Source organism: Azolla caroliniana, unplaced genomic scaffold, assembly GCF_043228905.1.
Source record: "Azolla caroliniana isolate FFs.n. ecotype wild unplaced genomic scaffold, voAzoCaro1.0.p SCAF_10, whole genome shotgun sequence".
NCBI classification, from domain to species: Eukaryota; Viridiplantae; Streptophyta; class Polypodiopsida; order Salviniales; family Salviniaceae; genus Azolla; species Azolla caroliniana.
In genome coordinates this window covers 9,209,218-9,281,306 of record NW_028230445.1, presented here as the reverse complement: position 1 = coordinate 9,281,306, position 72,089 = coordinate 9,209,218, and the positions used below count along the sequence as shown (strand labels likewise).

General features: G+C 43.3%; 2 protein-coding genes across 3 annotated transcripts; one reads left to right on the top strand and one right to left on the bottom strand.

The window, feature by feature from the left end:
• Window positions 1–11,265: 11,265 nt before the first annotated feature.
• Window positions 11,266–14,378, top strand: LOC147858995 (GDA1/CD39 nucleoside phosphatase family protein). Of its 2 annotated transcripts, none has more exons than XM_087325648.1 (3): window positions 11,266–11,420; window positions 11,796–13,855; window positions 13,933–14,378. In XM_087325648.1, the coding sequence occupies exons 2-3, from the start codon at window positions 11,797–11,799 to the stop codon at window positions 14,136–14,138; spliced, it is 2,265 nt and encodes a 754-aa protein (XP_087181774.1). In that variant the 5' UTR covers window positions 11,266–11,420; window position 11,796; the 3' UTR covers window positions 14,139–14,378. The 2 variants fall into 2 exon arrangements, with proteins under 2 accessions (XP_087181774.1, XP_087181773.1); XM_087325647.1 differs by lacking the exon at window positions 11,266–11,420 and adding an exon at window positions 11,492–11,687.
• Window positions 14,379–41,919: 27,541 nt separating this feature from the next.
• On the bottom strand, window positions 41,920–52,845 carry LOC147858994 (protein NRT1/ PTR FAMILY 8.2-like). The gene is made up of 5 exons (XM_087325514.1): window positions 52,698–52,845; window positions 52,432–52,564; window positions 44,157–44,374; window positions 43,552–44,075; window positions 41,920–42,907 (listed from the first exon to the last, which is right to left on the bottom strand). Exons 1-5 carry the CDS (start codon window positions 52,761–52,763, stop codon window positions 42,088–42,090), a joined length of 1,761 nt encoding a protein of 586 aa, XP_087181640.1. The 5' UTR covers window positions 52,764–52,845; the 3' UTR covers window positions 41,920–42,087.
• Between the last annotated feature and the right edge of the window lie 19,244 nt (window positions 52,846–72,089).

Here is a 72,089-nt window from a genome sequence, read left to right as displayed (position 1 = left end):
GCAAAATTCTCTTCGTAATTGACTCCATGTGTTTGTGCGTATCCTTTTGCTACGAGTCGTGTTTTGAAGCGATTTACGGAGCCGTCGGCATTGTGTTTCACTTTGTAAATCCATCTGAATCCAATCGCTTTCTTGTGCAGAGACTGAGGAACGAGATCCCATGTCTCGTTTTTGCATAAGGCTTGCATTTCTTCATTCATCACGTTGACCCATTGCGGGTCCTTGGTGGCTTCGGAAAAGGTTTCCGGCTCCCGTACAGTTGCAACCTTCATCATAAAGGCGTAATGGTACGCCATGTACGGGCCATGTACTCATCGTAGCCGTATCGACTTACAAGGTTCTTTCCTTGGGTGGACCGACAGAGTTTTTCATTTGCAACCACAATGGCTTACTTCACTCCATTTGTCTAGATGTCGAGGCCTTCAAACTCAATGTGAGTTGACTCATTGTCCATCAATTCTTCATATTCTGGCATTTTCTCCTTCCCTTTGTGTTGGGATTACGGTCCCTCCGGATGGGATGTCCGGAGATGAATGACGGCAAGCCCGGTTGCGGTTACGGAACCGGATGATGAAGAGTACCCGGCATGAAGCCGGATGAAGAGTACCCGGATGCGGATCCGGATGATGAAGAGTACCCGGATACGGATCCGGATGATGAAGAGTACCCGGATACGGATCCGGATGATGAAGACCCCGGCTACGGAGCCGGATGACGGATGTACCCGGAGAGAGATCCGGATGCAGGGACATATCTGTGAATATGTTTGCTAAGAGCCCTTGAGGCTATATTTGTAAATAGCCCGAAAGTCATATATGTATAAATATGACTTAGGGCAAACAGTTTTGTTGTTGCTCATTTTTCATGTGAAGAGGGAGCAGCCGTGAGAGAGAGAGAGATAGAGCGAGTGAGGAAGAGGTAGACGCCTCTGTGTATTTCCGCCGCTTGTGGCGAGGACAGCGAGCTCAAGGTTGTCGCCTTGCAGCTCGCCATTGTATATTTCTCTGTGCATAGTTTGGTTTGGAGTCTCGCACTCCCGTGGTTTTTCCCGTATAGGGTTTTCCACGATAATCTCTGTGTATCGCGTCTTTCTCTGTATTTCCTATTTTCTGCTACATTGATCCGCGATTACTCGGTTGTGGCCGAGTGGTGAAGGTGAATCCAAGCGGTGATTCTCGACAAACTGGTATCAGAGCGACTGTTGCAGAAAATGGAAGGCGGCGGCAGCGGGCAGCCGATGATGATGGTGCTGAATGCACAGAATTACGCCGACTGGAAGATCAAGATGGAGGATCTTCTGATTGTTCGGGACCTGTACGAACCGATTGACAGGTCGGAAATACCGAAAGGGGTACTTGAGTCGGAGTGGAAGCTCCTGAACCGGAAAGCCGTAGCGACGATCCGACAATACGTCGATGTAAGCGTCCTACAACATGTGGCGAACGACACCAACGCATACGAGATGTGGAAGAAGCTGTCGGGCCTCTATGAGAGGAAGAATGCGTTGAACCGGACCTCCCTGATGAGGAAGATAGTAAATCTCAAGTACCGGGACGGCGAGAGTATGGTGGAACACGTAAGCACGTTCATGGGATTCGTGAATCAGCTTGCGGCGATCAAGTTCCCGTTGGAGGATGCAATGCAAGCCATCATCCTGATGTGTACATTGCCGGATAGCTGGGAGAACTTGGTGGTGACTCTCAGCACCTCCTGCACCGAAGACAACCTGTCCTTACAAACGGTAAAGACAAGTATTTTGAACGAAGAAGCGCGTCGGAGAGATAAAGAACCGGCCTCCGACCCGAAGGCGCTGCTTACCGAATCGGATCGGGGAAGACAATGGAACCGGAGTCCGCAAAGACGGGAGAAGTCGGGGACCCGGTCGCAGTCAAGAGGAAGGCCCACATGCTTCCACTGTGGGAAGCCGGGGCACTTCCGAAAGAATTGTCGGCATTACCGAAAAGACAACGGAGCCGACGACACCGATTCGAAGAAGTCACCGGAGAGAAACGGTGCATACCGGGGAGCCACGGACCGGAGAGGTTCGGATCGGCGAGGGCAGGACCGGAAAGGAACGACGGCACTCGCGGCAAGTGAGGAAGAAATTATGCTCATCACCGAAGAAGGTGAACTAAACATTGCCGGCGATGAGACGACCTGGGTGGTCGATTCCGGAGCATCGTTCCACCTGACCCCGGAGAGAAGATACTTCTCATCCTACACAGCCGGTGAGCATGGCTGTGTTCGGATGGGAAACGAAGGTACGTGCCGAATTGCCGGCATAGGAGATGTGTGGTTGACAACCCCGACCGGATGCAAAATGCTGCTGAAGAATGTCCGACACGTTCCGGAGGTCCGACTGAACCTGATTTCGGCCGGGAGGCTAGATGATGAAGGCTACACGGGTAGCATCCGGAACGGTGTCATGAAGTTCAGCAAGGGGAGCTTGATAGTGGCTCGGGCCCGGAAGGTCAACACACTGTACCTGATGAATGCCTGGCTATGTCCGGAAGAGCTGAATGTGGCAGCCGACACTGCCGGTGAGCTGTGGCACAAAAGACTGTGCCACATGAGTGAGAAGGGGATGAAGAGGCTTGCAGAAGACAACCTTATTCCAGTGAAGCATGTGCACCTGGAGAAGTGCACCGATTGCCTGGCCGGTAAGCAGAACCGAACCTCCTTCCACTCAAGACCACCGACGAGACGTAGCGCACCATTGGAGTTGGTGCACACTGACGTGTGTCAGGTAGAGACGAAGTCACATGGCGGAGCCCAGTACTTCGTAACATTCATCGATGATCATAGCCGGAAGCTGTGGACGGCACCGTTGAAGACAAAGGACCAAGTGTTGTGCGTCTTCAAAGAACTCCACGCGAGAGTGGAAAGGGAATCCGGCAAGAAGCTGAAAGCGATACGAGCGGATAACGGAGGGGAATACCGGGGGCAGTTCCAGGAGTACTGTCGCTCGAAGGGAATCCGGCTCGAGTTTACTGTGCCGAAGACGCCGGAACTAAACGGGCTGGCCGAGAGGATGAACCGGACCATAATGGAGAGGGTCCGGAGTATGCTGGCGCATGCGAAATTACCCAAGGGGTTTTGGGCTGAGGCAATGTCGACGGCGACATACGTGATAAACAGATCACCCTCAGTACCTTTGGACGGAGACACGCCGCAGAAAGTGTGGACCGGTAAGGAAGTGTCCTACCGGCATCTGAAGGTGTTCGGGTGTCTCGCATACGTGCATGTGGCAAAGGACCGGAGAGGAAAGTTAGATCCAAAGACCCGGCCATGCATATTCCTCGGTTACGGCGACGACGAGTTTGGCTACCGAGTATGGGACCCGGTCGACAAGAAGATATTCAGGAGTCGAGATATCGTCTTTATGGAGAACAAGACACTCGCCGACTGGGAGTCGGAGAAGAAGATGAAGAGCTCCAAGTCGACTGGTGAGGATAAACTCTACGAGGAGCAGTCCCGACCGGCAAGGGACCGGTTAGCACTCGAGGACCCGGCCGAAGACGGTGAAGAAACAGAACCGGCCGAAGAAGATGAAAATGATACCGGAACCGGCCCCGATCCCGAAATGGATTCGGATGAAGAAGAATCGGAAGAACCGGTTACTGAAGCTCCGGAACGGAGATATCCTCTAAGAGAGAGAAGGGCCCCCCGGAGATTTCCGGAACCAGAGCACGTGCTGCTAACCGACGAGGGGGAGCCGGAGAGCTTTGAAGAAGCAAAGCATGACACCCAGAGCCGCAGGTGGTTAAGTGCCATGCAGGACGAGATGGATTCCCTGCATGAGAACCACACATATGAACTTGTGGAGTTGCCGAAAGGAAAACGGGCACTCCGTAACAAGTGGGTGTTCAAGCTGAAACCGGGAGATGCCGGAAACCCCCCGAGATACAAAGCCAGGATCGTGGTGAAGGGGTTCCAGCAGAAGAAGGGCGTCGACTTCGACGAGATATTTGCCCCGGTAGTGAAGATGACCTCCATCCGGACGGTGCTGAGCATTGCGGCAAGCATGGACCTCGAGGTAGAACAGATGGACGTGAAGACGGCATTCCTTCACGGTGACCTCGAAGAAGAGATCTACATGCAGCAGCCGGAAGGATTCGAGAAGAAAGGGAAGGAGCACCTGGTATGCCGGTTGAAGAAGAGCCTTTACGGACTGAAGCAGGCTCCCCGGCAATGGTACCGGAAGTTCGACTCCTTCATGACCGACGAAGGGTACCACAAAACGCAGGCTGATCACTGCGTGTTTGTGAAGAAGTTCGAAGGAGGAGACTCTCTAATACTCCTCCTGTACGTGGACGACATGTTGATCGTCGGACGGGATCAGGTCAAGATACGGATGCTGAAGAAAGCGCTTCACCGAACCTTCTCAATGAAGGACCTGGGTCCGGCGAGGCAAATACTAGGGATGCATATCATCCGGGACCGGAAGAAGAAGCAGTTGTGGTTGTCACAGGAGAAGTACGTGACAAAGGTGCTTCACCGGTTCAACATGTCGGAAGCAAGACCGGTCGGATCAACCCTCCCGGCAAACTGCAAGCTGTCCAGCAAGCAAAGCCCCAGGACAAAGGCTGAGAAAGAGGACATGATGAAAGTACCTTATGCCTCTGCTGTCGGAAGCTTGATGTACGCAATGGTGTGTACAAGACCAGACATTGGATACGCAGTCGGAGTGGTGAGCCGGTACATGAGCAATCCCGGCAAAGAGCACTGGAACGCGGTCAAGTGGATACTCCGATACCTGAAGGGCACGGCAAACGTGTGCCTCCGATTCGGCTCCGGTAAGCCCGAACTCGACGGTTTCACCGATTCGGATATGTCGGCTGATGCAGATACCAGCCGGTCCACATCAGGGTATGTGATGACGTATGCAGGGGGAGCTGTTTCATGGCAGTCGAGGCTGCAGAAGACGGTTGCGTTGTCAACCACGGAGGCGGAGTACATGGCGGCTGTTGAAGCCGGCAAGGAAATAATATGGATGAAGGACTTCATTAGAGAGCTCGGTATCCGGCAGGAGGAGTACCGACTCTACTGCGACAGTCAGAGTGCCATCCACCTTGCGAAGAACGCGGCCTATCACTCCCGGACGAAGCACATCCAGCGAAGATATCACTGGATCCGGGAAAGGATAGAAGACCAGGAGTTCGTGCTGACGAAGGTCCACACGGACGAGAACGGGTCGGATATGCTGACCAAGGTGCTCACACCCGACAAGCTGGAAGCATGCCGGAAGAGGATCGGATTGGAGAGACATCCCATGCCGAAGTGAAGGGGGAGTTTGTTGGGATTACGGTCCCTCCGGATGGGATGTCCGGAGATGAATGACGGCAAGCCCGGTTGCGGTTACGGAACCGGATGATGAAGAGTACCCGGCATGAAGCCGGATGAAGAGTACCCGGATGCGGATCCGGATGATGAAGAGTACCCGGATACGGATCCGGATGATGAAGAGTACCCGGATACGGATCCGGATGATGAAGACCCCGGCTACGGAGCCGGATGACGGATGTACCCGGAGAGAGATCCGGATGCAGGGACATATCTGTGAATATGTTTGCTAAGAGCCCTTGAGGCTATATTTGTAAATAGCCCGAAAGTCATATATGTATAAATATGACTTAGGGCAAACAGTTTTGTTGTTGCTCATTTTTCATGTGAAGAGGGAGCAGCCGTGAGAGAGAGAGAGATAGAGCGAGTGAGGAAGAGGTAGACGCCTCTGTGTATTTCCGCCGCTTGTGGCGAGGACAGCGAGCTCAAGGTTGTCGCCTTGCAGCTCGCCATTGTATATTTCTCTGTGCATAGTTTGGTTTGGAGTCTCGCACTCCCGTGGTTTTTCCCGTATAGGGTTTTCCACGATAATCTCTGTGTATCGCGTCTTTCTCTGTATTTCCTATTTTCTGCTACATTGATCCGCGATTACTCGGTTGTGGCCGAGTGGTGAAGGTGAATCCAAGCGGTGATTCTCGACACTTTGTTTAGCTTCGGACTCAGCCGAGATATGCTTTGATCGCTCGGAGGCTCTTGAGGCCCACTAAGCCTTGTCGTAATTAGGGTTTCTTCAAACATGTGCGTGAGCCGATCTTCGTCTTCTAGAATATTATGTCTCGCCTCATATTTTTATTAAGACAAGATGTGGTGTCTCAAGTAATGCTTAATGGGAGAGTTACATCAGATATTGCCCTCACAAGATATGTTCGTCAAGGATGCCCACTTAGCCCATTGTTATTTGCTATTGTTACTCATCCATTGTTAGTGATGTTATCAAGGCTTGCAACAAATGGTGACATTGTGGGTCTACACCTTCCGTCTGGAGGGCAACTAGTAGCACAAGCTTTGGCAGATGATTCTCACAAGAGGGAGTTACATCAGATATTGCCCTCACAAGATTTGTTCGTCAAGGATGCTCACTTAGCCCATTGTTATTTGCTATTATTACTCATCCATTGTTAGTGATGTTATCAAGGCTTGCAACAAATGGTGACATTCTAGGTCTACACCTTCCGTCCGGAGGGCAACTAGTAGCACAAGCTTTGGCAGATGATTCTTTCATATTTCTACAAGCCTCACGAGAGAATCTTGAGAAGTGGATGCTTGTGTGGAACCAATTTGCATTGGCTTCCGGATTACTTATTAATTGGAGGAAGTCTAGTCTCATATCATGTACTGAAAGCAATTTGGAATGTTTAGGATGACAAGGATCCGTGGTGAAGAATGCTCTATTTATCGACACTTGGGGTATCCATTGGGAATGAATGTTACAAATAGTCAATTGATTGAATGGATATCTAGTAAGTTAAGGGATAAGTTCTCAATTTAATCGTTTGTTTTGTTTGGGGATCAAAGAGGTGGGAGATATAGTTGAGGCTCCATCTCAAAGAATTTTGGAGTTTGTCGAAGTGACAATTATTACACATCCCGCCTAATTATGGGTTTATCTAGCAACAACTACAAAATATTGCATTGATCCAAGGTCCTTTACCTCTACAAATAGGAGAATAACCGTGGATTGATTGGTATTTACGGGATCGGACGTCGTTGTTACAAGTGACTACTAATCTTTTGTACCATTGCTCCATTGAGTCTCTTAGATGGCTATCATCTAAGGCTAAAGAAGAATGGAAAATACACAAATCTAATCATGGGTGGTGGCAGATCTTAAAATGTAGTTCACATTCTACATTGCCACTTGTAGCAAAGGTTTTCATTTGGAGAGTTTTGATTGGAGGATTGCCTCTAGGATTAGCTCTAAAGCGTCGTGGACTAGCAATGGGTAATTGTTTCTTTTGCACTACTCAAATGGAAGATAGTACTCATCGGTTTATACAATGTCCAATTGCTTGTCAAATTTGAAGTTATATTCCTCAATTTTGGCAAGTTTTATCATGGTGTAATTTGACACCTAAACAGTGGGTGTTTGTACAATTTACACAGGTTTACCCAAAATCAAAGGTGGAGATCATTTTCCTATTTCTCATATATTGGGGATTGCGTCATAATTGGGATATGCGCAATGCTTTTGTATTTGATGGTAGGCATGGAGTAAAAGCATATATACGAAAGTTGAAGGGAGTACTAATGTGGCAATTTTCTTTATTGGAGTAAGTGGAAATTCTTTCCTCAATGGAGTGTTTGTCTTGCCTAGCAATTCAACATGTTTCACTACCCATGTAATGTAGTTAGTGGGTGACCATACTCCATTGTGACACCCATTGTAAGTAGTGTTTTTCACACACTTCTATTAATATATTTGTGTGTTTTCACCAAAGAGAGAGGGACTAAGAGCGACTAAGAGAGATTTGTGCGCGCATATATAGAGACATATTTAATGAATTCAATTATAATTCTTTGATAAGAAATCTAATTTGGGCAGTCTTTGCCTAGAATCAATGCTCATGACAAGAACTATCATCACCTTCGAATATGTTTTTGTACCCACTTTTCCCTTTGGTAACTAATAACCATCATCATTTTATTTGTTGTTGATGTCAAAGAAGTGTTGCGGTGCCTGAGAAAAGAATAATGTGTGGTGTGAAATCGATACAAAAGAGCTTGATGTAGATATGACGCCCTAATAACTACACACATAAATATGATTGACAATGAGTAGGTGATGATTGAGAAATATGAGGCTATGCATGATGAAGTTTATAATTGATCATTATAGAATGTTATACCTAATAATGATGATGTTATGACAGATGTAGAGTCTAAAGATATCATATGCGCTAACATGTGGTGTCTCTAAAAGCCTTCTCACTACTTTATGATAGAGGTATTATTTGTTTTTGGGGACAGAAAAACCAAATGTTACGGTAATGTTTTGATAGGTTGAAATAGTGTTGAAGATGTATAGAAAGACCCAAGTTTTTGAAAAAGAGTTATAATATTGCCATTAATTTCATGCCTTTTGCAATGACAACTTGGTTTATGTTGTCCCATTGAATTCATTAGCTAAGTTTCAAGAGAACTAAAAGCAAGGGTGCCCACATTGAGTTAAGGTGGATACAAGTATTTGTCCTACAAAATGCAATAGGGAGATTATTGCCACCCCTAAATGCTAAAGTTTAAAATCAAAAGTGTGTTATAAAATGGTAGTCAAGAAAGACCATTATGGTAAAAGAAGAGAGGAGATGAGGTCATTCTAGTGTCGAGTGCACTAAACAATCATATGGATCTTTTGAGTTTCATTGGAAAACTCATCCTAATGATATATCATTGCAAAACATGTGGTCAATAAAGAGGATATATCAGAAAATTGGTAGGTAGTGGGTTTTTTACAAAAAGGAAATCTGAAAGAAATGAGGATCCATCCACACCAATGCCAAATATCTGAAGTTCCAAATAATAAAAGGTCAACAACATGGATTACATGAGGGATTCTTTGAGGCATGGTATTGGGTTACCAAAAATAACTCCTCATGATCAAATTGAAGGAAAAGTAATAATATGGCAATGGTTGCATTTTTTTGTACCACCCATAATCAACTTTTAGAACCCAAATTTGATAAGAAGTAGTAAAGTCACCTTGTTAGAGAAACAATGTTGACAATCATGTCAGTCATGGGACATTGAGTATCATCAACTATCTTCCCATACAAAATGCTTTTGTGCCCTTAATTGGTTATATTGGGAAGAAATGCGACATTGTTGCACAACGAGCAAACCCAACCAAACAAGAGACCCAAATATTGGGTATTGAAGATAGTTGGAACATAATGGGAGGATTTTCTCCCTCTAATATGCATGATGTGTGGATAACTCTTTTGAATAATTGATGTGATACATTCGGTGTAATAGGGCAGATGGATAATGTTAAGTTGGTCTTGGTTTCAACAATAAGGATATCATGTGTGTTACCTTGTCATAAGACCTTGTTGTTTTAGTGGGAGCAACAAGAGTTTTTTGGTAGTATCATGTCATTTTTATCCTTTGGAAAGAGAAAACTCAAATTTCATGCAACTAGTTGAAGTGTTGGAAGCATCTAGTTTGTTGGGATGGGAGGATAAGAAAACTCTTCAAGCCCAATTTACTCGCATGCTTCAATTGGATTAGATTATTGTTGGGGATTCCATACTATAATCCCAAAGAAGAATCATGGCATCTATGACTAGGATAAGGTTTTGTGCCCCCCCAATTATCAAGATATATGGTCATTTGGAGGTCATACAAGCTTGGCTAAATTTAGAATGAACAATGCATATCACCATCTCATTAGTAATCATACATGGATGGTATATCGTATTAGCAAAGAATGGGGAATCAAAAGGCCCAATAGTTGGTAGCAAAGGGTTGCGCTATTAGGATGGAAGTCTTATATTTGTTTCATAGCAAAAGTTTAACGGTTGGTTTATGAGGGCGAAGTTGCTTTGTGATGATGGAATTTTGCTTCTAATATGTGTTATTTTGTTGTACAACTGGAGAGGAACACAATTACCATAGGTTTAGTAGTTGTCCGATAGCAAGCTCTATTTGAACCTTACCAATGGGTATTTGCTCAATGGAGATTGGACAACCCCATCCACAATTTCAACTTGTGTTTTGAGATTTTATGATATGGCGATTATGGCACTAGTGTATGCAAAATTCTTTTCTTTTTTATGTGCAATATGGAGTTCGAAGACACATTTTATGCTTTTCATATTGAATGGTAGTTCATCTCGTTGGCAACTTTTGGAAGGGTGACCCAAGGTCAACTACATGTTTGTAAGCTTATAGGAAACCATGTCCACCAATTGCATTGGCCATTATGTAAGACGACAAAATAGGTCCATTTAGAGGAATTATGTGATAAGGCATACATACAATAGGCAACTAAATGGAATGGGCTTGATATTGCACACCATCTATTGCATTTATACATTTTGTGATAACTGCAATGAAATGACTATTTACTTCAACAAGAGGTAAATGAATTCGACACTCTAGGTTATGGAAAAGCTGCATCACTAAATCTTTGATAAGAAGGATAACTGGAATGCGTATGACTAGAAAAAAAAGTCTCAAATTCTAAAAGATCATTATATGGGGGTGGAAGAAGAAGTGATGCTTTTATCTTCTTCTTCGTGTTTCATGCCAATAGAAAGCCCATATCAATATATAAGGGATAAAACAAACATAGAGGGATTCGAGAGGTAGGGGAGCAAGAGAGGATGTCTCATATGGTTATAAGAGGTCATATCAGTGCGAGTGAGTGTCCCATGGATGGAATATTTTGTAAGGCATACATACATACACACATGCATACATATACATACACACACACACACACACACACACACACACACACACACACACACACACAAACACACACATACATATAGACATAACATACATACATACATACATACATACATACATACATACACATATACTTAACATCATAGTACGTAATATACTCGAATGCATGGGCAAACATTCCTTTTCGTTCGAATGAAAACGAATGCGTATGTTAGCAAAAACATTCTTATATTTTTTGTTTACACTTTTTACCTTAAATTTCTCATCTTAAAAAAACAATTTACCTGATAATATATAATGAATACAAAAGTATGGTATTTACCATACTTGGAGGGTGTTTACCATTCTCAAATGATTAAAACCTTCTCGAATGCGAATGAACGTATGGTACGTACGGTTCATACTATGCTTAACACACATACATACATAGGTAAAATAATTAAAATATGGTAGATAATTGTTTGTTTTTACTCTGATTTTTTTTTATTGAAGAAGAAGAAGAAGAAGAAGAAGAAGAAGAAGAAGACGACGAAGAAGAAGAAAGAGAGAAGGAAGGAGAGGAGAGGAGAGACCTGGTCCGGTACAGACGCAGCGGAGCCGGAGGAGATGTAGAAAAATAAGAAAAATAAGAAGAAGGATGGCCATTGGAGGCATCGCTCTCTTCGCAGGTTTGTCTCTTTTCCACCGATCCTTCTTCCCTCTGCTCTTTCTTCTTCTTTCTTTTTCTTTTTCTGTGCGTGTTTTTTTTTGCTTTGATCCTTTGTTTGAGCACACTGGTAGCCTCGATCTGTACTCGCTCATGTCCTCTCTTTTTTCCAAGTCTGTCTATCTCTCTGTTATCATCATTGGAAAGCAGATCTGGCACATTCTGTTCTCCTTTGATCCATGGATGCATGCATTTCGAGAATGCTAGGGTTCACATAAGTAATGCACTTGTAAGTTTTAGAATTCCTCTCTTTCATACGCTGCTGCTTTGCCACTACTGATCGATGCATGCTTCGAAGAATGTTTACTTTACCTGAGTTTGTTCCCGACCATGTTAGGATGGATTTCAAAAGCCTCACTGGAGTAGCTGCTGCACTATTGGATCGTTTTACTTCTGTTTCCTCCACGACAACATCATCATTGTCGACATCAGTATCTGCACCTTCTTCGCTACCACCTCTACCACCATCATCATCATCATCGTCAGCAAGGGATGATCATAATTTACATATGGCACATGATCCTATGCAAACATCAGCTTCGTCGCAGGATTTCCCCATGTATGTCAAGGTGAGGAATGTACACGATGAAGAGGTGTCAAAAGTTATCGACCCACATGCGATCATGGATGAGGAGAGGCCCCTAGTTCACCCTCATACACAATTGAATTATAGCCCAAAGAAGGTCCTGAAGGCAAGCATTTTAACAAGTTCAGCCTCTTGGTGCAAGGCAATTGCACAAATAGCGGCACTTTTAGGGCTGTTTCTATTTGTTGTATATGTGGGCTACCACTGGTATCAGTCACATTGGAAGCAGGAGAAGCTACAATACTCCATAGTGTTAGATTGTGGAAGTACGAGTACTCGTGTGCAAGTCTATGCTTGGACCTATAGAGATTCTTCAGGCAATGGGAAGTCTCCAGTTGTCATTCGTCCTACCTTTGAACCGCAGTCCATTGTGTCTCTTCCAGCTAGAAAAGGTGGCCAACGCAAGCAATCTCGGGCGTATCACAGAATGGAGTCTGAACCTGGTTTGCACAAGCTTTTGAGCAATGAGAGTGGTATCAAGGGAGCACTTGATCCTTTATTACAATGGGCTGAAAAGCAAGTTCCTCGTGCAGATCATGGGAACACTCCTCTTTTTCTGCTAGCAACAGCGGGTGTACGAAAACTTGAGAGTGAAGATGCCGAATGGCTTCTCGATAAAGCTTGGGCTGTGTTAGAGAGGTCTCCATTTATGTGCAGAAGAAGCTGGGTGAAGGTAATATCGGGTACAGAAGAAGCTTATTATGGATGGGTTTCCTTGAATTATAACTTCGGAAGACTAGGCCAAACAACCAAGCAACTGACATTGGGTGCTCTTGACCTGGGTGGTTCTTCTTTGCAAGTAACATTTGAATCGGAAGAGGTTCAGGACAAGGATTATCAAGTGAATCTAAGTGTTGGCTCCACTGAACATCACCTATATGCACTTTCACATGCGGGTTTTGGACTAAATGATGCCTTTGACAAATCAGTGGCACTAGTTTTGGAGAGATCTGATGGTGTAGTGGAAGGAAAGAGGCAAGAATTGGAGCATCCGTGCCTTCACAAGGGTTTCCAAGCAAAATACAGGTGTCTCCATTGCAAATCAAATCCTGCCGTGATGCCCAATCCGGCAGCACAGAAGATGTATCCTGACAATGGCCAGCCTGAATTGACTCTAGTCGGTAAGCCTGACTGGGAATCATGTAATGCTCTAGCTAGTTCTATCATCAATAATGCTTCTATGTTTTCTCCATCAATATCATCATTACAGTCAGTGGGCTGTGATAGCGAACATCCTTGTGCACTTGGAAGGCATCAACCGGAGCCTGAGGGTAAATTCTATGCCTTATCGGGCTTTTTTGTCGTGTACAAGTTTTTTGGGCTCCAATCTGATGCCAGTTTCAGTGAGTTACTGGAGCATGGAAAAGCCTTTTGTGAAAAACCATGGCAGATAGCCCTGGATGGTGTTGTGCCTCAACCACTTGTAGAGCACTACTGTTTCCGAGCACCCTATGTGGTATCTCTGCTTCAGGACGGATTGCATCTCAAAGAGGAGCAAATTACAGTGGGCTCTGGGGACATAACATGGACACTAGGGGCAGCATTGCTTGAGGCGGGAGCATTTAGTCCAAGTCCAGCCTCGAGATATCAGGGCTTTCCTGCATCGAGAGGCACGCTATCTTGGGATGCAGTTATTATCTCAGTTCTTGTTTTGATCATGATGGCCCTCTTTCTTTTTACTCTAAAGTATTTTCTTCATTGTTTCCCCTTTGGAGGCTGGAAATCACAATCGCCTATGGGACCCTCTCGATATTCGCCATCGTACTTTGCCCGGCTTCGGCTTGGCAAGCTTGAAACTGGTGTTTGGAATGGTGAGAGCTTGCAAAACTTGGTGACAATTTCAGAATCCCAAGACTGCTGAATTAACCACTTTGTTTGATGCATGCAGGAGATACTAAAATGCCCCATAGTCCTGCACCATTGGGGAGTTCCCAAGATGAATCTCAATCAGGATTTGGCTTGCTTATAAGATCTGGGAAATCAATGTTGGAGTTGAGTGAGCTACAAGTGGTGGCTGGGTATAAGTCCCAATCAAAGCTTTCCAGCAGGCGAACACAATCAAGAGATGATTTGATCAAGTATGTTAAAAAGTGATTTCCCTATTGCCTTACTCAATTATACGAAGTCGTGTATACTATTATTTTAACTCTCAGCCTAAATTGTGGCCAATGTAAGGCTCATCTGTGAAGATATGCCTCGAGAGTTTTTTGTAATTCGATACTCCTATACTAACCACTGCTATCGATGAATTATTCTCTCGCGATTTCCATCCTCATCTGAAAAGGCATCACATGATATGTTGCAAGTTGTATATGAAAGTGATTGATTCTTTTAGCTATTGCTTTCCCAAGTATATGTTGATAAATGCATATCATAAAATATGGTGACACAACAGCATGTTACTATACCGACCTTCGTTTCCTTTTTGATGTCTTGAAAGATACCTATCTAAGAATCATGATGATGTTATATATATATACTGCTTCGAGAACTATTGGCATATTTCTTGGGAGTAACCAGGTCTGCCAAGTGTGTGAAGTTGTTTTTTCATTTGCTGGTGTCATCTTAACTGAAAAATGATCAACCACCTCAATGTGGGAATGATATGAGAAGCAAGATTTAATCGGTAAGGATCAATCCTTTTCTATCAGCTATATATGAACATAATTAACTTAGATCAACTGCTTGAGCTGGCTGGCTGCTGGCAAAGCAAGCATCATGGTTGTAATTTTTGTATACACTAGTTTTGCATATAAGAGGTTTTTGTGGTACTCTAATTTGTTTTTTGGAAAGTCTCGTCTTAATATTTCGACTCGTATTGGGTAAGTGTTTGGGTATGATCCATATTGATATTGTTAGATCAGATAAAAAACCAACTTGATAAAACCTCTTTAGACACTACGATCAATTGACTAAGTGAGAGTATAGTGATATATCATTATGGCAACCTAATATGGATCATTAGAATTAATTACAAGTTCTCACAAGTAATACTGAGGGATTAACCACCTCTTCAGTTTGAATCTGTTTGATATGGAGAGTAAACAAGACATGTAATCTATATACGTTATTTGTTGTTGCTAGCATTATGATGACAGTATCAAGATATCTATTCATTTTAAAGAAATAGTTTTGGAAAAATCAAGTTGGTTATCAAGGTTTTAGTTATTGTTCGTCAATTTTAAGTGATGTTGTAATGATATAAGAGACAGCAAAATGTTATTCAAGATGCAACTCATTAAGAATTACCTTACAATGGATTACGTGTTTTTGGTATTGGCAAGATGTGTGTTTCCATGTAAGCAATAGTTTTGGATTTTTGTTGTGAGGACCATTCAGTTACGGTGTTTATCTCTTTGAAAATTGGATGGATTGTTTGTGAATGTAGGTGATAACAATGTTTGTTGTTAGATTAACCATTGATATAACCTATTGGTGAGTGGTCAATTTCAACTCATTAATGAACCAAGCCTAAGCCATTACCCACATGAAAAGCACAACGGTCTACCACTACCTTACAATGGGTAGAGGTCAACGCAAAAAACTTTTGTTATTCCTGTTGCAATAATGAGGATATTATACAAAGATAAACCCTCTTAAGGTGCTATAAGATTGAGTGACCTAAAGTTAACTATGAGAATGAGCTCTCATTAGATATTAGAATTGCTAAATCAATTTCCCTTCCAGCCCACATATATGTTGTGGTATGACAATATCTAAGGTAATCAAACACAACCTAGAGCTTTTATCTTTGCTCAAATATGGATAAAATGAGATCACTCATATTTGTAACCATGATTTATCTTTTATCAACAATCAATGCTCTACATGTAATATTAAAGTCTAGGAGCAAAGCTTGTTGAAGTCTTTTAAGATCCACGACATAGACAAAATAAGAGTCTCAGCCTTTTGGCAATGTTTTCAACGAGTCAGAGGATCAAAATCTTCCTTTCAATTCTAAATATTCCACACAAACTCTATTTAAAGCATGGAGCATTACTATTTATATGGCATTTTATGCAAAGTGCAACTAAGTACTAGGTCCTACAAATCATTCTGGAAACGGGGGTTTATGAGATCATAATATATTGTTGTAAGAATATCTTCATGGTTAGACCAGTCGATAGAAGAAGAAGAGATACATTGGGTCATTGCACGATGGTTCCTTTGTCAAATTTATTGTCATTCACATGAACATGAGAGGGAATGGATCTCCATAAGGTCAATGGAGTCTAGATAGACTTGAGAGGAAACTATTTTTTAATTAGGCATAGTGGTTGGGGCCACAATCTTTGTTTTGTGCTTAGGTGACTAATGGAGTCTATGGTTTGAGTTTTTCTGGTGGTTCTTCATGACAAGTACAACCACTAGCAAAAATAGGCTTGATTGTCACGGTGTTTGCGAATGTGGTGGTTAATATTTGGTATTCATGGGCCTAGCTATGTTTACAATGTTTTTATTCGTATTAACAAGCTATTGTGGGAGCATATGGAGTTTTCAAGGATGGAATGGAACTTGCGTAACATTTCCTCAAGACTAGAGATTAATCTCTATTCAATGCCTTGATTTCAAGTATCATATCTTCCTTAATATGCATGAGGTTCTCTAAACTTCTAGCCGACTCTTCTTGGGGAATGAGGAGATAGATGTATTAGTTGATCCTTTTTTAAGGTTCTTACTCAAATCTATATTTTCAAAGCAACAATCTGAGCCTGGTTTTGTGATGTGACATGTGTATAGTGTGAAGGGAGAAAAGTGCCAAAAATGTAAAGTTTTATAGTAGGTAGAATTCTAGTCAAAGAGATTCTTGGTTGAAAAGAGGAGATCCAAGTTTTAGTCAAGAATTGAACATAACTCAAATGATAATAGTTGGCCACTAGAACTATAGGGTCAAGGGTTTGAAACTTGCTGGGGGTGGTAGGGTCAAAAAGATAAACTAAAATGCATAATCCTAAAAATCCTAAACCTTAAACTTTCCTGTAAAATTGTGTATGAAGTGTTCATCAATTACCTTTGATCCAACATTTTGGGAATTGATTCCATCTACACCACAAGATGCTTTGATGTTCCCTATGCACGAATGAATGCGTTCAGCGATCATAGTCGACATATAACTTTACCACCAAAGGAAAAAAAATCATATTAATGTCATTGTTATACAAATACAACTAAGGATAAAGTAATTCAACTTTATTTCCTTTAGCAATAACTATGTTTCCTTTGAGTAACAAATATCCATTTGGGTGTGTCATTTTGGAAGGAAAGGCACACATGTTCTTGTGAGCAAGAGTGTGCGTGGGGAGGTGAAAGCATGCAATAACAACCACAATACGTAAATGACCCTTTAGTAGGTTATTCCTAATATATTTACCTTTTAAATTAGATATGGATTTTCAACTACCCATGTAAGTAAAGATTGTGATAAACAATACACCTACCTAGAATTTGCAAATTGTAGCCTTTGCGACAACGCAAAGGGTCGAACAACTCTCTTACAAAGTCATTCTATCAAAGAGAATTGTGGTCGGAGATAGGAGTTGGTTGACTCTATTAAATAATCACTTAACACAATCAGGCAGAAATATACAATCGAATTACCATACTTAATTCCATTATAATAGCAATCGACTATAAGCTATAATTATAGAGTAACAGAATTCAATACACAGAATAACAATTCAATACCTTGAACATACTCTTAACTAACAAAATTATATTAAAAACTATAGCAATACAAATCGATACTATTACAATGATCTCGGTTGCTTTTTATAGGCGACCTGAGAAGCTCTATCAAGATTGTTACAACTGCCATTCGGCAAGATACTACTGTTATAACTAATTCTCCTATTTTTTCTACTTGGTATTAAAACTCGATCGACTATTCCTTTTCACACTCGTCCGCTACAACAACTACTACTACTACGATTACTAGCTTTTCGACTTCTATATCCTACTGGCTCGGTTGATCGGCTAACACATGGCAAGCCCGTGCGACAGTGCCTTGCATGGTCGAACCCAAAATTCCTAGTCTTCATCATCTTCAAAAATGTCCAAAATATTTGGCTCATCCTATGAGCTGTTGTTGCTAGGCCATATCTAGTAGCGTTGTTGTGGTTGCTGGTTCCTATTGTTCGTCCTCCTTCGCCTCCTCTTTCGGATCCAGCCCTACATCCGTCTGCTCCCATTGCTGTTCCGTCAGCTCGGTCTACTCCTTAGCCTTTGGCTCTGCGGTTCTGATAGAGACATGTTTCTCTTGGCGATCCCCCTGAATGATGTCGCTGACTGGCTTCTCTTGATGATCGGCCGAATGGGGACCAGGAAGGTGTGTTGGAGCTTATGCTACCCCAATATAGTCTTCCATGCCATTGTTTTTGGAACCATGCTCAGAGTTTTGTAGAGATTTCAATTGGAATGTTGATTATGTCGTCTTCGTTGGACATGAGAGTACTGTGCTCTGTGGAGAAAGTTGAAGCTTGAAGATTGCTATATGTGCTCTGTTTTGTGCTTTTTTGTGTCGGGAAAATGAACAAGAAAGGGTTTTGTGTCCTTGCAAAAGTGGTCCATATCTCGAGGCAAACAGTTTCAAAAATAGAATCTTTTAGCTTTAATGAGAATTGAAGAGCCACTTGCGATAAATGAAGTTAATGGTGTGGCACACACCTCTTTATATATGTGTGAAAAGGATAATGTCAAGAAATATAAGTGCCGAGAAAAACTTTTCTGCTTTTTTATTATTTTTAAAACCTTTTGAAACTACTACTAGACTAACCCCATAGTACAAAGTATTTACAAACATAACCCTTTTAATTGATTATGGTCGATCAACCGTAATTGGCCTAGTCGACCGACTACCCATAGTATTGTCAATTGTTGGGTTGGCTTGATCATTCGACTCCTCAAGTAAAAATGGATTGGTTAGAGTTGGCCCCTCATATGGTTTAAGCCGAAAACCATTAACCCACTTTGGCATTACTTCTCCTGCCAGTGTGCGTAACTGATAAGTGCCCTTGTTATAGTCGACAATCCAATAAGGTCCCATCCATCGAAACCATAATTTCCCTAGCATGGAGCCCATCTTTGTTTGAAACACAAGTACTAATTTACCAATGTTGAAAAACTTTCTTTTTTGTTGTAGCTTTAGGGTTAGGGTTGATGATGACGAAGATGGAAATAGGGTTAGCGATGATGATGGATTGATGATGAATGTTGTGATGGTGGAGATATTGATAAGCATTATGGGGTGAGGGGTGGTGCCTAGAATGGCTCCACCCTCCTCCCAAGGGGGTTCAACATAACGGAGGGAGAGAGAAAGAGAAAGAGACGTCAAGAGAGAGAGAGAGTTTGCCGAGATGAATGTAGCTCAGTTGGTAAGGTTGCCCAATGGAGACTAGGTGGTTATGGGTTCAACCCCTACATTCCACAATGGCATCTAGTGAATTCAGAGATATGTATGAAGTATATAATAGAGAGGTGAGAAAATTGGGTATCGAACAGATGATGTAGTGCTTGTAGTGTTAACAACTTGCCTTAATTATGATAAAAAAAGAGATTGAGAGAGAACTTCTTCATATTCATTCATTCCCCATAAGGGATTAAATAATACAATGAGACTAGATACATAGGGGTACATGCTCCTTTAGCCATCCACACCTATGACTCATTCACACCCTTTCCTATTTGTCCACACTCACGCATATACTCACACTTGTAATCGTATACATTACACATTGACACAACACTATAATCTTTCACCATCACTCATCACGCTCAAATCTTTGTACATCTCGTACGGTGACATTTTCCATGTCGATGTCGATCAACAAAGGCTGTCGTTCGTCTTTGTTTGTGTTCCAAGTGCCACAGAGATTGAAGTCGAGTCTCCTCTAATTGTAGGAGTTGTTCCCTTTGGGGTCGTTCGGACTGCTCCTCATCCAGTCGTTTTGCCACTTCAACTCGTAAAGTCGGAATTTGGGATTCAATTGGCATAATAACTTCTAATCCAAAAGCCAATGGAAATGGAGTCGATCGAATAGAGGTTTTGTAAGTTGTTCGATAGGCCCATAATGCACTATACACTACTTGCCGACCCAACAATCGGTGCACTTCTGAAGTTGCACGTCATTCACCTCATGAATGAGGTTATCTTCGGCAAGTCTTCTCATCCCTTCCATAGCTCATCAACATTTTCGGATGCCAAGTTCATTTCTTCCCGGCAAATCCGAGCATGCATCAAGTAAAGGGTGTTGATCTTCCGGGCTTGATCCATGATCAGGCTCCCTTTGCAAAACTTCATGACTCCGTTCCGGATGCTACCTATGTAGCTTTCATCATCTAGTTGTCTGACTGATATTAGGTTCAACTGAACCTCCGGAACGTGTCAGACATCTTTCAACAACAACTTGCACCCTAATGACGTCGTCAACCACATGTCTCCTATGCCGACAATTCGTCATGCACCTTCATCTCCCATCCGGACAGAACCTTGATCTCCGGCTCTATATGATGAGAAGCATTTCCAGTTGGGGGTCAGATGGAACCACGCTCCGGAGTTGACCACCCATGTCGTCTCGGCGCTAACAAGATGCAGCTCACTCTCGTTGGTGATTAGCAGCAGTTCTTCTTAACTTGTCGCGATCGCCGACATTCCTCTCCTTTTTGAAATCTTCTTCAGTTCCAGAATGTCAGCTCCCCCTTTGGCTATCCAGAAGTGTCGATAGTTATTCTGGAAGTGCCCCGACTTCCCGCAATAAAAGCAAGTGGGACTCCCCCTTGATTTTGACCTCGTCCCCGATTTGTCCCGGTTTTTGGGACTCTGAATCCGGCCTCTTCCCTAGTTATGGTCATCTTCCATGACCAAGGCTTTCGGATAGGCTCCGGACTCCTGGTCCTTCCCGCGAGCTTCTTCATCATGCAAACTTGGTTTTACCCTTGCTAGGGGCAACTGTTTTCCTTCCGCCCGGTGTTGCCCAAAGTGACAATTAGCATCTCCCAAGTATCCGGGAGGGAACCAAGCACCAGCAACGCAAGTACCTCATCGGCTAGAGGTACTTCCAACGAGGTTGTTTGATTTATGAGCCCCTGGAATGCATTCATATGTTCCGTCATGCTGGATCCGTCTTGGTACTGGAGTCTCACTAACTTCCAGAATACCAAAACCAGATTTACGACGTTTTTACTCTCCCGCATAGTGCTGATTTTCTCCCAGAGCAGATGAGCCTTACTTTCTTCATTGAAGTTGTTGTACAGGCTCATGTCGATGAAGCACTTAATGTATGTCGTCGTCTTCATATGCATCACCTCCCACGTCGTGGCATCGATCTTGTCCAGTTTCTTGTCCCCTAACTGTACCAACAGCCAAAGATCTTTGACCACGAGCATGTCCCACATCTTCGACTTCCACTCTGGGTAGTTGGATCCGATGAGCTTGAACATGCTTCCGAGTGACTCTTCCATTTTCTTCAAGATTTAGAACCAAGGCTCTGCTTCCAGTTTGTGCGGAATAGCGCTTGGCAACAACCGAGTCTTAAACTCAATGGAAGAACAAAACAGAAATGGAGATTAATACACTTACACATACAACAGAGAGGATGCAAGATGTTTACGTGGAAAACCCTAAATGGGGAAAACCACGGGAGCTCACACACTTCAACTATAACTATGAGAAGAAAGGGTACAGGGAGAGACTCAGAGGTAACGACCTCGAGCTCTATACCTTCGCCAACCGGTGGTTACAACAGAAAAGGCTTTCTATATCTCACTCTCTCTGCAACCTCTGTACAACAATATATCAACACACATAAAGTGATTGGCCTAAGTTATATTTATACTTATATGAATTTAGGACTATTTACAAATGTGGCCATGACAAGCACACTAGAAACATATTTACAGATATGTCCCTAGATCCAATTCACACCGGATCCGTCCGGTCCAGCTCCTTCCTTCGGTTCGTCCGATCCGGATCCATTCGGAGGAACCGAATACCCAACACGAATTTGGCTCTTCAGACTTCATCTCTCTCCCTCTTGCTTTCGTTTCTCCCCCTCAAGTTCAGCATCTCGAGGTGTTGCAAGCCAAGCATGCTTGAAAAATGTCGCAACTTGTCCAAGCCGAGAGGTTTGATGAAGATATCGACAACCTACCGATCTGTCAGAACATACACAAGTTCGACTTCACTGGAGGGAACTCGCTCGCAAACAAAATGATAGTGCACCTCAATGTGCTTTGTCTGAGTGTGAAAGACGGGGTTCTTCGCAAGTTGGATGTTGCTGAGGTTGTCACAATATATGATTGTTGGCTCGAACACCTCCACATACAGATCCTTCAAGAGCCTCTTGAGCCATATGTCTTCGTATGTAGCGACAACCCCTCCTCGGTATTCGGCCTTAGTACTCGACAGTGCTACTGCGATCGCTGCACTTCCCAGGGAAAACGTATATCCGAAAGTCGATCGACGGTTGCCAACATTTCCAGCCCAATCGGCATACTGTTTGGCAACACCAATCAGATACATCAACGCCCTATCCTTAGTGCCGTTGACATATGTCATGATCCTTTATGCGCACTGAAGGTGCTTGACCATCGGCTACGACATAAACTGACTAATGAGTCAGACCAGATAGTTGAGGTCCGTATGAGTGATGTTCAGGTAGATAAGACTTCTGACAATCTATCTGAACCGTGTCGGATCACATGTCGTTCCCGATCCTTGGTGAAGCTTCACATTTGTATTGAGAGGAGTCGTGACGGATTTGCAGTCCTCCATTCCGAACTTGAAGTTCATACTTGGCACATAATGCCTTTGGCTTATCAGTATGCCTTTAGGGCTGCATATCACTTCAATCCTGAGGAAGTAATGAAGGTTTGCCAGATCCTTCATGTCGAATGATGCCACAAGTTGGGACTTCACACGACCGATTTCATCTAGGTTGGCGCCGGGGATGACTAGATCATCAACATAAAGCAAACTGCTTACTAGCCCATCCCGACCCGTCCAGATAAATAGTGAAGAGTCTGATTTCGATAGAGCAAACCCCATCCTACGTAGCCTTTGCGTGATCTTTGCAGTTCCAGGCACGCAAGCCTTGCTTAACTCCATAGAGGGACTTCTTCAGTCGGTAAACAACCGACGTGTTCAATCTGCACCATGTATACTTGTTCGTGAAGCTCTCCTTGTAGGAACACATTCTTTATGTCCATTTGACGCAAGTGCCATCCCTTCGTCATGGCTACCACTAGCAAGACACGGACTATCGTTATCTTCGTGACTGACGCAAACATCTCATCGTAATCAATGTCATGTTTCTGCACATAGCCCTTTGCCACCAATCTAGCCTTGTACCAATTGACAAAGTCGTCGGCGTTGTACTTGACCTTGTACACCCATCTGCATTTGATCGGCTTTACACCCTTGGGGACATCAACTAGGTCCCATGTCTCGTTTTCTGCCAATGCGCACATCTCTTCCTCCATAGTGGCACGCCAATTCGCATCCTTCGATGCCTCTATGTAGCTCTCCAGCTCACGCACTTTCGCCACCTTTACCATATTTGCATAGTGATGCGCCATGTAGTCCTATCTATACCGGATGATGGGGTTCTTCTCGCAGGTGGATCGGCGCAACTTCTGATTTGCCGATTTTGTGGCCCTCTTGGCCGCATTAGACCTCAACTCCGGAGGTTCTTTGATGCTCCTGGACATGTCAGATTAACTCCAATCCAATGCACCGGCCTCTATGCCGTACTTCGGCATCTTCATTTTCCCCTTCTCTTTGCACGTAAACCGTCTCCTCGGTTTCTACCGCGGGGACTGCACGACCGAGTCTCCACTACTTGCCGGCTCATCATCCGACAGGTCGTTCCAACTCAGTTTCTCATTCGATCCACTTAGTCGGAATGAGATCGGGCTCTCTTCTAGAGTTCTTATGTCTCCCTCATTTAGAGAGTTGGCCTCACTGGTCTCACCTCCAACAATCGGTTGGGAGTCTTCGAGGGTCGGAGACGGAAGGGAATACCAAGACACTGATTCATCAAAGATGATGTCATGGCTTACTCGAATTTGCTTTATTTGGGGTTTGTAGCATTTGTACCGCTTCTGTTCATGAGAGTAGCCGACCAAGATACACTTCTCCGACTTGGCGTCTAGCTTCGTCCGCTTCTCATCTGGCACATGCACATAAGCAATGCTGTCGAATACCCGTAAGTGCTTCAAATTCGGCTTGCACTGGAAATACAACTCATGTGCTGACACCTTTCCTCCGTATGCGGAAATCCGATTCTGTATGTACATAGCCATCCGAAAGACTTCCACCCAGTAAACTTTGGGCATGCTCTTCTCTTCCAGCATTGCCCATTCTGGACGGCTTCCTCAGCCACTCCATCATTTGGTTTGGATCCATCATCCAGATCGGTTATCGGGCCCACCATCCAGATTCGGTATTCGGCTTGTTTAGTTGATTCAACATCCGGTCCAGAAATTGGGCCTAACCAACCGAAACATCTGTAGTCTGACCCTACCGGCTTGTCCAGCCGGTCCGCCCCATGTTGAGCTTGCTCGCTCAACAAGCTAATGATTCAACATCTAATTGAGAAATTTGGTTGTCCGACCCAGGTTCCTCATTGTGGACATAAGGGCCAATTATTTCGACCACATCTATTTAGAACAATGGTATGATCTTGGGATTCTCCTCCAAATACTAATCGATTTCATTATCACCAAGCCCTTCCATCATATTGATCAATTCAACATACGGCGGTACCAACTCTTTTTTAGTTAATACCTTTACCTATGTTGACAGTCATACCTTTTTTTTCCCTTTCGAAATGTGATCAAATTTTTCTTCCAATTCTGCTTGATATTAGCCATACGAAGCCATGGTCAACCAAGTAATAAAGGGTAGTCTCCAGGTGCGTCTTTAAGGTTAAGACGACCATCGAAATTTGAAATGAAGGGCCTCCGACCAAGATTTCTAGTTGTTGAATTAACCCCAATGGTCGAACCGAACTTGTATCAGCCATTGTTAACCAAAATGGGCATACTTCCATTACGTGATTCCTAAAAGATCACAAGTCTTCTTATTAATCACATTAACACCTGATCCACCATCAATTATACTATTAAGGACTTTATTATCACCTTGATGGCAGGATTTTGTTCATCTAGAATTGTCGGTCCATTCATTGGATTAGTAAAATTAATTGTGACCGGTGTCGACTCCTTGTGTGTCTTGGCACTAGTATTAATAATCCTGCCAAAGGTTGAGTAATCTGGAAATCATCCCCCTAAACACATTCCTTTTGGGGCTCTATTTGCGGAATAGGAGCCACAATCTTGTTTAGCAAATTGTATTCACACGGATCAATAGTGTGCTCTTTTAAATGGAAAATCGGGCAGTGTGTTCTTAATGTGCACTCGATTGAAGAATGACCCGTATTCAAACAAGTAGTGCATTGAACTGCTTGCTGAAATCACAATTCTTCTAGGGTCAACAGTGACTTTTGCAATGACGCCATGGACAAAGAATTATTGTTATGTGCTTTATCCATGATAAGCTCCAGACATACATCTTTGAAATCAAGAACGGACAAAGTCGTTCCATGTTGTCAAGAAAGTGCGCACATGCACTTCAGCGTCGGTCTCATCATTATACTTAGAGTAAGGAAACAACATTGTATTGTCGAAATTCTCCAAGAAATCTATTGGTCATAGGTGCAACCCGGACGACCCTTCGTCCGAGCTACTATCAATCATAATCTCCAAATCTGGAATTGCAGTCAATTCCTCTTCATCCACTTGTTGTCTGGTCGACAAAGTCTAAGTCGACTAAATTGTCTTGTTGTGCACATCGGGTCTCTGATCTCATGCATTGTCGTGAAGTTGACACTTCACGATGTGAAAACAATGTCAAAAATCTATAGAAGTACATTTCCCATCTCGAGCTTATGACAAGGAGCATGAAGGAATTTTCAGTTCGTGAATCGGAGTTCAGAAGCCCAAGATACAAGCTTCGGAAGGATTAATGTTACTTGGGACAAAAATGTAATTATGTCAAAAGGGGGAGTCAAAATTAAATAAGGGCTATTTCTATAATTTCTTAAATATAGAACTATAAAATTGAATTGTAGCATCAATAAATAAAGAAAATAAAATAAAATAAAATAAAAATAAAAATACAACTGCCTTCCATGAGGCGGTTTGTCAACCGCCTCAAGAGGGCGGTAGGGTGGTTGACCACCCTATATAAGCCACGCCTATGGTGGCTAAAGGAGGGGAGGAGAAGGAGAAGGAAGAGAAGAAAAAGTGAGTGAAGAAGCTCGCGTGGGTATGGGATGCAAAGCTCGCCAAAGAAGATGGTGGCCTGCATAAATCAAGACAAGAGTTAAAGAAAAGAAAGTGGATACAAGAAAAGGAAGAAGTTAAAGTGGTGTATCTCAAACGCCTCTTTTTAAATAGAAGGTCGTGAGTTTGAATCCTCTTCAAATAACTTCTTTTGGTAATCAAATTTTGTAATATAAATTTAGTATATATAAAGTGAAAGACAAAGACAAATAAATAGAAACCAAAGAGATTGAAGTGGTCTATCTCAAATGCTTCTTCTCAAATAGAGTTTGTGAGTTCAAGTCTTGCCAAGTAACTTTTGGCAAATAAATATTGTAAGTGATTGTTTTACAAGTAAAATTCTTTTCGCGACGACGTCGCATTTATCTTGCCTTCTCGGCATCTTGTCATCGCATCATCTGCGATTACAAGTTTTCACCCCGATCATCCCCGAATCACAGAACCCCGGCGGTTGCGACACACAACCACAATCTTCGCGACACAAATTTGGTGAACCTGACGTGAAGTGTCGTTGACAAGGGGAGTTTCGGAGTTAAAGTTTTACAAAGAGAAGGTCGGAAAATCAAAGAAAAGAGCGGATAAAGGTGCCAACATAGAGATGGCAAATAAGGGCTTCAATGAAGACATGGCAAGTTTCATGATGACGATGATGAATCGGATGCTTCAAGAGCAAAGTGCAATGAACCGAATGGAAAGTGAGTTAACGCTCGCCGTACAAACGGTCATCGAGAGGATAAGCAAATTTAATGGCGAGGACCTCACTCGGTTCCTTGAGGTCTACGAATACGAGATGGCCAGTAGAGGGGCAACCGGAGAACTAATGGTCTCGTGCATCAATCGGGTATGCACACTTGATGTCCGAGCAAGGGTAACGGAATTATCGGAGAGATTTCGTGAAGATTGGGCCGGGTTCCGTCAAGCATTGCTTGATGAATACATGCTAGACGACCGGACCCGAATGTCAAAGAAGAGCTTTCTCGAATGGACCGAGAAAGGGGGTAAAGGACTCTCAGTTTCAGAATTGCTGAGAGAGTTTGAGAAAAGATATAATGAGCTATCGGTAAGAGATCGAGAACTACTACAATCGGAGAAGGTGGATTTATTCGTCCGAGCGACAAATAAATCTTTTAGAAAAGATATGACCATCCTTCTTGAAGACCGACCAAGCACAACCAGTTTGGTGTCCGATTGGGCGGAAATACTCGAGGCTTGTCGAGTACTAAGAAGGAGGGCGCTAAGGATGGAGGATGGCTACGACAATAGAATGAAGACAACAGCCAGAGAACATCCAAAACAAGAATCAGGAACCCGAATGGATGTTGGCAAAGGAAAGGAGCCAGAGTCCACGATTGATGGTCTGATAAAGGGAATGCGGGATCTACAACTCAAGTTCACAAAGCTTGAGAAGGGGGAAAGCTCAGGTGTTCGGCAAAAGCCCAGTGAAGGAGAAAAGGGTGAATTCATCTGCCGATGCATATGGTGGGATAGCACGGAGCACCAAAAAAGGGATTGTCAGAGCCATAAGGAAGCGTTAGAAAGAAACATTATCTTCTATCAAAATGGGAGAATCCACTCCTCGGAGACCCGACAACCCCTAAAAACCAACTTCGGCAAAGGTGGAATGAAGAAAGTGATGGAGGATGAAGAGTCGAAGAATGTTCAGGCAATGTACTTTTCCACTACTTCCGGATTGAAGGTCGATGATCCCCAGATTGAATCAGGATTCTGGGGAAAAGTGATAAAGTCTGCTACTGACAAAAGAGTCCAGCCACAAGACTTACGAAAGGTTGGTGACGAGATAAGGAGTAGTACTGGGTGGAATGACCCAGTAGATTCACTCACTGCGATCGCCAAGATAGCAGGGGTGAATGCCCACGAGGTGACAGTCGAAGAAAAACGAAGGAGAACTGAAGAAGCAGGACCTTCTAGAAAACCCGAGACCCGAGAACAAAAGAGACGATGAAAGAAGACAAAGGTAAGCAAAAGATAGCCCCATCATTCAAACTCGCCTCCGACATCGAAACATCCACCGGCCTAAAGCATGTGCTAGAATCAAGGATTCTCGATAGTAAAGTTGAGTTAACACTCCGAGAAGTACTAGGGATCGCGAAGAAGGAATTTCATGAAGTGATCATTGATGTGATTCGGAGGAAAAGACAAGTGGTTGAAGAAACAGGTGGAGTAAATACCGTCATGATACAGGAGGAAGATGAAGATATGGAGACTGCATTGTTAGCCGGGGTACGGAGTGCTGACACACAATGTAGTCATGAAGGAACAAAGCCATTACACCCGCACACATTGGGCTCAGGCGACAACTGAGGCTCCAGTCAGAATTGGAGATCAGATGGAACCATGTGTCGCACTCATCGACCATTGCTCCAAGATAAATATCATATCGTCTGATTTTTACAATTGCGGGAGATGGCCAATAGAAAGGAACCACGGTTGGAAGGTGAGAGCAGCGACTGAGGTCGTGGAGGATTTATGTGGCGCATGCCCAAATATTAAAGTTACAATTGGGGACATGTCAGTAGATCAAAACTTCTTCGTCCAGGAGAAGTCCTTTTATCCAGTAATCCTAGGGCAACCGTACATCACAGCAGTGCGGATGGAGACTAAAGTGATTGATAATGGAGTGGCGTTTGCTAAGATTCGAAGCCAGGATGGGAAGAGGTCGGTACAGTTCCTTACTGTTCGACCAAATCATGAGAGGAATAATGAGAATCTACAAGATCATCCACTACGAGATGTGGGGGATTTCGTACATGATTTCTAGAGCGGGCCCTTACAAAAAGGGGTTGTGATGACCCGAGGGAGGTAAGAAGCCCTATTCATAGCATTGAAGATAATGGTAAATTATATGTTGAGTCGGTAGATGGCGCAACTGTAATAGAAGATTTCAAAGGAAAGAAATTCCAAAAAATAGAAAAAGAATTACAAGGTGGAGGTATGATAGATTTAGAAGAAAAATTAGTGAATATATTTGAAGAATATTGTTTTAAAGATACAGTAGGAGAGTTGGAGTCTCTAATGACGGAAGATGATGAAGTTGAAGTTGTGGTAAATTCCATCAAGCTATTCAAAACCATCAAGGAGTATGTTCAAAATGAAGAAGCTTGAATAAACACCAAGTACAAAACGGTGGAGAAGAAGGTTCGGCCAGCAGCAACACCACTTCCAGAAGACAGTGAAAAGATAATGAAGGAGGTGTCGACCGAGCCAATTCTTCGAGATCCAAAGAGAATTGGGCACAAGTTCACGGAAGAAACAATTAAAGAACTAAGAATTGGAGGGGAGGACTTCCTAACACCTATAGAAGAAGCAGAATTCAGAAAAATGCTAGGGCAGCATGGGAAAGCATTCTCCTTCAACCCTGAAGAAATTGGATGTGTGAATCCGAAAGTAGTTGAACCAATGGTCATCTTCACAATCCCACACATTCCGTGGAATCTGAAGCCAATCCCAGTGCCAAGAGCAAGGATACCGCAATTAATCGAGCTTCTAAAAGAGAAAATGGACATGGGCATCTTGGAACCATCAAACGCTCCATACTCGAGTAGATGGTTTACGGTGCAAAAGAAGGATGGGCGGCTTCGATTCATTCAAGACATGCAACCTATGAATCAAGTTACTATCCGGAATTCAAGAGTAGGGCCGATAGTAGATGAGTTTGCAGAGATGTTCGCTGGAAGAGCGATCTACTCTATGGGTGATCTCTACTCCGGCTATGACCAGTTCCAGCTTGCAGTCGGTAGTCAGGATATCACCTCCATTAGGACTCCTATTGGATTACTTCGAATGTGTACCCTACCTCAAGGTGCGACCAACTCAGTCGCTCACATGATGAATGGTATGCACAAAGTTCTCTGAGATTTTATTCCTCACATAACCATGCCTTTCTTGGATGATATACCCATTAAAGGATGCGAGGAAAGAATGAAGAATGAAGAATTGGATAGTAGTGGATGTCGGAAGTTCGTCAGGGATCACATAGAAGATTGTGATAAAGTGCTTTCAAGACTAGAGGAGGTACACCTAACACTTTCGGCTCCAAAATCAATATTCGGGGTTCAAGAATTATTAGTGGTAGGACATATGTGTGGGCCATACAGAAGAAAGCCAGCACCAACAAAGATCAACGCAATACAGAATATGAAAGAAGAATGCAACTCTATATCTGAAGTTCAAAGGTTCTTGGGTGCATATGTCTTCTATTGTAGGTGGATTCCACATTATGCGCACATATCAGATCCATTGTATCGGCTATTAAGAAAAGGGGAAGCATTTGAGTGGACAGAAGAACACTCAAAAACAATTAAAAGACTGAAGGTGTCATGAGATGGCAAGACTCGAACCCATGACCTTATGGTATATGGGTCGAGCTCTTAACCATCTCACCATCTATTGTAATTCATAGAATATTATTTTCATTTATGTTTTATTATAAGAAAGTAATGTATATTCCAGATTTCTCTGGAACATTCTAGAAGCTTCAGGATTATTCCTGAGAACACTATAAAAGAAGGCACTAAGCATTATGTTGAACCAAATTGGTTCAACACCAGTCTTAAGCCTCTTAGTCGATTTGTACTTATCTTTCATATAATATAAGAGCTGCTGTCATCATCCTATTTCCCTCTCTCTCTCCTCTTCTCACTTCCTCTCTCTCGGGAATCTTACGCAGTCCCGTCCTCTTAGTACTAATAGTACTACTCTTCTTAGTACTAATTCCATCTCTGTTTTAGTACTATTCCTGACAGTTTGAACCAATTTTCCTCCTCTAGCCTACTTGTCACTCTCCCTCATCCTCCTACCCTTTCCCCTATACTATGGCTACTGTTAGCGCCCAAGAATACCAATCCGTTTTCTCCGAGCTACAGTGCCTAAAAGAAAAGTTTGTTGCCTTGGAACAAGAAAACCAACGGCTGATAGGGGATCTGCAACAAATCGCTCTAGAAAAACAACAAACGCAACAACAACATGGGGAGTTAGCGTTACGGGTACAACAACTCGAAGCAGCGTTGCAACAACAAGGATCCAGTCCCCAAGGATTTCATAAAGAGCCCAAGATTGGACTTCCTGTGAAATTTGATGGAACGCGTTCGCAATTTCGGGGATTCCTTAATCAGGTACGCTTAGTCATCCAGATGCATCCTTCCCGATATCCCACTGATGCATCTCGAGTCGGCCTAATAGGCACGCTACTTAGCGGCTCAGCCTTGGCATGGTTCGCTCCGCTTCTAGAAAAACAATCGCCCTTGCTTAATAACTTTGAAGATTTTATTGGTGAGTTTAAAGCCTGCTTTGGAGACACCGACAGCATCAGGACGGCGATCAACAAGATCCGGCGATTGCGTCAAGGCGATCGTCCAGCCTCTGCCTACGCGGCGGATTTCCGCCTACTTGCTTCAGATATACCCTGGGATGATCAAGCACTAATGGAGCAGTTTCGCTATGGCTTGCGAAACGATGTCAAAGATCTACTTCTAACTTTCCCCGAAGAACCAAAGTCTCTTATGGAGGCAATCAGTCGAGCAGTTCGATGTGACAACCGCCTTTTTGAACGGCGTTCAGAACGTCAATTACAGATACCACGCTCTAGGCCAGAGCCCACTTACGCCGCAGTCGCGGCTAAACCGTTTGCACGAGACATACCTCAAGCAAATACTTCGACACCGATGGAGATCGATACCATGCGTCGACGCGGCCCGTTATCGGAAGAAGAAAAGCAACGATGACGTGCCAATCGATTATGCCTTTATTGCGGTGGACCAGGACATATCGCCATCAATTGTCCCCATAGGCCAAGAAGACAGGTAAATCAAATTGTCGCCTGTACTAAACCTGAGTCAATTCTTCCCTTCGGAGTGTCTGATAGTAGTAATAGTACTAATAGAGTGTCAGATAGTATTCATAGTACTAATAGCCCAAGTATCTCAAATAAATTTGAAATCCTTAGTCAATTAGATGAAGAGTTAAACGATTGAGTCCAGCCAAAATAGGAGCCATTTGGTTGGACAGCAGCCCTAGATCTGTACAGCCCATTAGTGGTTCCATTCCTTCCAAGCAAGTTAGCAATGTGTTCCTAGCCCAAGTCATTGTTAGTACTAAAAGTACTCCCCCAGTACCCGTCCTAGCACTTTTAGATTCCGGAGCTAATTCCTGTTTCATGGATCGAAATTTTGCCCAAGCTTCTCAGATATCCTTAAGAAAACTTCCTTGTCCCGCATCTGTAGTGGTCCTTGATGGTCGTCCCATTGCTTCCGGGAATATTGTAGAAGAATCAGAACCCATTCAAGTTGTCCTAGGTAGTTTTGTGTGTATAATATCATTTAATATAATTAGTAGTCCAGAGCATCCCATTGTCCTAGGATTACCTTGGCTTGAGTTACATAATCCAGCCATAGATTGGAGAACAAGAGAAGTCCGATATCGACCACCCCAAGAATCAACTCGCCGAGTTTCGACCATTTCACTCCATCAACTACGCGAAGAAGGACCCAAGGAGGCAATGTTCCTATTTTCCATATCAGTACATCCTTCCAGCACTATTAAGAAGGACTCCTCAGTACAACTTCCGGCAAAATATCATCCTTATGCCAATGTATTTGACAAGGTAAAAGCCGGTACCCTTCCTCATCACCGTCCCTATGACTGTCCCATCGATTTACAACCAGGAACCGAGCCACCATGGGGACCAATTTACAACCTGTCACCCACCGAGTTAGAAGTCCTTCGAGCCTACATAGAGGAGAACTTGGCAAGCGGGTTCATCCGTCATTCAAAATCTCCGGCCGGTGCACCCATCTTCTTTGTCAAGAAGAAAGATGGCTCACTTCGTCTTGTCGTTGATTACCGCGGATTAAATAAAGTCACCATCCGGAATAGGTATGCACTTCCTCTTATATCAAGTCTTTTAGAGCGAGTTAATGGTGCCAAGTTTTTTACTAAAATCGACCTACGCGGAGCGTATAATCTCGTGCGGATCCGACCGGGAGATGAGTGGAAGACCGCTTTTCGCACGCGGTATGGGCATTTTGAGTATACTGTTATGCCGTTTGGCCTAACCAATGCACCCGCAGTCTTCCAACACATGGCAAATGATATATTCAGAGACCTCTTGGATATCTGTTTGATCATTTATCTGGATGATCTGTTGATTTATTCGAAGACCCAGGAAGAGCACGACTCTCATGTACTATTAGTACTAAAGCGACTCCGCGAGAATGGTCTTTATGCCAAGCTAGAAAAATGTAGCTTTGACTGCAAGCAAGTGGAATTTCTAGGCTACGTCATCTCCTCAAAGGGCATCGCCATGGATCCAGCTAAGATCCAAACTGTACTAGAGTGGCAAATTCCACGGTTGGTACGAGATGTACAATGTTTTCTAGGTTTTGCTAACTTCTACCGTAAGTTTATACAAGATTACTCGAAGATTATTTTACCTCTCACACAACTTACGAAGAAGGGCCAAGCATTTCTTTGGTCCATTGAAGCAGATATGGCTTTTCGGCATCTTAAGAAAGCCTTTACATCAGCACCGATTCTAGCTCATGTGGATACAAGCAAACCATTCATCATGGAGGCCGACGCATCAGATTTCGCCCTCGGTAGCATCCTTTCTCAACAAGGTGATAAAGAAGAGTTGCATCCGGTGGCTTTCCATTCGCGCAAATTCGATGTCGCAGAAATCAACTACGAAATACATGACAAGGAGTTATTAGCCATCGTGGATTCATTTGTACAATGGCGGCATTTCTTAGAGGGCTCTCCACATCAGGTCATTGTCTTCAGCGATCATAAAAATCTTGCTTATTTTCAGAACGCTCGCGTACTAAATCGACGGCAAGCTCGGTGGGCGCAATTCCTCACGCGTTTCGACTTCAAAATCACATATCGACCGGGGAAGCAGCAAGGAAAAGCAGATGCACTATCACGACGTTCATATCTTGCACCTCGTCCTGGTGAAGCAACATTTGATAATCAAAAGCAAGTAATCTTGGGACCAACACGATTGCACACGACGCGGATTTTTCACACCCCGATGGATTCACGGATTACCGATGACATACGTGCAACCTTGAAGACGGATAGTTTTGCTCAAGACATCCTGGCGCACATTGATACTTCTCGGGCATCCTGTTCTCAGTCTCAACAACCAGGTATTGACTACCGACAATTCGAATATCATGATGGTTTGTTATTCTTTAAAAAGCGCATATATGTCCCCGATTGCTCCTGTCGCCTTCAAATTGTCCAACATTGTCACGACACCCATACGGCGGGACATTTCGGTAGTACTAAGACGTTGGAGCTAGTGCAGCGATCTTTTTGGTGGCCCCACATGCGTCGTTTTGTCGACGACTACGTTCGGACCTGTGATGCTTGCTGCCGAGCAAAGATGCCACGACACCATCCATATGGCTTGTTGGAACCTTTACCAATTCCAAGTAAGCCATGGCAGTCTATTTGTCTTGATTTTATCACAGATCTGCCGGTCTCGAAAGGGTTCGATGCTATCCTAACCGTCGTCGATCGATATACGAAGATGGCACATTTTGTGCCATGTACTAAAGCCATCACTAGCGAGGAAACCGCCGCTCTTGTTATGCGTGAGGTTTTTCGGCATCATGGCCTCCCAGACAGTATTATCAGTGACCGAGGCCCGCAATTTGTCTCCAAATTTTGGCAGCATCTCTTCAAGATGCTCAAGGTCTCCTGCAACCTCTCCTCCGGCTACCATCCTCAGACCGACGGACAGGCGGAACGAACAAACCAAACGCTGGAGCAATATCTCCGGTGTTTCCTGAGTTATCAACAGGACGATTGGGCCGAGATTCTCCACTTTGCGGAGTTTGCGTATAATAATGCTATTCACTCCTCGACTCGGGTCTCCCCATTTTTCGCTTATACCGGTTTCCATCCTCGCTGGTCGGTGATCGACACTCCGGAGCTACCTACCAACCCTCGTGCCGAGGATCATTTGGAGAGGCTACGCAAGATCCAGATGGATCTCTCTACTCACCTTCGTCATGCTCAACACACACAGAAGACTTATGCGGATCGTCATCGGATTCCCTCCTCTTTTGCCATCGGAGATCGAGTATGGCTCTTACGTCGTCACATCAAGACTACTCGACCGTGCGACAAGTTGGATTATCGACGACTCGGTCCTTTCCGTATTACGGGGAAGATTAATGATGTCACCTTCCGCCTTGATCTCCCTCCGCAGCTTCAGATACATCCGGTTTTCCATTGTTCTCTTCTTGAACCTTATAAAGCAAACACCATTCCCGATCGTGTGACACCACCGCCGCCCCCACTGGAGTTGGACGCCGGCCCGGAGTATGAAGTTGCTGCCATCCTCGATTCCAAACTTGTTCGCAACAAACTCTATTACTTGGTCGATTGGCTCGGTTATAGTCCGAGCGAACGTACTTGGGAACCCGTCGAGAATGTTGCCAATGCACAAGATCTTCTTGCTGATTTCCACCGAAAGTATCCGGACAAACCCGGTCCGCAAGTAGCGCTGACTCGTTCCACTCGTCGTCTTTAAGGGGGAGATAGTGTCATGAGATGGCAAGACTCGAACCCATGACCTTATGGTATATGGGTCGAGCTCTTAACCATCTCACCATCTATTGTAATTCATAGAATATTATTTTCATTTATGTTTTATTATAAGAAAGTAATGTATATTCCAGATTTCTCTGGAACATTCTAGAAGCTTCAGGATTATTCCTGAGAACACTATAAAAGAAGGCACTAAGCATTATGTTGAACCAAATTGGTTCAACACCAGTCTTAAGCCTCTTAGTCGATTTGTACTTATCTTTCATATAATATAAGAGTTGCTGTCATCATCCTATTTCCCTCTCTCTCTCCTCTTCTCACTTCCTCTCTCTCGGGAATCTTACGCAGTCCCGTCCTCTTAGTACTAATAGTACTACTCTTCTTAGTACTAATTCCATCTCTGTTTTAGTACTATTCCTGACAGAAGGAGAATCTGGCGAAAGCTCCTGCATTGAAACAACCTGACTACACCCAACCAATAATCCTCACAGTTGACTCAAGTTCGATTGGAATCGGGTAGGTAATAAGCCAACAAGATGAGGAAGGAGAAAGACATCCAATTCGATTTGGTGCGAAGGTACTTAGCGGACGTCAACGAAAGTATGCGCAAGTGAAGAGAGAGCTCTGGGGGATAATCATTGCTATCAAGACGGATAGGGACTATCTGGTTGGTGCTGAGGTGATTGTGGAGACAGATTGCTTGCCAATTCTAGGGATTATTGCAAATTGCAATATTCTAGATCAAGCAATGCTTAGGTGGTGTATCTACATCAAAACCATCAACCCAGATGTTCGACATATATCTGGTGAGAAGAATGCAATGGTTGATATGTTATCCAAAGCAAAATATGAAAAAGAAGAAGTGGCAGAATCAGATAGCAACGAAGAAGAATCAGTTTTGGTCATAAATGAAATTAGAGGGGGTGAGCCACATGAAGAACATGAGTTTAAAGAAGAAGAGTATAATGAAGAGTTTAAGGAAATCGGGAAGTATCTACAAGCACCATGGAAGGAAGGAACTTGGAGTGGGAGAAACTTCTCAAATTTTCGAAAGAAGGCACACTGATTTTTCTTGCACCAAGGTTACCTTTGGGAGCACCCAAAGTATAAAATGGGAAATCCACAATGGGTTATCTGTGACCAAGTGCAGCGGGAGCAGATATTAAAGGAATTACATGATAGGGAGTGGGCTGGACACCGTGGAGTCTGGGCAACATTTAGTAAAATAAAGGAAAGTATTGGTGGCCAGGATTCTACAACGAAATCAAGAGGTATGTTGAGACATGCCCAACCTGTCAAATCTACTCCAACATTAAGCATAGAGATGAGTTGCACCCAACCTATTCGCCGAATATATATTACAAGTGGATGGTTGATATAGTGGCAATGCCAATGGGGGCAAGTCAAAAGAAGTTCTTGGTACTTGTTAGAGAAGACCTTACAAATCAAGTTGAAGGAGGAGCACTAAGATCAAAGACCACATTGGTAGTATGTCAATTCATATTAGAGGATGTAATATGTAGGTATGGGTGTATAGGGAAGATAGTGGCTGATAGAGGTGAGCTCAATTCTGATGAAGCAAGAGAGTTCTTTGATAGAATTGGAATTCGGTTATCATTGACCACAGCATATAATCCTGAGGCAAATGGAAAGATAGAAAGAGGTCATAGCCCGATAGTTAAAGCACTTGCAAAAGCATGTAAAGGAAAAGTAGGTAATTGGCCAAAGGTCTTACCATATGCATTGTGGGCGGATAGGATCACACATAGTTCGGTGACAGGATATATGCCGATAGAGCACATGACAGGACAAAGGCCAATGATGCCGATTGAAGAGAAGATTGCTACATGGGCAATGCTACCATGGGAGTCAGAGATGAGTAGAGAAGACTTGCTAGCAGTTCGTATCCGACAACTACAATGTCAAGCAAAAGATGTAGAAAAGGCTACTGAGAAATTGAAGGAAGCTCGAATAAAGAACAAAGCAAGATTTGACAAAGTAAATAGATTAAGACCACGAAAGATTCAAGAAGGAGATTGGGTGTTGGTACTGGATAGTAGCCTCGAGAACCAATATAGTACAATGAGGAAGTTCGCAAAACAGTGGTTTGGGCCTTATGAAGTACGGAAGGTGACTGATAAGGCTACCTACTACCTGAATGAGTTGGATGGGACTGAGATCCAGACACCGATTGCGGGAAAAAGAATAAAGATTTTTGAAAGAAGAGAAGACATCGAACCTAGTCTCATAGAAAATGAGGATGAAGAATTTTTCGAAGAGGATCAAAATGAAGTAGTGTGAACTCGCCCATAGGTGTGCAAGTTCAGAGGGGGTGGGTGTCGTGAAGTTGACACTTCACGATGTGAAAACAATGTCAAAAATCTATAGAAGTACATTTCCCATCTCGAGCTTATGACAAGGAGCATGAAGGAATTTTCAGTTCGTGAATCGGAGTTCAAAAGCCCAAGATACAAGCTTCGGAAGGATTAATGTTACTTGGGACAAAAATGTAATTATGTCAAAAGGGGGAGTCAAAATTAAATAAGGGTTATTTCTATAATTTCTTAAATATAGAACTATAAAATTGAATTGTAGCATCAATAAATAAAGAAAATAAAATAAAATAAAATAAAAATAAAAATACAACCGCCTTGCATGAGGCGGTTTGTCAACCGCCTCAAGAGGGTGGTAGGGCGGTTGACCACCCTATATAAGCCACGCCTATGGTGGCTAAAGGAGGGGAAGAGAAGGAGAAGGAAGAGAAGGAAAAGCGAGTGAAGAAGCTCGCGTGGGTATGGGATGCAAAGCTCACCAAAGAATATGGTGGCCTGCATAAATCAAGACAAGAGTTAAAGAAAAGAAAGTGGATACAAGAAAAGGAAGAAGTTAAAGTGGTGTATCTCAAACGCCTCTTTTTAAACAGAAGGTCGTGAGTTCGAATCCTCTTCAAATAACTTCTTTTGGTAATCAAATTTTGTAATATAAATTTAGTATATATAAAGTGAAAGACAAAGACACATAAATAAAAACCAAAGAGATTGAAGTGGTCTATCTCAAACGCTTCTTCTCATATAGAGTTTGTGAGTTTAAGTCTTGCCAAGTAACTTTTGGCAAATAAATATTGTAAGTGGTTGTTTTACAAGTAAAATTCTTTTCGCAACGACGTCACATTTATCTTGCCTTCTCGACGTCTTGTCATCGCACCATCTGCGATTACACGTTTTCACCCCGATCATCCCCGAATCACAAAACCCCGGCGGTTGCGACACACAACCACAATCTTCGCGACAGCGTGGTCATTTGCTTCCTACAGATTGATCTTCGATATGTCAATCGGGTGACATCCATTCTCCGTTTGTTATCTCTGACAGATCGAACCGAGCGTGCCAAATTTTGCTTTGTTCTTGCTGACAACACAAAGTGTCGAACAACTCTCTTACAGAATCGTTCTATGAAAGAGCATTGTGGTTGGAGATAGGAATCGATCGACTGTGTTAAATAATCACTTAACACAATCAAGAAAAAATATATTGTCGAATTACGATACTTAATTCCATTATAATAGCGATCGACCGTAAGTTTTAATTATAGAGTAACATAAATTCAATACATAGAATAACAATTCAATACCTTGAACATACTCTAACTAACAAAATTATATTAAAAAGTATTGCAATACAAATCGATATTGTTACAATGATCTCGATCCCTTTTTATAGGCGATCTAAGAGGATCCATCAAGATGTTACAACTGCCATTCAGCAAGATCCTACCATTATAACTAATTCTCCTATTTTTTCTACTTGGTATTAATACTCGATCAGCTATTCCTTTTCACACTTGTCCACTACGACTACGACTACGATTACTAGCTTTTCGACTTTTGTATCCTACTAGCTCGGTCGACTGGCTAACAACCCACTAACTCAAGAAAGGGAGAGGACAACCATTGTTGGATGAAGGCTAGTCATTTTCTTTCAATTGCATCGGAGCCGCCCTTAAGGCCATCGTATTGGCCCTTTAGAGTGGCTACAACTTCACTCCATATCTCTTGCATTAACATTATTGGATGCACAATTTGGTTGGAGAAGACCCATCTACATTGTTGTTTCCATAAAATCCAAAGAGTTATTGGGCTAACCAATTCCAACACAACTTGAGAATTGGCAATGATAGGAGTCGAGTAGATATTGTGGTGGAAAACAAAACCTCTTGTGCTTTTATCACCTCGTCTTGATGCTCGTACCTATCATATAGGGCCTGCCATGATAGCCAACATACATTGCCCCACTTGATTGTGCCTTGCACCTGACATAATTGCAATAGGTGGCCAACCCCCCGCCATATTCGATGGGTCTCTGGGCAATCCCATAGAGCATGTCGGATTGATTCTGTTGCATTTGAGCACACTACACAATTAGGAGAGTTAAGGGTCCCACCTTGCCATGCTCCAACCGGTAGTTATTTATGTATTAATAACCATTTGAACGTGGTAATTCGCGTTGCATGTTGTTTCCAGATTTTTTTTCAAAACTTGGTGATAATTGTGTGAGGAACATAATGTGTGCTAAACCTTTGCAACAGCGGGCTCTCGGGCAATTTGAGCGGCTAGAATGTGGCGAGCCAATCTAGTCGTGAATTGGAAGAAAGGGATGGCTTTGCTTTCTTGATTCGCATAAGGATCGCACCACGTCCATTGCAAAGGGATCCAACTGACTTTACACAACCATGTGCCATTTTGGCTATACTTTGATCAAATTGGGATCTACAATCCATTTATGACTAGTATATGAGAGTACTCGAATTACCATATCCAATGTTGGTGTCTCATTGTCTCGCAATTTATGGCCTTTGATCTTGTCCAGTGTTTCCCTACCTCTTGGGATCAAAGAACCCTCTTCCTCGTAGCCTATGCACTTCTCCATTGTCGTCCTATGATTAGCCGTTTCCCTAAGCAATAAAGCGTTAATGATTTCGTATCTCATAGTCCCTCCGCCCTGATTCCATGGAATATGTTAGCTTTATCTTGTACTAGCATTGACATATACCGTCTCCAACATTCTATACTCTATCTTGGACCTTTCGCAATGTATCCCCATGGCAACTCCTTACTTGATCCAATGTGTTGACCAAATTTATCTCTGATACGTGGGTTCCATAGGATGCGTTGACTGAGCCAAGCAAGTTCAGTATTAGGTTGATCGTAGTTGAGCCCTCATCTACTGTTACACCCCTATATTACCTCCATTTCCTTTTTCGCCTCAAAAATATTAAAAATGTAACTAGTGTATTCCATTGCTTCAATTTTTGTATTAAAAATTGTACCATTTTTAAAGTCTAAAATGCTTGCTTAGGGATGAGATGAAGCATACACAATCAATATTATTAGCCTCAACTAATAAAGGTTGTGTCAAAATGAAGATAAAGGGGAGTATGTGCTTCCACACCATTTTAATGATAAAATCCCATGTTGGGATAGAATTATAGCAACTCAAGGTTCCTCTTATAGTGTTTTTCCATGAAGTGTATGTAGAGTTCCAAGGGCATGCATGATTCATGGAAAGTTGGTCTTGTTTAATCTTCTACCAAACTTAGCTCTCTGTTTACTTTCTACAATGGAGACATGTCCTTGATGGCTGCATTGTTTTTCCTAAAATTGTAGCAAATAGTTTCAAAATGTGCTGCCTTCTATTGTTGACCATGTACAATGATGATTCAGTGGATGCAATATATCTTTCCTAATATTTTGATTATCTAAATGGTTATGGATGGTGTGAGGGAACCCAAACAAGAAATTGTAATAATATTATCTAGATTTGGATACAAGCCAATACAAGGATACATTTGATGTCATTTTGTCGTTAATATATCGATTTTCTAACAATGCACAATCTAGGGAAACTACTACTACACAAATATGATCGCAACATATTATACATGTCTTTTGATCATGACAAAGTTAAAAGCATCAAGCTAAGCTTGGAAAAAATCAAATAATGTATCTGTACAGTCAACAAGTTCATCATTAGGATACATTCTCCAAATGAAGAAGGGTTCAAGTCTTGTGTAATATAAATTTCTTGACTCCATTTGGAGGCCGGCTATCCATTTTGAGTCATGCTAATTTTTATATCTTGCTAACTTTCTTGTAAGTGTAAGACCGCGCGAAAAGCAAGAAAACAAAGAAATTTGCTATGCTCAGCCCAGCCAACAACCAGAAAATGTAGTCTATATGGCCAATATTGAGATTATCAGGGATCCATCCAGGATCACCCGTCACACTTGTAACAATAAAGAGAATGAAGGAGCTGAGATAATTACCAAGTGCTGTGGAAAGAAGGTACAGGGCAGCACACAAGCTCCTTGTTGCATCGGGTGACTGGTCATAAAAGAACTCCAGCTGCCCTATGAAAGTAAACACCTCAGAAGCCCCCACTAAGACATACTGTGGGATTTGCCAAAATATAGATATAGGAACGGGGATACTGGTGTCATCAAGGAGGCCATACTCTTGGGCTAACTCCAAACGCTTCATTTCAACAAGGGCGGCTGCCACCATGGAGAACATTGATATAACCAATCCGATACCCATCCTCTGTATCTGCGAAAACCCCTGCTGATGGCCCGTGAAGATCCTAGCGATAGGTATGAGTAAAACATCATATATTGGAACCCATATTATCACACTCAATGTATCAAACATCGTTAATGATGCTGCTGGAATTTCGAACATACTACCAACAGATCTGTCCATTGTGGCTCCTTGCTCCACAAACAGAGTTGACATCTGTGCATAGACTGCTGAGAAAATAATGGTTGTGGCCCAAATGGGCAGCAGACCCAGAATCAACTTTAGCTCCTCTACTTGTGACACGGTACATAATCGCCATTTGCTTGTCAGGCTGGGGATTTCATCCTCGCTCACCATTGCAGCCTTGTCGAGACAACTGTAGTAAACAAAGAAAACAGATTTATTCCTTCATTCCCTCTTCCAGATTCAATGTTTTCCTTTTAAAACTTTTCACAAAGAATCAACATGCATGTGCTTCCTCAACATTTGCTGGTTTGTTTCCCTCTTCTTTTTTCTTACAATAGCATCCACAATAGATGTTTGTGCTTGGACACATACTAAGGCACATTCCCACCACCTCCTCACTCTCTATCTCTCTATTAGATTTGCAATGCTCCCATAGCAAACTCCTTATCTCGTAAGCAAAGTTATCATAGATATATGGGATAATTCCTTAAGAATGCATCCAGTAGCAGACATCCACACCTGAACCCAGAAAAGGGAAGAAACAAACAGATCACCATGGTAAAACAAATTGAAGACCATAGAAAATCCTGAAAAGGATTAGCTTTTTAGTCAAGACTAAAGCAAATCCTGAAGCATCTTACACCCCCTACCCAAACGGAAGTCTCAATACATCTGTCCTAAGTCGGTGCACAGGTAGTGCTGTGCTTTTCATGCACACATTTTACTAGTCCAATGAATTTGTTAATTATATAATATTCTTTCGGAGAAATCAAACATTTTGTCAAAGTCTGAAGCTCACTTAATATTCATTAAGTTGAACATGCTGCCACTTACGTTAGCACATTTGTGTGCTCCAGCTTTTGACTTCCTGTCACAGATGATACCTCAGTTTCATACAACTCACTTGAAACCACCTTTTCTTTCCGTTTTCTAAATGCTGCAACAAAGACTTGAAGCATCCGCGTCAGTGGACTTCCACTTGTCTTCTGATACCTATACAGAGGTGACCCAAACATAAAACTACAAACAGCTATTCCCATTGCAATGGCAGGAATTCCAAAACCCCATGCCCAGCTGTAATTTTCTTGGATATATACAAGAACAGTGCTTGAGATTAGTGCGCCAATATTAATGGAGAAGTAGAACCAATTGAAAAATGAGCTCATCTTCTTGTGTTCAGTCTCATCATTATTGTCGAACTGATCAGCTCCAAATGAAGATACACAGGGTTTTATACCTCCAGTTCCCAATGCTATGAGATAAAGTGCAATGTAAAACACTGATAGTTGAGTTGCAGTTGCCTCATTTGTTGGTTTTAGTGCTGGAATGGAAGCTGATAATGTCAGAAGTACCATACCCTGCAATACAGAAACATCACTTAATATTGTTCATTTTAGATGATGGCTTAAGACATTCATATGCATAGTTATGCAGCTTACCACAAAGTATATAAATGAAAATCCTGCAATCGTCCAATATCGCCCCCAATATGTATCAGCTAGAAATGCCCCAATGAATGGAGTGATATAGCAAGTGCCCCCCCAACTGTTTACGCTACTTGCAGCAGCCGCATTTCCCAGATTTAGTATAGTTGTCATGTAGGTAACGAGGTTCATGCTTATGCCATAGTACGCAAGCCTTTCACAACATTCATTTGCTAAACAAAAAGACAAAAAAAATGAGTGCATTATAAAATTATATAAAGCTGGGATGATTCAAAACAAAGGCTTAATTTCATGAACTTCTTACATATCAAAACCTTTGAATTTTTGAGGGAGACATTAAAAGTTTAAGGTTTTACAAAAGACATGAACTGTATCTAGTATTTGATTGGACAGTCCTCCCGACCATACAAAGTCTGGATAGATTAGTTAAAGCATTCTCACGTTTGTGAATTACCCTGGTCCATCTACTATATTCTAACCCCAAAATATCCTTGCATATTCTCCATTTAACTTTATAAGTTGGCTTACATACCGAGTTGTTCCATATCAGGAATAAGATTTTAATAATGTCTATAAATATAGATATCCCCAGAAAGTTCCATGAGGAGCTACTAGGCAGAAAGGTCAAAGTGAAATGGAAAGAGTCTTTGGGGATTCTAACCCTCAACAACCTACTAGTTAAAGGGCCAAAGACACACAATGAAACTATGGAACTCCCACCATAGTATAATGCTGATATCATGCCTTTGAGAGTCACTTAGTAAGTGCATCTAGAAGATTCCGTGATGTCTTGACTTTGATCAATGAGACCAGGCCATCGTCAAGTTTCTCTGATGAATTGGTAACACATTAATACGATTTGTGTGCACATGACAAATAATGGCACTTTGATCACAACCAACGACAAATGTCCTTTTTGGTATACTATACTCAACGCATCGGCACGTGTATCATATGGCTTCCTTGCAAGCCTCAGTAGCTGAAGTATATTCAGGCTCTTTAGCATATAGTGAAACTGTACTAAGTCTAGAGAACCATGAAATAGCACCACCAGCCATTTTGTTAACTCACTCAAGGTCCTTCTGTAATTTTGTTAACTCAATCATATAGTCCTTGATGCAATATTTATGAAACTAATGAAAGACCTCGTTTCACCAACTCAAAGGTGCAAAATCAGATATATGATCCCTGCATGTTGTGGTTCTGTAATTTACTGTGTAATTAAACAGAACAAAACGAGGTACAAATGACTTTGAAGTTATATGTTAGAAGTTATTACCTAGAATGAGTAAAAACACGAGAAAATTTAGACAGGAGAAACAGATGGAAAAGACTTGGAGACAAAAAAGAGGAGAGATATAAACTTTGTCTGATACTCCTCTGGTGTCCTGAATCTTTCCAAAGGCTGAACTGTGAGTGCATCAACCCACCATAGTTTGCAATGATAGCATCAATTTCACTCATGGCACTGAGTGAAAGGCTTTTGGAAAGCCTACAAGAACAGCGAAATATCCTCTTTCCTTGGTCTCTACTCTCCTTGACAAGAGTTCGTAGCATCAATAAATGGTCTACTGTCCTAAACTCCCTCCTAAAGCTTGCTTGGGCTTGTGCTCACTGTCCATGTTACTCTGCCGAATCACTTGCCTCTTGACCCTAAAATTGATAAATATAACTAGGCCTACCATGATTACGACATCGTTATATGGCATCACGGGATCCCTGCTCTCAGAAATTAGTACGTTAGTGTGTTCACTACAGCTAGCCAGAAAAATCCCTCGCATACAACTGTAGAAAACAATGTTCACTACGTTAGTACGTTAGTGTGTTCATTATGTTAGCCTTGGGCTTTCTCATGCTTGTGGCTTTCAATTGCATTAATACTCATCCCCACTGAAAACATTGTAGGGAAAATTAGTCATATGACCTGGTGGATATGGAAGAATATGCACCACTAGAGTGACCTTGAATACAAAAGCAAGAAGAGTAATGTCAGATTTTAGATCAATCCATCATGATGAAATCATTCATGCTTGTGAATGATGATACATGTTTCCCACTGCACGCATAAAAGGGAAATAGAAATGGTAATGCAAATAAAACAATTCACCATATATTCGATTTTGAAAATAGCAGGAAGGCTTGAAATTAGTTCCCATGGTGATAAGAGGAGATGTAAATGTGAGAAAAGCTGTTAATAGCAGCAGCAGAAGAGTTAGAACAAAATAGACACAGCCAAGCTGTGAGAAGGCTGTTAGACAGCAGTAGAAAAAATGGTTGCAAAGAGTAGAGACACAGCCAAGGAATAGAGCTTGTTTTTAAGTAGCAAAATAGAAAATAATCTTATTACAAAAGAAGCTGGTATAAGCCTATTTATACAAAATTGGGAATGGTTGTTTGGTAGTTAAGAGACTCTTGTACTACTAAACAAGTACAATAAACTAGGAATAAAAAGAGAATATCTTGGAAAAAGTGGAAGAGACAAAAGGCATTTAAAGCATTGCAGATTCTAGAGAGAGAAGAATCTGGGAAGAGAGAGAATGTAGTACAGAGATAATAAAGATGAAAGAGAGTGCAGGTCTGGAGCTGCCACCCTCCAACACTTCCTCTCAGCTCTAGAACGGCCATCAAACATTGAGTCAACCGAGGGGCTGATTAATGGCATGCCTTGGAAGCGGGAAAAAAAAACATAGAGATTGTTGTCATCATAACAGTTCTAAAACCCAAGAGAGAGAAAGAAGGTGTCAATTTTGTCATGCCAAGCTTTGGGAACTTGCTTTAAGCCATACAAGGCTTTGTGGAACCTGTAGACCATGTTTTTCTGCTCTGAAATCTCAAAACCTAGAGGCTGTTCAACATCAACCTCCTCTTTCAAGTCACAATTAAGGCAGGCTGACTTGAAATTCATTTGAAAGATGGGCCATTTGTTGTGAGCAGGAAGTGCAAGAGCACATTGAATAGAGGTGTACCTTGCTGTTGGAGCAACAGTTTCCTTGCAATCCACTCCTTTGACTTGTGAGTAGCCTTTTGCAACTAAACGTGCCTTGTGCTTATCCAAAGTACCATCAACATGGTACTTGGTCTTGAAAATCCATTTCAGTCCAATGACTTGTCGATGTTGAGGCCGTGGAACTAGCTCCCATGTATGATTCCGCTCAATGGAATCAAGTTCAACTTCCAATGTTGTTTTCCACTTTGGAAGAACAAAGGCCTCTTTTGCTGTTGTGGGTTCTTGTGATTGCCCAACAGTGCACAGTAAGGCAAAGTTGCATGAGTGAGGAGGCCGTTGTGACTTACGTGTTCGAGAACCAGATGTATACTCATGAAGTTCAGTATTGGACAAATGAGAATCACGAATGGTGGCTTGGAGCCACTTGGGAAGTGGTGGAAGCTGGTTTGTAGAGGGAGGGGAAACAAGTGGAGTTGAGGGAGAGGATTGATTTGTTGGCGAAGTTAGAGATTGAGTAGGAGGAGATGGGGGGCTTGAAGATGAGACATCTTTGTCTAAAATAGGAGATTTCGGAGGAGCTGGGATTTCAACCATGAACTCATGTGAAATCCTAGAATCATCCGGCCGAGACTCCACAAAGTTAGAGATTGAGTAGGAGGAGATGGGGGGCTTGAAGATGAGACATCTTCGTCTAAAATAGGAGATTTCGGAGGAGCTGGGATTTCAACCATGAACTCATGTGAAATCCTAGAATCATCCGGCCGAGACTCCACAAAGTTAGAGATTGAGTAGGAGGAGATGGGGGGCTTGAAGATGAGACATCTTCGTCTAAAATAGGAGATTTCGGAGGAGCTGGGATTTCAACCATGAACTCATGTGAAATCCTAGAATCATCCGACCGAGACTCCACAAAGTTAGAGATTGAGTAGGAGGAGATGGGGGGCTTGAAGATGAGACATCTTCGTCTAAAATAGGAGATTTCGGAGGAGCTGGGATTTCAACCATGAACTCATGTGAAATCCTAGAATCATCCAGCCGAGACTCCACAAAATGAACATCCCTAGAGATGACTAGGGACTTTGACTCTAAATCTCATAACCTGTACGCTTTAGATTGTGTGTTGTAACCATGAAATTTGCATTTCTTGGTTTTGGACTCAAATTTTGTCCTTTTATGATCTGAAATGTGAACATAAGCATCACAACCAAAGACTTTAAAATGAGATACTGAGGGCTTTACACCTGTAAATGCTTCTGCAGGCATCATTCCCGCAACTGCTTTTGTTGGGCAACAGTTGATGATGTAGACTGTTGTGTTGACAGTTTCACCCCAAAACGAGAGAGGAAGATCAAATTGAGATAGCATCATACGAGCCATCTCTTGGACTGTCTGGTTCTTCCTTTCCACGACTCCATTTTGTTGAGGAGTATTGGGTGTAGAAAATTGGCAAGCAATGCCTCGTTGAGAGCAAAAATGGTGGAAAGCTTGGGAGATAAACTCTCCACCATTGTCCGACCTGATCTTTCGAACTTTCTTCGATGTCTCGTTCTCCACGAGAACTACCCATTCTTGAAATTTTGTGAAGGCTTACGATTTTTCTACAAGAAAATAAACCCAAACCTTGCGGGAGAAATCATCAATGATGAGCATGAAGTAGCGTGCACCACCAAGAGTAGTGGTTTTCATGGGACCACAAAGATCCATGTGCACTAACTCCAAGATAGATGTTGCACGGTGAGTGGTTTCATGAGGGAAAGGCTCTCGATGTTGCTTGCCATAAAGACAAGCAACACATGGGGTATTGGGAGTTTTGAAAATAGGAAGACCCTCAACTAGTTGTGAAGAGGAGAGCTTTTGAAGAGAATCATAGTTGAGATGACCAAACCTAGCATGCCACAACGTGGGATCTTCTTGTGCCACCAACGCATGAGAGCCTTGAAGAAGATGAAGAAGATGAAGATGATGAGATTTGGACTTTTCCAAGGGGCTATGGGAACTGTTCAGGCGGTATAAACCCCCTTCTTGTGTGCCACTAGCTACAATTTGTAGGTTGTTGGTGTCAATGACTTCCAAAACTGAGCTATCAAAGTAGAGTCCATAACCTTGCTTAGTGATTTGGTAGACTGAAAGTAGGTTGGCAGAGATGCGAGGCACATGTAACACATCTTGAAGAATGACAGGTTCTTCATTTGAAGAATTGTTAAGAAACAAATTACCCACACATGAAGCCTCAATGCTTGAGGCATCTTCTATGGAGATTTGGGAGGAGCTAGGTTTCACATCATGCAAAATGGATTTGTCATAGGTCATGTGTGAAGTAGCACCACTATCTACTAACCACCCATCAATGGTTGAGGTAGTTGGTCCAGCCAAATGTGAAGTATGTTCCTCAATGCCAAGGAAAACTGTTTCTTTGGTTGAGTGGGCTGAATGGGCCGAGTTGGATTTCGGTGTAGGTTGAAATTCGTTAGAAGAAGAGTTCTTAGCATTTTCCCTTTTCTTTTTCCGACAATCCGGCTGAATGTGACCTTTGTAGCCACAATAATGACAAGTGAGCTCCTTGTAGGCTGGGTTGTTTGGTAGTCTTGGATTGGATTTGTTGTAGGAATTACCATTTTGCTTCCACTTGCCTTTATTGGTCGCATGTAGAAGCGTCTCATTGGAAGTTTGAGTACTTTTCTTCCTTGTTGCCCTATCTTGTAGCATACCAAGAAATGTATTCATATCATGTGTGTTGGGAAGAAGAGAAATTGTGTCACAAAATGCTGAGAATGACTCAGGCAACTTTATCATTAGACGATGCACAAACTCAACTTCAGTTGACTTGCTTCCCAAAGAAACTAGTTCCTTTGGAGAGTAACAAATTGCGTTATTTGATCCATGATGTTGGGAGTGTCATGAATCTTGGGAGTGTCTTTAAAAGGTGGCATTCCTGAAGAGGTTTGGTCTGGCAAACCATCTACATATGACCATCTACGCATCTTTGTTTGTGATGCTTTTGTGCATATAAGGCCTGAGTTGAGACGCAAGTTAGATGCCAATTCCATGAAAGGAATCTATATGGGTTATGGAGATGAAGGTGAAATGGGCTACAAGATTTGGCTACCTCAACTCAAGAAGGTAATATGCAGCTGAGATGTTGTATTTATTGTGGCAAATCTGCTAAAAAATGATGGCAAACCCAAGTAGTATGGCAAGGTTGGTTGTTAAGGGATATGCCAAAAGAGGGCATTTATTTCGAAAAAAAAAATCCTCTAGAGGTTAAGATGACCACATTGTGTGTTTTGTTTGCTCTCACAGCTATCTTGGATTTGGTATTATTCAAAATGGATGTTAAACCAATCTTTTTGCGTAGTAAATTTAGACAAAGAGTTGTACATGAAATAGCTAGAAGAATAAAAAGGGATGGGCAATAACATACTTTGCATTTATCCCAAGAAACGTACATTGAAGAAGTGTTGGACAGATTTAATGTGGCTGATGCTAAGCGTCTTGGAGTGCCATTGCAGCCACATGTTAAGCTTCCCAAGGGTGATTGTCCAAAAGATGATGATGCAACCAATTACATGAAGAATATTCCATATGCATCGGTTTGTGGTTGACTTATGTATGCTATGGTTGCCAGTTGGTCAGACATTGCTCATGCAGTTGAAATTGTTAATAGGTTCATGGCTAATCTTGACAGAGCTCATTGGGAGGCAATCAAATCTATCTTGAGATATTTGAAAGGGACCAAAGGTAAATGCTTATGTTATGGAAAAGGTCCATTAGAGTTAAAAGGATTTTGTGATTCAGACATGGCAGGAGATGTGGATACATGCAACTCCACAAGTGGTTATGTATAAACCCTTGTTAGTGGAGCTATTTCATGATGCTTTAAACTTCAAAGGACAGTTGCATTATCTACTACAAAGGCTGAATATATTTCAACCACATAGGCCTTCAAAGAAGCCATTTGGTTAGCCCGCTTGTCCAGTGTGTTTGGGATGCTTGAAAAAGCACCTATTCGTGGATGTGATAGCCAGATGCCATATGTTTGGCAAAGAATGCAATGTTTCATGCTCGCACAAAGCATATTGATGTGAGATACCACTTCATCAAAGAGGTGCTAGAGGATGGCCTAATCACGTTGACCAAGGTCAATACTTCACAAAATTCTTCAGATGCTCTCACAAAGTGTCTACCCAAAGCATAACATCAGCTATGTATATAGATGGTGGGAGTTGCTTAGCTTAAAGAAGCCTCCTTGGTCCTTTAAGTGGGAAGTTGTTTAGGATAAAGGCCCCAAGGACTCTCCTTTTTGGTATATATTTTGACCCTTCCATGTGAAAACTCTCTTTGCGAGCTTTTGAGACATATTTTTACCATATGTTTTGGCCCCAATTTGGTCATTTACATTATTTTTATAACTTTTGGTCATTGGCCGTGGGTGAACATGCCCAAATGACCTAAAAGTCACTTACCAATAAGAATTGATCCCACGTCTCTCATAACGAGATAAGGGACTTTTGGTGGCTAGGGCTTCCTCTCCATTTTTCTGTACAGTTTTCTCCACTTTCTCTCTCCTCACACAGCTGCGCACTCCCTTGGTGTTTTTGAGCAACCGGCCATGCCATCACATCTCTTTCAATAGCCATTCAATATGCCAATCAAAACTGGAATCGGTCTTCATGACGTTGATTCAGGGATCCATCTATTAAATTTTTCATTCAACATAATTTTCATTTATCTTTAGATATCACCTCACATACAAACAAGCTATGAGTGAGCAAGTAAACCCAAATGAACCCAAATGTCCCAAAATAACCCTTCATCTAAAACATAAAAAATGATGGAGCTAGCTTGATCTGAATTTTAGTTTATTATAAACTATTAAATGGTATGTAACTTCAAAGGCTTCAGTCTTCTTTCTTGCAATTATAAGGTCCCACTACATTCTATCCTACAACAAGATGTGGCAACCCATAGTGACAGTAGATCACATGTTGGATTGTGGAATTAGATAACAGTGTTTATACTAGTAATGAACTTTGGCTTACATCAAAGATAAGAAGCCCTTTTCTCACAATATCAGTTCAATCAGCCATGACTTTTTGATGGGTACAAACTGCATCTCATGAGTTACTTAAAATCTCTGAATTCCGTCATGCTATCCATTGTATTCGCTCTTTTCTTCTTGATACAACTATATCCTGTTGCATTTTTTCCCCTCCCATCAATTTCTTCGTCACGGTGTTAAATTTTTTAAATGTGCACAATTTCTTATCCGTGAGAAAAGAGATATAACATTTTCTTGTGAGAACTCATGGTTCAGAGACCTACCTAGAATAAAACGGCATGCGTTCCAGCCACCCGTTGCTGATTTGATGGCAGGCTTTCCGTGTATATCCACAGAACCGTCTTCCGAATAGATAGAGGGCTCTTTATTCTCTTTATATCCATCCAGAAGGGAAGCCTGGAATGTGTCCACAGAAAACCACAGCACAGATCAGAGTCAAACAGGGTATGTTTTTACTATTGCAATGGATGCAGGACTTTTAATGTGCGAAGTGAATTGAGGAGAGATGATAGGGAAGCAGGGGATGTACGGAGATGTGATAGAGGGCGTCTGTCGAGTCTGTTGCCTCTGCGGAGAGAAGAGGATGGGCGGCCATGGGGGCAGGTCTGCAGCGATTGAGCGTGGAACAGGGGAAGGAGGAGGAGGTAAGGGAAGGGAGGGAGGGAGGGAGGCAGAGTATGTAGAGTGTGTGTGTGTGTGTTTGATCTGTTTTGTTATGGTTTGATGAGCGATAAGAAAATGGAATGGACATGGGCATGGGCATGGGCATGGGCATGGGCACCCATCTGAGTGCTCGTGTCTATTTGCACCTAAATCATAAATAGACCGAGCGAGGGAATCGCGGCCATGGACGACGGTGCAGGTCACTCAGCTGAGGGCGCGTGAGATCTGCACTGTCCGATCTTTGCGCATGCATTGAATGAAACCCATACCTTCAAAATTTACACAAACTTAAAACTTAACGCTTCAAATAATAAATCAACTTAAAACTTAAGAATTTTCCCATCACAAAATGCACGAAACCAAAGTTCCTAAACCTAAAGATGAAAAACTAAAGCCAAGATTATGGCCCATGTGGGCATTGATGGCAAAATGTTGCCACAATTCTTGCACCTTTTTGACACCGAATATGTGAAGATCATGTTACAACTACCAAACATGTAAAGATCATAAACACTACGTGTCATGTACACCTTTTTGACATCGGATATGTGAAGATCATGTTACAACTACCAAACATGTAAAGATCATAAACACTAAGTATCATATACACCTTTTTGACACCGAATATGTGAAGATTAAACAAGATTTCCATTCATATGTAAAATCGATTATACAATATGTGGCTGGTATCCAATATACAAAAGGTGTCAATATAAAATGTATGGCGGACAACCAATATCCAAAATGAAGGTATGGTCAAGCAACCAATATACAAAATGATTCCTTCTAATGTAATTCATCGAAGATAAAAAATATACACAATGGGACAAATCATGAAATCAGAAAACCCAAAACTATGCATGCCCACTTTGCCATATTGATCTGAAGGAGTTGCACGTCTTCATGTCCGAACCAATTCTATCTTCCTTGTACCACAATACGTATAAGAGCCTACCGAATTCCAATTGTGAAATCCAAATAAAACCATACTTAAACATGTTAGGAATATGTCCCTCCCATGGGTGCAGCCGACTGGTCGGGCCGAGTGCCGACAATCGAAGACAGGAGAGTCAACTACGTGAGTTCAAGTTGAAGACATGACCAACTAGTCGGGCCGACTAGATGGTTGAAGATAAGGCCGACTAGTTGGGTCGATTGGACAATCGACATTGGAGTCGACTAGTCGAATCGACTAGACAATCAGTCAGTTGAATAACTATTATTGTTATAATAGGAATGACAATAGCAGTGGCTACATTTGTAAATAGCCCATACAATGTATAAGATAAATACACTTAGGGCAAACATAGATGTGTAGAGAATAGAATTGTGTGTTATCCTCTATTGGTGTTAGCGACAGAGAAGAGTGTGTGTGTGAGCGACAAAGAGAGAGCGGCGCCATAGCCAAGTGAGGTCTGATGCCAAGAGCCCTATGTGGCTGATACACTCTGTGTGGAGAGTGTTGTATTCTAAGCTCATCTTGTATTCTCTTGTGTATAGTGGAATCTCTGTTCCCATGGTTTTTTCCCCGTTTAGGGTTTCCACATAAAAGCACTGTGTAACTTGCATTTGTTGTTTTTACTTTGTGTTTCGTATTGTTGTTTATCTCCCAGTCGAACTTTACTACGAGTCATAAGGTTTCAAACCTGACAATCTGGTATCAAAGTAGAGGCTAAAGATGGAAGGAGGTGTGAGTGGTTTCCCAGGCATGATAGTTCTAAACTCTCAGAACTATGCGAACTGGAAGATAAAGATGGAGGATCTTCTCATAGTCAAAGACTTGTACGAGCCAATCGATTGAGCAGAAATACCCACGGGGGTATTAGAGTCTGAATGAAAACTTCTTAACAAAAAGGCGGTGGCCACCATTAGATAGTGCGTTGATGTAAGTGTCCTTCAGCATGTGATGAACGACACAAATGCCAACGAGATGTGGCAGAAGTTGTCAGGCTTATATGAGAGGAAGAACGCCCTCAACAAAACATCCCTAATGAGGAAGATCGTGAGGCTGAAATACAGGGACAGGGAAAGCATAGTCGAGCACATCAGCACATTCATGGGGTATGTGAACCAACTATGCGGCAACTAAGTTTCCCCTTGAAGATGCAATGCATGCCATCCTGCTATTGTGTACCTTGTCAGACAATTAGGAGAACCTAGTGGTGCCTCTCAACACCTCGTGTCAAGAAGAGAACTTGTCCCTACAAGCGGTAAAGACGAGCATCTTGAACGAGGAGACTAGAAGGAAGGACAAGGGTGTCCTAACCTAGTTGGAGTCAAACTTGACTCAACATACCAACAGAGGAAGGAACCGGCAAAGGAGTCCACCAAGGAGAGAAAAGTCTCATGCTAGATCCAAGTCCAGAGGCAAGCTAACATGCTTCTATTGTGGAAAGCCTGGACACTTTTAGAAGGACTGTCGACACCTCAAGAAGGACAAGAGTGTCGACAATAATGTCGAACCCAGGAAGATTTCTGATGAAAAGGGCACATCGGTCATAGCTACAAGTGCAGAAGAGATTTTGTTCATTTGTGAGCAGGCAAGCACAAATCTTGCAAGCGAAGAGTGCATGTGGGTAATCGATTGGGTTGCATCATTCCACATAACTCCATCGAGAGAGTGTTTTTCGACTTACATAGCTGGGGATCATGGCTATGTAAAGATGGGAGATCATGGAGAGAGCAAGATAGCCGACATTCGACTAGTTGTCGACTGATGCTGAGGGAAGTTCGACATGTCCCCGATATCAGGTTGAATCTGATATCGACTGGAAGATTGGACGACGAAGGCTATAGTGGTAGCTTCCGAAATGACAAGTGGAAGTTCTATCGTGGAAACCTCATAGTGGTACGAGCACAGAAAGTGGGCACATTATATATGATGCATGCCTAATTGTGCAAGTCAGACGTGAATGTGGCAGCTAACTCGAGTGGAGAGTTATGGCATAAGAGGCTCGACCACATCAAGGAGAAAGGAATGCACATCTTGGCTGACCAAGAACTTCTCCCATAAGTGAAAGGAGTACACTTGGAGAAGTGTGTCGACTGCTTAGGTGGAAAACAAAATCGAGCGGCATTCCACACAAGAGCACCAAAAAGAAGAGAAGAAGAGAAGCTGCATTGGAACTAGTACACACGAATGTGTGTTATGTAGATGATCCATCGCATCGAGGTGGACAATACTTCCTAATGTTTATTGATGACTATAGTCGGAAGACATGGGCCTTCGTACTAAAGACGAAGGATCAAGTATTGTCAATGTTCAAGGAGTTCCAAGCAAGAACTGAATGAGAGTCGAGTCGGAAGTTGAAGACTGTCCGAACCGACAATGGTGACGAGTATAAAGGGTGTTGAGTGGACAAGCTCAACCGGATCCGGATTGGCTGAATAAGATGGAATCGGATCGGTATCCAGAACCAAGAGCCGGATCGGTTATAACCAGTAGGCCGTTAGAGGCCTACAACCTTAGCCTAGTATGTAGGCATATTCCTTGGAGTTAGTGTCAGTCGCTCGCATGAGCATTGAAGTACTTGTCAGTCCTTTTAAGGACTTGACATATAAAAAGTGTTCTGTAGGACATTTGTAGATAGAGTATTATTATTTTTTAATTGAGTTCTATTCTGCTCTCTCTTTCTGTCTCTCCCCTGTACTCAAGTTTTCCGTTAAACCTTCATTCTCTGTTTTATTGTTGTTATCCGGCTAAGCTGGTTTGTCTACAAGCTTCTGCACACTATTCTTTACATGGTATCAGAGTGTGAAGGTTGAGAACCTCTGCTACTAATAACTGCTCGAATCGGACAAACCATAATCACCGGTAAAGAATAGAAGAGAGAAGAAAGATATGGACAAAAGCACGGCGAGCTCGCTTCCTACAGAAAAGCTCGACCAGAGCAACTATGCGTCTTGGTCGTATAAAATGCACTAGTACCTACTGGGGCACGGATACAGGAGTTACGTGAAAGGAGCAAACGTAGTAGCGCCGGATTCGATACAGAAGGACTTCCTAGCATGGGAGCAAGGAGCGAGCAGAGTGTTGTACTGCCTCACGTCCTGTGTACACGACCAGATGCTTGGCTACATCAGAGATACAAAAATGCCGAAAGAAGCTTGGGAAAATCTGAAAAAGATTTTCGCGGCAAGCACGACGGCCCGAAAGTTGCAGCTTCGACAAGAGCTCAACAACATCTAGCAAAGAGACATGTCAGTTACGGACTACACCACCAAAATAAAGGAGATCAGTGACGCGCCCAGTTCCATCAACGTGACGGTGGATGAAGACGAGATGGTCCAGATCTACCTTGGGGGTCTAGCAGAATGGTCAAGCCAATCCAGATGGCGATTTGCACATGGGAGAAGGGTTTGCTCAGTGGTCAAAGAAAACCATGCGAGTGGGTCGAGGACTACTCAATCGGACAACCGGATGTTGTACACGGAGGCAGATCGGTCCCATGGGCATGGAGGACGAGGTGGATCGGCACGCAATAGCGAAGGTCGGTAGGAGCAGAATAGAAGGCACAGAGATAGTGTCGACAACAGTTCCGGGCCCTCCACAAGCAGGGGGAGTCAAGTCGGCGCCGAAAACAGGCAAGGGAAGGTTGACATGGAATGCTAGTATTGTGGTGAGAAAGGCCATCGAGAGAGCGAGTGCTAGAAGAAGCGCATCGATTCGGATAAATCCGGATCCGGCAAGACCAGAAAAGAGAACCGGCAAAGCTCGCACTACGCTGAAGGATCAGAAGGATCCGGAATTGGGAAGACCGGAAAAGGTCCAGCCTTCATGATGAAGCACAAGGTGAACGCGATGAAGAAGACCACTTTCGGATCGGAGGAAGTGTGGTACATTGACTCTGAAGCATCTAACCACATGACGAGCCACGAAGAGTGGTTCTCATATCTAGAAAAACTGGAGCAACTGGGAGTTGTCGAAAGCGGAGACGACACTCCTCACCCGATAGTGCATGTTGGAGAAGTTCCCTTGAGTCATGTCGGACAAAAAGGGAAGCTTATGAACGTGCTTCACGTTCCGAAAATTACGAAGAACCTGGTGTCGGTCGGACAAATCGTCGACTAGGGGATGCAGGTGCGGTTTACACATCTTGGGTGCTTCATTGTTACTGTACAAGATGTACAAGTGATTGATAAGTGTGATAAGTGAGGGTTAAAGATGTAATGTGTTGATATGTATGTGTAATGTTATATGATTATGAGTGTGAATGTAAGTGTGAGTGTGGTGGATACAAAGAGGTGTGAGTAGTGACTAGGTGTGAATGCCCAAGGGGGCTTGCACCCTTGTGTATCTACCCCTTTGTACCTATTTAACCCCTTATGGGGAATGAATGAAAGAAAATGTCTCAATATCTCTCTCTCTCTTGTCATCTCTCTTTCTCTCTTTCTCTCCCATTACGTTGAACCCCCTTGGGAGGGGGGTGGAACCATTCTAGGCACCACCCCCCACCCCACAATGCTTCTCAATGTTTGTCAACATCTTCATGATCTCTCTCACCATCATACTCTCCATCATTTTCACTATTATACCATTACCATTCATCCTCATCCTTTACCCTAACCCTAAAACATATAACATTCATCGAGGAAGAGGGCCAAGTCATCGTGCAAGGACGCCGACACGAGTGTTCATCCTCGACACCCATGACATCGACACCGCTTTATTTGCAAAGGGTCAAAAGGTCGAGCCAGATATCGACTTATGGTACAAATGGATCGGCCATGTCAACTACCAGAGGCTTCAAGATCTACAATCAAAACAGGTGGTTTTCGGATTGCCAAAATTCAGTGGCCAGAAGGTCCAAATTTGTGAAGCCTGCCAGCTCAGGAAGCAACATCGGCTTCCGTTCCCCACTGAAAGAAACCAGAGCCGTAACAAGCTTGACTTGATACATTCCGATGTTTGGGGACCGACACAAAACGTTAGTCTTGGTGGGAACCGATATTTCATCTTCTTCATCGATGACTACAGCCGGCACATGTGGATCTATTTCATTGAGAAGAAAAGAGAAGTCTTCGACTGTTTCCGGAACCTACAAAGTCTTGTCAAATACGAAACGAAGAGAAAGATCAAGTGCCTGCGATCGGATGGCATAAATGAATACTTTTCCAGCCAGTTCAACAATTATTTGTAGTAGAAAGGAATTCAGAGGGAATTCAGATGCCGATACACACCGGAACAAAACAGTGTGGCCAAAAGAAAGAACCGGTCGATCGTCGAGGCAGCACGGGCAATGCTGAAAGAGAAGAGCATGCTCAAGTTCTACTAGGTCGAAGCAGTCCGGACAACCATTTACATCCAAAACCAAATTGGGGATAAGGTGTTAGCACATGAGCTATATTTCGGGCGCAAGCCGAATTTAAGGCACCTTAAGATATTCGGTAGTGCCTAGGTGCATGTACCGGATGAGAAGTGGAGGAAGCTGGACCCAAAGTCGGAGAAGTGCATATTGGTCAACGACACTCATGAGCAGAAGGGGTACAAGTGCTACAACCCCTGGAAAACGATAGCCCGAGTAACCCGAGATGTCGAGTTTGACGAGTCAGAATCATGGTACACTCTACCGATTCTGACCCCCGACCCCGACCCCGACCCGATTCCGGAAGAGGCCAGTGAGCCCGAAACGATCTAGGCAGAAGAAGAAGAAGGATTTGTTACTCTAGATGAGAGTCTGATCTCATTTCGGTTGAGCGGCCCGAATGAAGAGCCGAGTCAGAAGGACCGACAAGATGATGAGTCGGCGAACAGATAAGACTCGGCCGTGCTCTCTCTGCGTAAGGAACCACAAAGATGGTTCACACACAACGAGAAGGGGAAGAAGAAGATGTCGGAGTATGACATTGGCAGAGAAGAGTTGAATCAGAGCGAGACCGACTCCGGAGAGAACGAAGTCTGAACTGGCTAAGAGGGCCTTGAAATCAGCTAACAAGCAGTTACGTCGATCAACCTGCCAGAAGAACCCCTTCAAACGGTATGGGTATAATGAGTACATGGCACATCATTATGCGTACATGACAAAGGTGGCGGAAGTGCGTGAGCCGGAGAGTTATGTCGAGGCGGCAAAAGACGTGAATTGGCATGCCGCAATGGAGGAAGAGATGTAGGTTCGATGCCAACGACACATGGAACTTGGTTGACCCTCCCCGACACTGTAAACTGATGGACTACAAATGGGTGTTCAAGGTGAAGTACAATGCCGATGGTTTAGTCAACCGGTAAAAGTCTCGGTTAGTGGCCAAAGGATACGCGTAGACCCACGGAATCGACTACGATGAGACCTTTGCTCCGGTAACGAAGATGACTGCGGTTCATGTGGTGTTGGTGGTTGTTGCGGCAAGGGGTGACATCTTCACCAAATGGATGTGAAGAATGCATTTCTTCAAGGCAATCTTGAAGAACAGGTCTACATGATCCAACCCCCCGGTTTTCAGTCGCAGATGAACAAGTCGGCAGTCTGCCGATTGAAGAAGTCACTTTACAGCTTGAAGCAAGCCCCCCTGCTTGGAATTCGAAGATCACGCGCCAGTTGCGTAGGATGGGGTTTGTGGTCTCAAAGTTGAACTCTTCGTTGTTCATCCGGAAAGGTCCGGACAGTCCAGTATGTATCCTACTCTATGTGGACGATCTAGTCATCACCGGACCCAGACTCGTTGAAATCGGCCAAGTGAAGTCCTAGCTGTTGGACACATTCGAAATGAAGGACCTGGGGGACCTTCATTACTTCCTCGGGATCGAAGTGATCCATACCCCCGATGGCATATTGTTATCTCAACAACATTAGTGTTGAATATGTTGTATAAGTTCGGCATGACAAATTGCCAACCAGTCTCCACACCCCTGGACTAGAATCTCAAGTTTCGGACCGGCCTACAATGAGAGACAAATTGTATAAGTTTTGACAAATTGTCGGAAGCCTTATATATTTAACAATCACCCGACCTGACATCAGCTATTTGGTCGGGATGATCAGTAAATTCATTGCAAAAGCCAACCATGGAGCACCTTTAGTGTGTGTACGGAATACTGACGTATGTTAATGACATTAAGGATCGGGGACTGTTATACCGACACAGTATAACCGAAAAGCTAGTCGGATATACAGATGCCGACTAGGTCGATGATGCGTCGGATCGTTGGTCCACTTCCGGTTATATGTTTTCTCTTGGTAGCGCGACTGTTGTGTGGAGCAGCAAGAAGCACCCAACAGTGGCTCTTTCGAGCACTGAGGCGGAATAATGGGGTGCTACCGTTGGCACCTATGAGGCCGTCTGGCTTCAACAGTTGCTGCAAGACCTCCGGATCGAAGTACCGACTTCGATCTTGACCTACTGTGACAACATGAGCAGCATGCAGCTCGCTAAGAACCATGTGTTCCATGCTCGGACAAAGCACATAGAAGTGCACTATCACTTTGTCCGTGAGCGGGTCCTAAGCGGTGAAGTCGAACTCTGGTATGTCCAGACGGAGCGGCAGGACGTGGTGAAGGGCATGAAGGTTGAAGACGAATTGGAGACAACCAATTCAGACAAGAGCTGGAATGAATTGGAAGCACCCGATTTGGAAGAGGTGTTTGATCCGGAGGAGCCGGATCAACTGAAGGCCAAACAGATGAGGAGGCAGTGGGAATCGACACTGACACAGAGGAACCAACAGGTCGAGAAGTGCCGGAGTCACAACAACAAAGGAGCTGAGATGGGCCTTATGAGCAAACAAGCCAATCGAGAAGGTCGAGGTGTGTGAGACTGCACGGGTCGTGGAAAGTGGAACCGGACAGGTAGAGGAGCATGAATGAGGCGAGAAGACGCTAGGGGAAGCCGACAGTGAGGTTCAGTAGACACTAACTCAGCAATCTGACCTCAAGTTGAGCTTGAGGGGGAGTGTTGAGTGGACAAGCTCAACCAGATCCGGATCGGCTGAATAAGCTGGAACCGGATCGGTATACGGAACCAAGAGCCGAATCGGATTATAACTGGTAGGTCGTTAGAGGCCTACAACCTTAGCCTAGTACGTAGGCATATTCCTTGGAGTTAGTGTCAGTCGCTCGTATGAGCATTGAAGTACTTGTCAGTACTTTTGTCAGTCCGTGTAAGGACTTGTATAAAAAGTGTTTTGTAGGACATTTGTAGATAGAGTATTATTATTTTTGAATTGGGTTATGTTCTGCCCTCTCTCTGTCTCTCCCGTGTACTCAAGCTTTCCATTAAACCTTCATTCTCTATTTTACTATTGTTATCTGGTTAAGCCAGTTTGTCTACAAGCTTCTGCACACTATTCTTTACAAAGGGTAGTTCGAGGAATACTGCAAGGCCCAAGGTATTTGAATAGAATACACGGTGCCAAAGACCCCTGAGTTGAACGGGCTTGTAGAGAGGATGAATTGAACAATCATGGAGAGAGTAAGGAGCATGCTCTCTCATGCTAAACTACCGAAATCGGATTGGCCGAGGCAATGTACACAATTGTTTACCTTATCAATAGGTCCCCCTCAATACCATTGAAAGGTGATGTCCCACAAAGGGTGTGGATAGGAAAGGATGTCTCCTATCGACACCTGAGGGTGTTTGGATGGTTAGTGTATATACATTTGGGTAAGGATCAGAGGTCGAAGCTCGACAGTAAGTCGAAATCATGCATATTCATGGGATACTTGGAGGACGAGTTCGTCTACAGGCTGTGGGACTTAGTCAACAAGAAGGTAGTGAGGAGTCGGGATGTAGTCTTCTTGGAAGACAAGAATATAGAGGACAAGAAGCAATAGAAGTCGGAATCAACTTCTCAGTCATCTCCCACTAATATCGACTTAAGGCCAAATGAACCAACACAGTCAGCACAGCCGAATCCGAGTCGGTGGACTCGGAACAACCGAGGAACATAGATGAGTCGGAGTCAGTGGACTTATTGAAGTCAATCGATGAATACGAGTTGGAGTCGACAAACCCTCAACGACCAATCGACACATATGAACCTGAGCCGAGAGAAGAGTCAACAGAGACATCCGAACTGGAGCTGACAACAAGTGGAAGGAGATACCCACTTAGAGAAAGGAGAGCATTAACGACATATGCCAATCAATACATCCTCTTGACTGATGAAGGTGAACATGAGTGCTATGAAGAAGCCATGGCCAATGAGCACAAGGAGAAATGGCTAAGTGCAATGCAAGATGAGATGGAATCCTTGCATGAGAACTACACCTATGACTTGGTAGAGCTACCGAAAGGTAAGAGAGCACTCAGAAATAAATGGGCCTACAAGGTGAAGATTGGTGGAGTCGACAACACACCCAGGTACAAAGCTTGCATTGTGGTGAAGGGGTTCCAATAGAAAAAGGGTGTTGACTTCGATGAAATATTTGCACCAGTCGTGAAGATGACATCCATCCGAACTGTTTTGAGCATTGCTGTGAGAATGAATTCAGAGATCAAACAATTGGATGAAGAGATCTACATGCAGTAGCCCAAAGGCTTTGAGGAGAAAGGGAAAGAGAATCTAGTGTGTCGACTAAAGAAAAGCTTATATGGATTGAAACAAGCTCCACGCCAATGGTAAAAGAAGTTTGAATCCTTCATGATGGAACATTAGTTCTAGAAGACATAGGCTAACCACTGTGTGTTTGTCAAAAGGTACGAAGAAGGTGACTTCGTGATTCTCTTATTATATGTGGATGACATGTTGATAGTCGGACAAGACACGAAGAAGATCGTGAACTTGAAGAAAGCATTAGGCAAGTCGTTTTCCATGAAAGATCTTGGACCAGCAAAGTAGATCTTAGGGATGCACATAGTTCGAGATAGAACTAAGAAAGTGATGCGGTTGTCACAAGAGAAATACGTGGCGAAGATCCTAGAAAGATTCAACATGTCGGAGGTAAAGCTAGTTGGCTTTGTGTTGCCGATCAACTGCAAGCTGAATGCCAAGCAATGCCCGAGAGGGGAGAAAGAAAAGGTTGAGATGAAGAAAGTACCGTATGCCTCAGCCATCGCTATACGAGACCAGGCATAACATTTGTTGTGGGAGTAATCTAGGCATTTGTTGTGGGAGTAAACTGATACATGAGTAATCCAAGAAGAGAACACTAGGCAGTGGTAAATGGATACTCAGGTACTTAAAAGGCACCTCGGGTGTGCGCCTTATGTATGGTGTCGGAAAACCTAAGCTCGAAGGATTTACTGACTCGGACATGTCGGGGGATGCAGACTCAAGTCGATCCACTTCGGGGTATGTGACATTGTTGCTAAAAAATGTGTATTTTATAGATAGAGTACGTTTTAGAATACCCACACGTATTCTACCTTTTGGAACTGTCATTTTTTCTAAGCCTAAATTAGTAAATAATTTAAAAATAAATTTTCTAGGGTGCTTTTTAGTAGAGAAAAAGAAAATAATTGGGGGTATTTGTAACGAGTGTCTACATTTTGTAAATACTAGGTTTTTACGCAGGATATGGAAGCAGCCTACACGAAATCCGAACTTCGAAGCTTCAAGCAACCTAGGTTTTTACTTAGGTATATGGACCCATCTTGCTTCTTGAGTACATTATGGTATTATACAAGATTAACTCTCAGTGAGCATAAATTCTTTTGAGGTATTTCTTCATTTCTATGAGAAATTTTCAGTGGTGAAAATTTCGCCAAATTGTTGATTTATCATCACCTTGATGTTACATAGACTATTAGTATCTATTGTATTTATGATGAATTACAATTATTCAATTTGTGTAATTATGTAATTATGACAAGTTGTATCAGTGTATGTAGTATATTGAATCCTAGCCTAATTCATACCATATTAGTGAGAATGATTCCAACAAATTTTAGATAATTTAACACGCGTTAATGAACAATTACATTCTTTAAAGCATAACTTTATCGTATTGAGTTAACATCGTTTGGTAAGATAAGAAATCCTACAAATGAGTGAAGCCTGCATCTTCGACAAAAATCGATTGGCTTTTTTATTATTGGATGTGGGGTAACTAGTGCGCTTTGCGGAAATTTGTATGGATCTGTTGTCGATTCTGAATAGCAAACAACGCAAACAAAAAATAGAGTAGGCGTGGACTTACACAGTGCAAGCTCTAATGGAAAGCTCTATTCCTTCGCTCTCACTCTCCCTCTGAGATACAATGCACAAACGAATCGTTTCTTTGTCACGCGTCACTCGTCACTCTATACAATGTTAGGTATTTGCTTATATACTAAGCCCTAACTTATTGACGAGTTCACACTCGGACGGATACAACTTGGAAGGAGTCGGCCTTTTATGCCAACAAACTCACCCGTAAAAGGACTACTCTTTCTTGCATGTACAAGTATTTGGGGTTGGGGTTATCTTCCCCGTAAGCCTAGATTACAAAATTGATCTAAGTTTATATGTTACAAGTCGGTTGGCATGCAACCGAGTTGGCAGATGTATAGGATGTGTTGGTATCGTTTTGATCAGATCTTACCTTCTGCTCCTCGTTCGGCTTTCTTCTGCTCGGTCGCTTGTCGTAGCCCCATTTTCGTCCTTAGTGCTCCGAAGCGTAGATCTGGGAGTGGTTTCGTCAGGCAATCGACGATGTTCACCTCGGTGTCGATCTTCCGGACTTCGAGTTTCTTTTCATTTACGAGCTCCCGGATATGATGATACCGAACCTCAATGTGCTTTGTCTTTGCATGATAGATGGGATTGTTGATGAGGTGTATTGCGCTCTGTGAGTCGCAATAGATGGTCGGCGCTGATCAGTCGTTTCAACTTGCAGTTCCGAAGTCGGTAGTCAGTCGGTGCAGCCAGATCGCTTCCTTCGCTGCTTCCGATGCTGCTATGTACTCGACTTCTGTGGTAGACAGAGCCGTGCACTCTTGAAGTTTCGACCTCCATGATATCGCCCCGCCACCATAGGTGAAGATGTAGCCTGATGTTGATTTCCGATTATCTGCATTTCCGGCATAGTCGAAATCGGTGTAGCCTTCGACTTCGGCTGAGGTTGTTAGTCCGAAAGTCAGTTGTGCATCTAGGGTTCCTTTTAGATACCTAAGGATGTGCTTGACGGCCTCCCAATGCTTCTTTCCTGGGTTTGACATGTACCGGCTGACCACCCCTACGACATAGGCTAGGTCGGGTCAGGTCGCCACCATTGCGTACGTGATACTTCCTACTGCCGATGTGTAGGGTATTTTTCTATTAAGTTCTCTCTCCTTGTCTGTCGAAGGAGAGTTTCTGTCCGATAGTCCAATCGATGTCGGAAGTGGTGTTGGTGCTGGCTTTTCATTCTCCATGTTGAAGCACTTCAGCACCTTGTGGATGTATTCAAACTGGGAGAGTCTGAGAGTTTTGGTTGTCCGATTTCGCTCTATCCTCATGCCCAGTATGTGTCAGGCTTGTCCTAGTTCCTTCATCGCGAACTTTGCGTGAAGGCTCCGCTTCAGCTTACCGATCTCTGCTTGATTGCTTTTTGCAATCAACATGTCGTCGACGTATAGGATCAGATAGATCTTGACTTGTCGGCCAGTTGCCGAACATACATGCATGGGTCAGAGTCTGATCTGTTGTATCCAAGCTGCCATATGTAGGAGTCAAACTTCTGGTACCACATTCTTGGCGCTTGTTTTAGGCCATATAGACTTTTCTTTAGTCCACATACGAGGTGATTGTCCTCCCCCGTTGCCGTGAAGCCTGCCGGTTGAAACATGTATATGTCTTCTTCCAGATCTCCATGTAGGAATGCCGTCTTTTCGCCCATCTGCTTGAGCTCTAGATCTTCTGTCACCACGACTCCTAGTAGGAGTCATGTTGAGATACAAGCTCAACATTGGCCGGATCGACTGTGCAAGCCGAGAACCGGATCGGTTGGGATCGATCGGTTAGGCCGGACCGGTGGGAAAACCGGATGTGTAAACCGGTGCGCAGACCGGTACGCAACGAGAAGCTGTAGCGGTGCGTAAACCGCGAGGCCGTTGGGAAGATATTCCGCGTAGGAATACATTTTGGGAGTTAGTGTAGAGCTCGCTTATGAGCATTGAAGTACGTGTTAGTACTTCTGTCAGTCTTTATGGACTTGTATAAAAGTGCTCACTGAGCACATCCTATGTACAGATTGAGTATTATTTTTGAATTTCGTTCTCTGTTTATTCTCTCTGTCTCTCCCGCGTACTGTGCATATACAAGCTCTCCATTAAACTTGCATATTCTCGGTGTTCGGGTTTCTACTTGCTTCCGCATTCTTTTTACAAGTCGGAGCGTGGTCATCTTAACTACTGGTGAGAATATCTCGTCGTAGTCGACCCCGTATTCCTATTTGAATCCTTTTGCAACAAGCCGAGCTTTGTACTTGGGTTTCTCTGAGTCGGATACATACTTGTATCGGAAAACCAATTTGCAAGGTAGCGGCTTCCTTCTAGTTGGTAGTTCGACCAGCTCCCATGTCTGATTCTGATGAATCGAGTCCATTTCGGATTGCATGGCTTGTAGCCATGTTTTGGCATCCGGTGCGGCCATAACTTCTTCATATGTGCTTGGTTCGCCTACATCCGTGTAGTTGACGTAGTTGAGGCCCGGTTGGTAGAACTTTGTTTGCCTTCGAGCTCGTCTAGATCTCCCCCGTGCTGAGATGTTTGGTTCGGATCCTTCGATAAGCTCTCTTGGTCGATCGGTATTAGTTCAACCATCTGTATCAGGATTCTTGTTAGGTGTCCCGCCCCCAGATTGGAATTTTGACAGTGTTTGGTTGTCATCCCCTGTGGTTGTCGTCGACTCTTTTCTGACTTGTCTCTTGGTGACTTTGCCAAGTTTATCGATCTTGGTCGATTCGACTGTGTCTTTGATGACTTTGTCTTGGAGTTCGACGATAGGAATTGTTGCCATTTCGGTGTCGGCAGGGAAGTTGGTGGCTTGTTGGAGTTCGACTGTTTGTCGAGTCTCCGATTCGGCCCAGTGGGTTGGTCCTTTTACGACAATGTTGTCATCTTCGAAGGATACCCGTAGCCCGTAGCCGAAGTCCCCATCGGTTCCATAACCAAGAAATATGCACTTCGTTGCATGGGGTGCCAACTTCATCCTTTTGTCCCTAGGGATAAAGGCTTCGCATCTGAATATACGGAGCCTATCATAGGTCGGCTGTTCGCCTGACCATAGTGTATGTGGCACTTCGAGCCTGATTGCTTTTGGCGGCGCCAGATTGATCAGGCACACTACCGACTGCAATGCCTCGGCCCAGAATTCTAGCTTTAGTCCGGCTTGTTGGAGCATTGATGTCACCCTCTCCTGGATCGTCCTGTTGATCTGTTCTGCCCCTCCATTTTGCATGGGTGTGTAGGGAACGATCTTTTGGTGTCGTATCCCTTTTCCGAACAGGTACTGTTTGAAGGCTCTAGAGGTGTACTCACCTCCGTTATTGGATTGGAGTGTCTTCACTCTATATCCTGACCGGTTCTCCACTTTAGATATCCATCGAGTGAAGACCTCGAGTGCTTCATCTTTGGACTTGATGGAGTATGCCCAACCCAAAATTTCTATGTACAGTCATCTACGAATGTGATGAAGTACCGGGAGCCTCCTAGTGATCGCTTTGGCATGGGCCCACATATATTTGTGTGCACGAGCTCTAGGGGTTGTCGTACTGTCTCATAGTGGACAGAGTGCGGACTTCGGGTCTGTTTCCCATATCGACAATGCTTGCAGAAGTCCATCTTTGCTTGGATTTTCGGGATGTATCCAACCGACATCAGTCGATCAAGTCCGGCTTGAGACATGTAGCCAAGTCGGCCATGTCATAAGTTCAGGTCAGTTTTCTCGGCTATGTTCACGGCCCCTTCAGGGTTGATCGCCATCAATGGGTATAGATTATTATACTTGTGCCCACTACCGATTTTGAGGTTTCCTCAGCTGATCACCCATGTCGACTCTTGTAGAGTCGTTCGATACCTGTCTTTGGCTAACATGCCAATGGAGACCAGACTCCTCTTTAGATTGGGTATGTGCTGAACTCGGTGCAGGTTTATTGGCTTGCCATTTGGCAATCTGATGGGAACCTCCCTGGTTCCGGCTATCTTGCACTCCTACCCGTTTCCCAGTTGGATTGTGCCATTGGTGTCGGCTAAATAGTTCGAGAACCATTCAATGTTGGGGGTCACGTGAAATGTGACGCTAGAGTCTAGTAGCCACGTGTGTGCAACTAGTGCACTATAGAGGACTTCTCCGATCATTGAGTCCTCTAAGGAGAGGATTTCTCCGGATCAAGTGTCGGCAATGTTGATTTGGTTGCCGACTAGAGAGTGGTCTGAGTCGGAACGTCCCCGATTCCGCTTGGATCGCTGACCGCTCTCTTTTCTTTTTAATGACCAGTAGTCGGAAACATTGTGACTAGCTTTCCTGCAGTGTGTGCAGTACTCACTTGATCGGCCCGTTTTCGACTTCGACCGCTGTCGGTCTCCCCTTGTTTTTGATCGGTTGTAGCGTTGACCGGTTCTGTCGGCTTGTTCTTTCGTTTGACTCTGTCAATCGAACGACTCGATCGAGTGATGGGCTTCTGCTGACTCATCAATGGTTAGTCCCATCGATGTTCGCCTGATGTCCTTTGTGAGGACTTGGCCGATTGTTTCGTCGAAGTTTAGGATCGATCGACTATTGGCGTATGTCGTGCAGAATACGTCCCAACTCATCAGCAAGCTCGATAGGAAGGCAAGGGCTTTCACTTCTTCTTCGAAGTTGATCCCTTGTGACGAGAGCTCAGATAACACCCGGCTGAAGGTGTTTATGTGGGAGGTTGCCGGATCGGTCTCTCTCATCTTCATGTTGAACAGTTGTTTGATCAAAATCAGTTTTGAAGATGAAGACTTCTTTTTCATAAACGACATGTAGCTTCTCCCACAGTCAGAACATTGTCGTCTCTTTTGCCATGCTGAAATAGACATTTTCAGCCAGATGCATTCGGATGGTGGAGTGTGCAATTTCGTCCGTTGATCTCCACTCCTTGGTTGTCATTGAAGTAGGTTTTTCTCTGTGCCGAGTGGCTTAGACCTGTCTTCAAATGATCAACACATCCTGCATCATCTCCTTCCACAAGGCAAAGTTTTTGTTGTCGAATTTCTTGATTTCAACTCTTGTTCCGGATGTTGAAGCCATATTCTTTTTGTGAACTTGGGATTTCTGACCTGGTCTTTTCTTTCAGCTTCTTCTGTTGTTTGTTGCCGCCAAACATCAAAGATTCGCTCTAATACCAGTTGTGGGGTAATGAGTGCGCTTTGCGGAAATGTGTATGGATCTGTTGTCGGTTCTGAACAACAAACAATGTAGACAGAAAATAGAGTAGGCGTGGACTTACACAGTGCAAGCTCTAATGGAGAGCTCTATTGCTTCACTCTCACTCTCTCTCTGAGATACAATGCATAGACACTTCGTTTCTTTGTCACTCATCACTCGTCATCTATACAATGTTAGGTATTCGCTTATATACTAAGCCCTAACTTATTGACGAGTTCACACTCGGACGAATACAACTTGGAAGGAGTTGGCCTTTTACGCCAACATTGGATTTGTTGTTAAGCCTTGCGGTTGGACATGGGTCCACCTTTGGAGAAAAAATGGAGGTCAATTTCTACATCTAATATCAGCTCTGTAGCCTGCCCAGTCAGCATCCATGTATCATCGTCTTCGGTTTCGACCATGCCTTGCTTTTCCGGTTTCTCCAAGTATGAGAACCATTCCTTGTGACTCGTCATATTATTTGACGCTCCGGAGTTAACATATTACACCTCATTCGGTTTTGAGGTGTTCACTGCCATTGAATTGGCCTCGTGCTTCATTACGAAGGCTAGGCCCGATCCATTTTCGGCTCGTTCAGAGCCTTCCACGTAGTGCGACCTCTGATGCCTATTTGCATCTCTTCTGCTTGATCCAGCTTTCTCCGAATCAGCTCCTTTTTTCCAGCACTCGCTTTCTCTATGGCCTTTCTTACCACAGTACCAGCAGTCTGTTGCGGCCTTCCCTTGCTGGGTCCAGATGCCGCGATTGTTGGCATAAAAGGCTAACTCCTTCCAAATTGTATCTGTCCGAGTGTGAACTCGTTAATAAGTTAGGGCTTAGTATATAATCAAAGAGTGACAAGTGGAAGAGAGACAAAGAGACAAAGTACTGATTCTCTGGTGTTGTGTATTGTATCTCTAAGAGAGTGAGTGAGAATGAAGCAATAAAGCTTTCCATTAAAGGTTGCACTATGTAAGTCTACGCCTATTCTATTTTTCTGTCTGCGTTGTTCATTGTTCATAACTGACAACAAATCCATACACGTTTCCGCAAAATGCACTCGTTGTCAACAATTGGTATCAGAGCAAACCTTGTTGTTCGATGACAACAAACAACAGAAGAAGAAGCTGAAAGAAAAGACCAGGTTAGAAATCTGAAGTTCACAAAAAGAATATGGATTCAACATTTGGAACAAGAGTTGAAATCAGGAAATTCGATGACAAAAACTTTGCCTTGTGGAAGGAGATGATGCAGGATGTGCTGATCATCTGAAGGCAGGTTGAAGCCATTACGCACAACGAAAAACTTGCCTCAATGACAAGCGAGGAGTGGAGATCAATGGATGAAATCGCACGCTCCACCATTTGAATGCATCTGGCTGAAAACATCTATTTCAGCATGGTGAAAGAGATGATAGCGTTCTCATTGTGGGAGAAGCTAAAGGCCGTTTGTGAAAAGAAGTCCTCATCTTCGAAATTGTTTTTGATCAAACAACTGTTCAACATGAAGATGAGAGAGTTTGATCCGGCAACCTCCCACATCAACACCTTCAGCCGGGTGTTGTCAGAGCTCTCGTCACAAGGGATCAACTTCGAAGAAGAAGTGAAAGCCCTTGCCCTCCTATCGAGCTTGCCGGCGAGTTGGGAGGTATTCTGCATGACATACGCCAATAGCTGACCGATTTTGAATCTAGACGAAACAATCGGCCAAGTCCTCACAGAGGACATTCGGCGAAAATTGATGGGACTAACTATCGATGAGTCGGTAGAAGCCCACCACTCGACCAAGTTGTTCGACCGACAGAGTCGAACAAAAGAACAAGCCGACAGAACCGGTCGATGCTACAACCGATTGAAAACGAGGGGAGACCGACAACACTCAAAGTCGAAAACAGGCCGATCAAGTGAGTACTGCACACACTGGAGGAAAGCTGGCCACAATATTTCCGATTACTGGTCAATAAAGAGAAAAGAGAGGGGTACGACAATCCGAGCGGAATCGAGGAGACGTTCTGACTCGGACCACTCT

Bases quoted from the DNA above. Each gene is read 5' to 3' on its own strand.
- LOC147858995 (XM_087325647.1), top strand. The intron at 13,856-13,932 runs GTGAGAGCTTGC...TGATGCATGCAG, and splicing joins TGAAACTGGTGTTTGGAATG to GAGATACTAAAATGCCCCAT.
- LOC147858994 (XM_087325514.1), bottom strand. From the start codon at position 52,763: ATGGCCGCCCATCCTCTTCTCTCCGCAGAGGCAACAGACTCGACAGAC. The intron at 44,375-52,431 runs GTAGGTCTCTGA...CTTTTTGTTTAG, and splicing joins CGCATGCCGTTTTATTCTAG to CAAATGAATGTTGTGAAAGG. The intron at 44,076-44,156 runs GTAAGCTGCATA...TCTGTATTGCAG, and splicing joins TTTCATTTATATACTTTGTG to GGTATGGTACTTCTGACATT.